This window comes from Cibotium barometz, chromosome 48 (genome assembly GCF_041138505.1).
Source record: "Cibotium barometz isolate CiBa-2024 chromosome 48, ASM4113850v1, whole genome shotgun sequence".
In the NCBI taxonomy this organism is placed as follows: domain Eukaryota; kingdom Viridiplantae; phylum Streptophyta; class Polypodiopsida; order Cyatheales; family Cibotiaceae; genus Cibotium; species Cibotium barometz.
In genome coordinates, this window is record NC_141093.1 from 24,958,931 (window position 1) to 25,031,019 (window position 72,089).

At 41.3% G+C, this 72,089-nt stretch overlaps 2 protein-coding genes across 2 annotated transcripts in view; one reads left to right on the forward strand and one right to left on the reverse strand.

Moving 5' to 3' along the window:
* Nucleotides 1-25,074: 25,074 nt before the first annotated feature.
* LOC147610992 (uncharacterized) lies at nt 25,075-27,711 on the reverse strand. The gene is made up of 2 exons (XM_086785145.1): nt 26,789-27,711; nt 25,075-26,667 (listed from the first exon to the last, which is right to left on the reverse strand). Exons 1-2 carry the CDS (start codon nt 27,284-27,286, stop codon nt 25,318-25,320), a joined length of 1,848 nt encoding a protein of 615 aa, XP_086641271.1. The 5' UTR covers nt 27,287-27,711; the 3' UTR covers nt 25,075-25,317.
* Nucleotides 27,712-60,588: 32,877 nt separating this feature from the next.
* LOC147610993 (two-component response regulator-like PRR1) overlaps nt 60,589-72,089 on the forward strand; it is a 14,829-nt gene continuing 3,328 nt past the window's right edge. Inside the window, exon 1 of the mRNA XM_086785635.1 lies at nt 60,589-61,067. Coding sequence (XP_086641761.1) covers nt 60,929-61,067 — 139 coding nt within the window. The 5' untranslated portion in view covers nt 60,589-60,928. The remainder of the gene's footprint in view (nt 61,068-72,089) is intronic.

Below are 72,089 nucleotides of genomic sequence, written 5' to 3' on the forward strand. Positions count from 1 at the left end.
AATGACTTTTGTGAATCAAATTTTGATATTGGATCTCGTTGGTTGACGAGCTGGTCTTCAACGGAGAGTCTAGATGAAATATTTTGTAATACAATGGACTTAATATTTTGGAGGATTATGATCAGTAATACTATGATTTTCATTGAAAGATTGTTTTAAAGATAGCCGAATCTTTTATAATATTTTGGAGGATTATGATCAGTAATACTATGATTTTCATTGAAAGATTGTTTTAAAGATAGCCGAATCTATTATAATGGCAATTTTATATTGGGTGTGTAAGTGGTATGCCTACCTTAAATTTTGCTTGAAGCGCTAGGGGGCCTGGGAACTCTTTTCCTCGGTACCCGGGTAAAACATAACCAAATTTTTAGAAAGGAATCCCACCAATATAGTGGTTGGGTGGTTGGCTATCCATGGGTCGGTTGGGGTGGATTGGGGGGATTTCTGTGATACAAATAAGTTACGATTAGTTACGTTAATTAGATTAAGTCCAAGTAAGACCCTTGTTCTGTGGGAGGGAATTAGTGACTGTGCCTCATTAAAGGAGGAAAAAGCGGTGATTCTATAGACCAAGTGCAAGTCTCTTCTTTGATCTGACCATGTGACTTCAGGTTCGGTCGGATCAGTTTGGATAGTTAAGACTTTGACTCGTTAGATCAATTCTCCCGTTAGATGATTTTCTTGGCGGAATCGCCCGTGCCTTCTGGGCGAGGGAAGTTTTTTCGTGCTCGGTTTCGAAGGAACCGCCTGGCTAGTCTCTTGTCTGGATATCTGTGGGCAAGGCCCCGAGTGTGGATCCCTGCCCTGCGCGAGAGGCTGACGCTGCTTCCGTCTCGCCAGTGTCCTCGAAGGAAGCACCGTGGAGGGGGGCGGGGGTCTCACACTCTTTAAGCTATACAAGGCTTTACATAGTTTGCACATATAATCTGGGTGACTCAAACCCAGCTCATAGCCAAGTAGTTGTTCAAAATATAGTTTTTATAGCAATTCACAATGCAAGAATGCATTCTTTACATCTATTTGATATAAAACCTAGCCTTTTGATGTAATCACTACAATAACAGCTCTCATGCCATCTTGGTAGTGGCGGGGTTGAATGTCTCCTCATAATCAATGCCATAGGTTTGAGCTTAACCTTTGGTAGCCAATCTCACCTTGCACCTACTAATGCTTCCATCTGAGTTGTGCTTCACTTTATAGACCCACTTACACCCAATAACCTTTTTACCCTTAGGCAAAGATACCAATTCCCATGTCTTATTTTTGTATCTAATGCAACCATTTCTTCATCCATGGCTTTCTCCCAATGCACATGCCCAACAACATCCTCAAAACATGTGGGTTCAACGTCCCACACAACCTTTGCTATGTATACATAATGGTGATATACATAACCATCATACATCAATCTTTGAACATGGTTTTTGACCTTATTCGACCTACATGGACTTGGATATTTCCTTGGTGTCCTAGTGGCTACCTTAGCCTTCCTTACACCAGCAGGTGTCCTAATAGCCTGGAAAGCCTTCCTTACACCAGCAGGTGTCCTAATAGCCTGGAAAGCCTTCCTTACACCAGGTGTCCTAATAGCTAGAATCCTAAACTCCTTACAAGGCTCTACTTTGAGCTATTAGACTCTCCATCAATATATAAGTGCCCTACTGAAATGTCAGGCATACCAAGAGACTCATCCACCTTCTCTTTGCCTTTATGTGATGCACTTGCTAAACTTGCAAGACTAATTTTCTGACGTAGCTTACAACTCCATGGTCTATCAATAGACCCACTCCTAGAGGACTCTCTCAAGACTGACTCAATGGCTGTGATTGCTTGTATTTTGCGCAACCCCTTGCTCGCGTGCATTAGCCCTAATCGAGTCTTTTATAGCATCATACCAACTACTCATCTGATCAAAGACAACATCCTTGCTCAACTCATCTCATGTGTGATAGGGTTATAACATTTGTACCCCTTTTTTTCGAGGGAGTAACGAATGAACACACATTTTTCATCCTTTGGATCTAACTTATTGCATAGCTCACCACCAGGAGTGTGTAAATATGCAACACATTCAAACACTTTTAAGTGTGTACATATGCAACACATTCAAACACTTTTAAGTGTGACAAATGTGGTTTTTGTTGCCAGTATACTTCTCCTCTAGAGTCACACCATGCATTTCCACTGTTTGGGGGTCTTGTTTATAATGTAAATTGTAGCGCAACTGCTTTAGCCCAATAATGGTGAGGCATGCTCTTCTCAACTATCAATGCAAGAGACAACTCTGTAATGTGCCTATTGTTTCAGCAACACCATTTTGCTACGGAGTGTACCTACATGTGAATTGCCTTTGAATTCTATGCTTTCTCAAGTTCTCATTGAACTCATTGGAGAAGTACTCTCCCCTCCATTTGACCTTAGACACTTAACCTTCAAACCTATTTACTTTTTGGTCAACATTATGCAATTCTGAAAGTGAGTAAACTTTTCACTTATTTCTTTCACGAAATAGACCCACAACTTCCTTGTATGGTCATCAATGATGAAAGATACACCTGTAACAGTTTTTAAATTTTGCATAGACTTGAATCACTTCTCATTCACATGACCAATAGGTTTGTGCCATATATCTATATTAACCACAACACTTGTACTTGTGCAATCATAACAGCTTTCACCTTCAGAGATGCTTACATCCAAAGTAAACACTTTGCCCACTCTTTCGCCCTTTGCAACCAAACAATATTTATTTTCAAAGTCCTCAACGTAGCAGCCCTCAAGGTTAAAGTGTACTTGCAGACCCTATTTAACCATCTGCTCACAACATAACCAAATTCTTTGTTATGTTAGGCACATGAAGTACATTAGCCAAGTACCTCACCTTGCCATCTTGCATAGCCATTGGCACATTTCCAATGTGAGCAATAAGATGAGTCGTGTCATCCCTCATCTCTACATAACCTGGTTTTTCTTGATTTTTGATATCTCTAAACCACTCACATGACAAGTTATGTGATTAGAGGCTCTTGAATCCACATACCATACATCATGATAAGTCATATGGTTAGAGTCTCCCAAATCCACATACCATACACCATCACCATTTGTCGGTACATTTGTAGTCTAAATTTAACATATGTTGCATAACAAACAACTACTCACATATATCTTCAACCTCCTTTCTTGTTTGAAGATGCATAATTTTTTTTGTTGTAACTTGCCACTTTTTATATCACTCTACCTCTTACAACATTCTAATGCAAAGTGACCTAGTTTGTCATAAAATAAAAGCAATCCTTTGCACCTGATCCTCCAATTACTATCTTTGCAAATTGTCTAGGCCTCTCTGGCTCCCCTACCTTGAGACTAGCCTCTTTGACCCATGTATGTTTTCTGCTACTGCAAATCGTTGGATTGTTGATGTCATAATTTTGATTTCCAAAACGGCCACCACCTTGTCCTTGACCGTGACCGTGACCTTGACCGCGACCTCTACTTCTACCTCTACGTGAGTTTGAGTAGAAGGCATGTTCTAAAGTGTTCTTGCTTTGGGAGGAAGATTCTTCACCTTCCTAAATACTTCTCTTCTATGATTAACATAGACACCAAATCCTAAAAATTGGGAACATTCTCTCTTAGAGTAATAGAGGCCTTGAATGGCTCCCAAGCCCATTCAAATAGATTGTCACCAAGTCATCATCTTCCAGTGAGACATTGATAGATCCAAGGGATTCAAAAATTCCCTTGATCTTTGATGTATATTCATTGATAGACATGTTCTTCTTCTCCACTGTATACAGTTCCTATTTTAGCTACAACTTCTTTGCCTTTGTGTTTGTCTAGAACATCTTTACCAGGTTTTTCCATGTAACTGCTGGAGTGTTGGCATCATGTATATGCTCTATCATAGTGTCAGTCACATTAACTGAAAGCCAATACATGATTTTCCTTGCACCTTGATTCCAATCTTTAAATGCCATTATCTATATTAGAGTTATGTTCTCTTTAGGCAATTCTAGAGGCTCCTTATTGTCTCCTTCAACATAGTCCCAAAATCCTGTTCCCATCAAGAAATTGGAAGTTGTTTTTGTCAAGCCTCTCACTAACGATTTGGTTTTGATGTTGTTAGACATCTTTGCTTACAACAACCAAAAATCTACAAACAGATAATTTTTGTATACAACTTGCAACATAGCAATATCTGTTGTAGCTTCTATATATCGATACTTTTGTACAACCTATATGTCATAGCACATGACCAGAGTACATACATGTGCAATCTTTGTCTAGACACCCAAAGTGCTATGCTGCACTGGAATAACCATAGTTTGGATAGAAACAATTTCAAATCAAAACTTCCCCTAGAAGTGCCCGAAAACAGCTTACAGTGGCCACCGAATGGAGGCCGAAACACAAAATTGGTTGAAATGCACCACACAAGCACCTCCATGCTTGTGAAGAAAACTCCTCAATCAGAGATGTGTAACTCCTAGAGCTACCACACAAGCACCTCCATGCTTGTGAAGATAGCTCCTCAATCAAATATGTGTTAACTCCACCTAGGGAGTGTCGTACCTAAACAAGAAGGGAAAGAGATGATGATTCTCTTACTCATGTACCACTTCCTTTGCCTTCATCATAGCTTCCTTTGCTTGCTGCTCAACTTCTTACCTTGAACCAGGTTGTGATACCATGAAAAGATTAGGGGGGAGAGAGAGCTTGAGCTCTTGCAACACATACTCACACAACAATGGATAACACACACACAAAGATGGAAGGTTGATATCTTCTTCTTCTTCTTACTCTCAAAGGAAGGCTATAAAGGATAAGTGAAAACCCAACATAAGTACAAGCGGTCCATAATGTGAAAATCCAACACAAAGATGGAAGGTTGAAATCTTCTTCTTCTTAATCTCAAAAGAAGGCTACAAAAGATAAGTGAAAACCCAACATAAGTACTAGAGTACACGTGGTCCATAATGTGAACATGCTAAATAGGTGATCTAACAAGATAAGTATGCCATAACTCGGTTAGACTAGGTAGGTGTAGTCGAGCTGTAGAATCACTAGTGAAGATCCATTGTGTTAGCTACTAAAACACGCAAGTGGTATAAATGTGGAACGATCACCTAGGCGCATCATGAGTGTTAGCTCGTGTTGAGCTTGACATCTCAACATTTAAGGCAACACAAGTTGTATGCAAGAAGAGCAAATGTACTTTCTTTAGAGACAAAAGGTTAAATATCTTAGTCGTGTAGTTTCAAAAAGAAAGGGTTAACTCTCCAGATCCTATTAAGGTCCAAGCTGTTGGTTAATTGGCCTACGTCCAAGTTAATTAGGGATATTAGAAGCTTCTTAGGTTTAACAAGATGGTGTTGAATCTTTGTGAAGAATTATTCTAAGATAGCCACACTACTTACTTCTCAAGCAGAAGAAGGAGCTATCTTTTCAGTGGTCTCACTTGAATGTCAAAGTAGCTTTGATAAGCTTAAAGTGGCACTTTCATGTCAACCTATGTTAAATCTTCCTTATTTCAATGAACTATTTGAGGTGGTGTGACTAATGCTAGTAGTATTGCCATTGGTGCTATCTTGATGTAGTAAGGGTATCTTATATCCTACGAATCTTGAAAGCTTCACCCGGATGAGATGAATTATCCTACCCATGATTTAGAGTTCTTTGATGTGGTTTATGTACTTAAGATTTGGAGACATTACTTGCTACTAAGACATAAATTCAATCAACCATCATTGATCACAAAATCTTGAATTATTCTCTCATCCTATTCTTAATATGAGCGAGAGGAGATGGATTGAACTACTTCAAGAGTTTGATTTTGAGATTAAATTTTATCTTGGGAAGGAAAATGTGCTAGATACTCTTAGTCATATTAAATTTTTTCTATGGTTGTCTCAATGCCCTCTAGTCCTCTTCCAAAATAAATTAAGGGTCTTCTTAAATCAATATCCTTATTTTTAGCCAATCTTGGAAGCTCCCAAGTCAAGTCACAGAAATCCAAAGCTTGATGGCTTTACCTTAGAGGATGGATATTTGTTTTATCATAAGAGGTTGTGCATTCCTATTAGTGCGATGAGATTAGAAATAAGATCCTCTCTGAAAGCTCTCGATATCCCTTTAGTAGGTCACCTAGGTTATGCGAAGACTTATGCCTCAGTTAAAAGGAGTTTCTATTAGCCAAGTTTAGAGACAACTATATTGAATTATGTAAAACAATGCCTTTCTTGTCAAAATATTAAAGCAAAAAGAGTTAACTTTCCAGGGAAGATTCATCCCTTTAGAGATTCCTCAGATGAAGTGGGAATGTATTAGTATGGATTTCATCACTGGGCTTCCAAAACTATGTAGGATTCCATCATGGTTATGGTATAGACTCGATTGACTATACCGGTCAGTTGGTCTCAAGAAGACCTTCTTGATCGGTCAATCGATCAAGAAGGCCTTTTTTGCAGCTCACATTGCCCATATTTTTGTAAAAGAAATAGTTATTTAAGGCTATGGACACTCACTTAGATATGAGTACGACATATCACCTAGAGATAGATGGATAGACCAAGAGGGTTAATCAGGTTATTGAAGATATGATTAGGGCTTATTACAGTCAGAACCTAAGAAATGGTTACCTACTAGTAGAATTGGCCTATAATGCCTCTTGTCATAGAAGCTTGGGAATGTCTCCCTTTAGGGCCTTGTATGGGCAAGAATGTATTACACCCTTGACTTGGTGTCTGATCCCTTGCCTAGAGTTGAGGCCAAATGCTGGACGAAATGGATTCTCAAGTTGAGCTGATTAAACAAGATCTTAAAGCTGCTTAGGATCATCAAAAGAGTAATGCAAACATAAAGAGATCCGAGAGACTACTCAAAGAAGGGGACATTGTGTTTCTACAAGTCAGACCAAAGAAGAGTCCCCTATCCTTGTGAAAATTTCATAAAACTCTCTCCCAGATATTGTGGTCCATATGTGATTACAAGGTTAATTGGTGATCAAGCTTACGAGTTACTACTACCTCCTCATCTCTATGTATTCATAACATCTTTCATGTAAGTCTTCTTAAGAGGTATGTAGCTGACCCTACCTCCTCATCTCTATGTATTCATAGCGTCTTCAATGTAAGTCTTCTTAAGAGGTATGTAGCTCACCCTGCCCATATATTAAGTCCCATATAAGCTGGCTATAAAAATTCTTAAATTGGCCATTCCCTTGAGATATAAAATTACTTTCAAATTTAAAAACTTTGAGATAGATAATAATTGATATTATTTAAATTTTAGAGGCAATGATGTGGTAAATATTAGATGAGAGAATTTTTACTAGGAGAAAAGTTAGAAAAATTCTTAAGCTATTTATTATCGAGACTTATGCTGATAAATATCAATTTTAAGCTGGGCATGGTGCATTAGTAATAAATCAAAAGAAAATATTTTAAAAATTAAGAAATAAATTATTTTAATGATTTTTTAAAAAGAGAAATTTTGGTCTCTTGTAAGTGACCATTTAGCTACCTAAGATATCAGATTGTAATCTTAATTAATTAGACCTTAATTATAAGGGACCTTCTTGGGTGAGCCACTCAAGGGGCCTTCTTTCCCATCCCCCTATCGTGTGTCCACCTTACCTAGTTCTCGGAGGAGACTAGATGCTTCTCACCATACCCCTCACCACTCCCTTTCCTTGTGTGTCCACACCTACCATAATGCAGATGTATTTTTTTGGCAAGAATTTTTGAGCGAGTGCTTTTTGGTGTTGAGGCAAGCGGTTTCTCTCTCTACTCTTATTGTCTCTGTCTACTCTTTCTCTCTCTACTGTCACACCTACGAGATGTTGAGTAGCACTAGACACCATGGGCCAATATCATTGCAACTCCTTTACAAAGACACTATATTATGATCTAAAACTTCCATTATATTCCAAAGCAAATTTACAAGACCACAGCATTACATGACAAACACCTACAAGATTTGAATGCACACAAAAATACATGAAAGCATGTGTGTACACAATGTTCTTTACTTCCATGGGCCACTATCATTGCTACTTCTTCACAAAGACACCATATAGAGATGCAACTTCCGTTATATTTCAAAGAAAAATTGTAATATTGTAGCATATTATGACAAACACCTATGAGATGTTGAACACAATCAACAATACATGAAAGCACTTTGGACCTCAACTATCATCTTGGCCTTCTCCATCTACGCTAAGTTTGTAATGAAGGGGTGGAAACTTCTCCTTGACAAGTAGCCTCTTTTGCCTCTTCAATGATGCCAAAATATCCCAATGGTTGTTGATGTTCTTGTCTGCAAGGTCTACCACTTTCTCTATTGTGAGCTTCTTGTAGAGCTCCTACACTTCAGACGTTGTTGTCCATGCTTCCATAAGGGCATCCGATCTAGGTTCTTTTTCTTTGAGGTGCATGAAAGATTGAAGAGATTTACATAAGATGCTTGCAAACATAATAGTATTAGAGGCACTGCTAGATGAACCCATGATAATTGAGTTTATGTCCAATCTATTGCAATATGAAGATATAAGAGGAGGGTGTGGTGGGATGTGTCCCTAGACAAAGAGTATTGGAACATGGCAATATCTACTATATGTATAAGGTCTTATAAATAAAAACAACCATTTTTAGCCTAAAAATAACTATTTTTTAAAGCATAAAAATAATTATTTTAAGTTCTCACTCAAACTTTCTTTCTCTCTTTCACTCACATTCTCTCTCGTGGTCTTGAGATCTCTATCCACCTTGCTCCATCTCTCTCAATTGTCAATTTAATTACCTAAACAATTACATCAAAAGCTAAAAACAATGCCATTGACATAATTTGAGTGTACAAGAGTGCATCACAATAATGTCTAAAACAATATATTTCTTTCATTACAAGAAGCGAGTGAAACACATCAATAAGGACGTCACAGGTGCTGGTGGAAGAAGGAAGGTGGCTGCATGTAGGGGGCTCTACCAAATGGTGGAGGTGTAGGTGGGAATAGCATCCTCACAAGTTCAAGACGTGGTGCCCATGATGAGGGCACTGTAAAAGAACCTCTCTTCCATGCTTTTAATTAACCCTTTGATGGAATCCTCATTCGTATGGATTGCTGGGTTTGCAAGGAGGCAACAAAGAGGCACTCTAGGAAGGCGGTTATGATTATCAACCAAGTGGTCTTCCACCTAATTCATGGAGATGTGTCAATCAACCGCTTGGCTAAAACTCTCCTTTATGGACTCCTCTTCTTGGAAATCATGGCACTACGTAACATGATTGTTGGTGTGTTAAGCTAAACATATAACCTTGCACACAAGAGAGGGAAACAAGAAGAGAAACAACCATGCAAGGGTTGAGTCGGAGATTAGCACTTAGCCAACCCTAATGAGGCTTAACTCCCCTAGGGGCTCACTCTACCACCACTTGTATCACCCAAGTGGAGATTCACAAGCTAGGTGAAGAGAGGGAGCTATGGAAAGCTCTACCTTCACTTCATGCCAACATGCATGCAAGAGGGATCTTGGTAGATAGACAAGAGAGGGGAGAGGAGAAGAGAAGCTAGATCATCACCATCCCTAACATGCACACGCCACAACAATCAAGCATGCAAGCATCTACAACACAAGTAAGAAACCACAAGCTCAAGAGAGTGAGAGAAAGAGAGAGAGAAAATCTCAATTGAGACTAATGGGATTGTCCCCTTTTCATATTCCATAAAATGTCTTATATTCAAGAGCTCTCTTTTTATAATGGACGGCCACCCATTTACAATTGGGGGCCCAAAACTAGCTTCCTAGCTCTATGTACACCTCATTCCTATGACTGGCATTACACAAGCCGTAAGCTCAGTCATCCCATATCTCTTTTATCAATCAATACTTTGTTCGTGGTTACAAAAAGATAAGTTACAAGAAGCATGACCATGCTTGAAAAATGATGTTAACTAGAGTGGTTAACATACCCCCTCCCTAATTCAGGTCCATCCTCAGAGCTGGCATGCATAGTAGATCGAATAGGTTCAAACAAAGTCGCATTACGAGGTAGGATGCGAGGGGGGGGGATCAATGGAAGACACAGTAGCTCATCTAGAAAGTTGTCTCTATCATGTCTTTGAATGTTTGGAGGCTCCAGACAGGCATCCACTAACACACTCATAGTAGCCAAAGATCTGCTTCAGTGTTGGCCCTTTGTTGATGTCAAATGCCAAGCCTTGAGTGCCTTCATGATAATGGTTCCATTCTGGGAATGTCTCCAACGTGATGTGATCAGATTGAAGAATCTGATGATGGTGACCACCGCAAGATCTGCTTCAGTGTTGGCCCTTTGTTGATGTCAAAGGCCAAGCCTTGAGTGCCTTCATGATAATGGTTCCATTCTGGGAATGTCTCCAACGTGATGTGATCAGATTATAGAATCTGATGGTGGTGACCACCGCAAGATCTGGCACCTGATCATATCTTCTGATGAATTCATGGATGCGCTTTAACATGCTGGCTTCAGTGTACGACTGTTGGGGCGGTGTTGGAAGAGCAAACCATGGGAAGCTGAAGAGAAGTTTTGGGTTCTTTGTTTGCTCTCATGGAAAAGATTCTAGGCCCACGGGTGGCATCTATGGGTGGATCGGTAGGTATTCGGGGTTTATTCCAGAGTGGGCGCGGTGCCTTTTAGTATTGTTCCCAAATGTATAGCTTTAGCAAAGAAAGGTCGCTGCCAAACTGGCTACTCACCCATGAGATCAAACATGATGGAAAAAACGACGGGTGGCTAATGGTAGCTGCCATATTGTCGAAGGGGGGTTCTCACGCTTCCAACTGGCAATGCTTTGCTCGTCGATGTAGGGATGTAGGACGTGGGTGTCCATGCAATTCGTAACCTTGGTGAGTGGCTCTTCCTGGAGTTGTCGACCAAGTAGGATTCGAATTTCCTGCTCGAACTTCATGCGATCGAGTGGATCATGCTAATTAAGGGGGTTGAGTGTAGGGTCAACTTCCTCGTGCTCACGTGGTGCGGCGAACGGAGGGATCTTGCCTTCTTCCTAGGGTGGGGGGAGGGGTTTCTTGGTGGTGGTGGATGAGGTTGGAGCGGTGGGTGATGTTGAGGAAATGGTGGGGCGAGGATGGATTTAAAGACTAGGGGAGGCCTGGACAATGTTGAGGGTAATCATGTAAGGGCGGTGGGCAGACCTAAGTTGAGTGTTAAGGTTGGAGGGGGGGTGTTGGTGAGGGAGCTGGAGTGGGGAGATGGATGGGTGTAGAGGATTGTGAGGGGAAGAGTGGGAGTGTTGTGGTGCTAGATGGGGGTGGGGGTGGGGGTGGTTGTGTGCTGGTGCTTGGGTGAGAGGGGATGGTGGGAGGAGGTTAATGAGGAGGAGATGAGGGTGGTGGTTGTTGAGGGGGTTGGGTGACTGGGGCTCCATTGCCTTTGTCATCGTTGTCGTTATCCTCTTTGTTGGATTATTAAGGGCCGTGGGCTCGGAAGAAGACTTTGGCCTTTGCAACTTCTTCGGGGGTAAACTCCATGGGAAACGCCACATGTGAGTCATCAAATTGCATGATGCCCATGGCTTGCATGACCTCCATTCGCAGATGACATATGCGCCAAAGAATGAGGAGGCCTGGAGTGGAGTATGGCGGGAGCGCATCCTTCACCGAAGGGTAGACCACATGGATGATCTCCCATCCATTGGTGTGGAGGTAGCGAAGGGCTTTGGCTATCCGTTGGGATGAGTAGGGGTAAGGATAGAGCCTGTCCGGGGACGGAGAGGTCGATGATGTCATTTTGGTATGTGGGCATCCCAAAGTGTAGGAGGTGGGACCAGCTCATGAGGCTTTCTTGGAGAGGGTGGGTAGGAAAGTCGAAGAAGATAAAATTAGGCCTTGGAAGAAGAATTGAGCCAAGAGGGCCTTGTGGAGTGGGAGCTTGGTGAGGATATAGGTGTATGTGGTGCAGGAGAGGGGGGTTCGTCGATGAAGATGTCATGCTGAAGCAAGTTGAGAGGCAGACGGTCTTGTAATGGAGGTCGAGGAGTTGGTAGGGGCTCTGGGGAGGTGTGGTGAGGAGAGGGAGTTCGGTTGTTGCGATAAAGGTCCTCTGCATTCTCTCGCTCCTAAGCCTTCGCAAAGCAATATTTGTTGATGCACCAATGTAGCAATCTCCTACTACTGCTACTGCTGGCGATAGATGTAGTCTGTCATTTGCGTGATTAGCTCGCGGGCCATGTGTGAAAAGCCATGAGCGAAGTCTGGTACTTTCCCATGTGATGCACGGATGCTTTCTGCATAAGCTTCATGGGATTTGAAGCTGCCATTGCATGCCTAGCGGAGGGTTTCCATGGTATTGATGTGGGACGACTGAAGAGATGAGCCCGCTTTGAAGTGATGAAGGGGGTAAGGAGAAGATCCTACAAGGGGTGGGGTTTCAAAAAGTTTATGTTCCAAAAATGCCTACCTTTATGCCTCCTCCTCAACGGCCTTACGTTGGGCTTCTGTAGTTTTTTGTTCTTCTGGGGTGGGGCCATGGCTGTGGATTTGGGGGGAACGGGATCTTTCCCTTTGGGGTCCAGGTGATGGCGCTTTAGTGGTGGTGAATTGGGAGAGGATTGGGGGGGGGAGGTAGAGAGATTAGGGAGGTAGAGAGATGGGGACTGCATCTAGCCCAGTGAGTTGCACTACCCTGTGAATTGTTGAAATATACAAGTGAATAGGGTGTGTGTGGGAACAAGCCCTTGGTAAGAGGTTGTAAAAGAGAATCTGTAAATGTGAGAGAACCCGTGAAAAGGTGAGAAGTATCTACTAGGAGAGAATAAAGGGTAGCATGAGGAGATTTAGGAGGTATGGAGATATTCTGGGAGAGGTGGAGAGAATCAAGCAAAAGAGGTGGAGTGAATCAAGCAGAAGAGGTGGAGTGAATCAAGGAGAAATGAGGGCACTTGGAGATGAGGAACGATCAACAACCCTGAAGTTCTAATGGTATGGCCGTGGCAAAGTCAAAGGAGAATGTTATAGTCGTGGCAAGTTTGGTACGACCGTGGGAAATAGTTTTTTTTTGTGTGGGCACCCTACAAACAGGTTTTGTACCCGTGGGATATATTGCGAGTTTTGTACTACCTGCACAATTTGCCAAATGGAGGAGATGGTTCCAATTAGCTGATGGTGAGGTTGGGATTTCCTTTGGGAGTTCATAGGCTGGTAATGAGGGGGTATTTGAGAATGGAGAGTTTAAGGACTGATTGGGAGTGCTCCGAGGTAGCCTGACAATGATGGGTGGGGGAGTAGGCGACGTTGAGGGTATATCTTTGGTATAGACTGCTGCTGTTGGGGGGGCAAGGGGTCATCGTGAAGATTTTACTTCCCTTTCTCCTGTGCAGTATTCGTGGCAGAAACCACTTTGGGGTTCCATTGAAGGCTTGGTAACTGCGGAGTGACAAGAGTAGAGAGTTGGTGCCTTGGTGATTTGGGGACCCAAATGTGGCGATTACCCTCATAGTAATGTTGAGCCTGAAAGTAGAGGTTTGGGGATCCATCGGGAAGTTGTTGTTGTTGGGCAAGGCTTCGGGTGTGAGTGAGGATAGTTTGGCCTTGGGGAGCATTTGGGCCGGCATTTGGTCTGTACCCTTGGTCTGTACCCTATGGGTTTGGGGTTGTCGAGTTGGTTGCTTTGCGAGAGGGACAAGGAGCTTGGGTTGCCAGTATATGAGGATGAGAGTTGGATCGTCGAGGGATCCATAGAGTGGAATTACCTTCATAATACCCTTGCACTGTAGAAGCCTTTTAGGTGCTCACTATCGAGAAGGCTTGCCCTGTGTGCATTTTTTAGTGCTGTTGGGAGGGTTAGGGTGGTTAGTTTTCTATGGGGGGTCAGCAAAGCGAGGGTGGCTTTGGAGAGTTGGAATTAAGTTGCTGCCAAGTGGGGTAGTGGAGAGGATGTGAGAGGCAGTGGTGGGTCTGGAGTGATGAGCGGCCTCTTTTTGAGCGGTATGCATTTGTGTGGATTGGAGATTGGAATGATGGTGGTGGGTGGAGGGGTGACTTCTTGGCATGAGGGAGCAGCGGGTATGGGTTCTTCGTTCATCATGAGGACTGTAACTTGGTATGAGGCCAGCTGTAGCCGTCCTTGCATCCCAGTCTATGTTGTACCACCGGTTGTGTCCCATCCAACCTCTTCCGCAAGAAGTATCTCTTCATGCATGGTTCTTGCAGGCATCACATAAAACTGCCCTTCTAAGGGATTATTTCCAATGTGGAACAAAATTGTGATTGTGCCTAAATAGTTAACTTCTTGAGATGCCAATGTTGTGACTATGGTAGGAGTGTCTTTCAATGGGGGTTGCCTGAGGGAAAGCCATGTCTCATAAGACATTAGGTTGTAATACCCTGTATCTACAAGAGCTTATTTTTGGGCGAAGCTCATCGGGGTGGTCATTCCTAACCATAACCGAGCATGCTTCACCTCCCACTCTTCTTCTTTGAGGTCTACAACTTGGGCCATGTTGACCACTATATTTTTCTGCCTAAGTTTGGCTTGCCTCGCTTTAGCCTCTTGTTGGGATGCTTGTTTCATTTCTTTGTGGTCATTTTTTCTTTGTTTTTTTTGTCATGAATGTAGCATTTTAATTTGCTACCATTGAAATATCCCGCCATTTTGACACTGTCGAGTGTGTGGATGACCCCTACACCAACTCCTTGTAGAAGGTACACCTTGATTGTTTACGCATAAAGGGCTAGAAAGATGTAGGTTGTACCGCATTTCATTGAACCCACTCAAATGCCAGTTTTGGGTTAGGCATGGAGTTATCTTGGGACACATTGACTCCCAATAGGGAATCTCCATGGACGATAGCAAGGTGCGGCTCATCCTTGAGCTGCCCCCACCCACCAACTTTAAGGGAGTCCAATGCTTTATGGGACATGTTGGCTATTATAGGTGCTTTATTTTCATGTATGCCAATATAGCTCGACCCCTTTACAAACTCTGGATCCTTTTTGAGTGGATGGAGGAATGCCAACATGCTTATACCACCCTAAAGAAAGCCTTGGCAAGTGCTCGTATTCTAAGGTCCCCCAACTGGGACATTATCTTTCATGTCCACATCGGTGCCTCCGCCTTTGTTGTTGAATGTGTGCTAGCCCAACCTGGTCAACACAAGATGGATCTTCCCATCATCTTTGCCAGTCGCCAACTAAATGAGCCAAAAGAAATTATACCACAACTGAAAGGGAAGGGTTGGTTTACACTGTTAAGAAGTTTTGGCACCATTATCTTCTAGTGATGACCAAATTTATCTTCTTCGTAGACCATCAAGCTTGATGTAATGTTGTCATGTTGTTCTCTCTCTCACACTCCCTCTCTTTCTCTCTCCCTCTTCCTCTCAAATAATCATGTCATTACTCTCTTTCCCTCTCTCTCCCACTCTCTTTGCTCCTCTCTCTCTTGATGGTGAGGGAGAGGGAAGGAGAGTTTATGCATAGGAAGAGTGAAGGGTAGGGAAGGAGAGGGTAGGGAAGCAGAGAGGGTGGGAGAAGGAGAGAGGGAGGGGGAGAAAGAAAGAAAGGACGAGGTTGGGACAAGGAGAGAGGGAAGAGGGTGGGAGAGGGAGAAGTAGAGTGAGAGGGAGAGAGAAAGGGACGAGGTTGGGAGAGGGAGGGTGGGAGAGAAATAGGGGGAAAGAGAGATATTGAGAGGGAGGGTTGAGAGAGAGAGAGAGAGAGAGAGAGAGAGAGAGAGAGAGGGAAGGAGAGATTATGCATAGGGAGAGGATAAGACAGAGGGAAGAGGAGAGGAGAGATTATGCATAGGGAGGGAGAGGGAGAGATAGAGAGAAGAGGAGAGTGGAGATGATGCATAGGGAGAGGAGAGGGAGAGATAGAGAGAAGAGGAGAGTGGAGATGATGCATAGGGAGAGGAGAGATTATGGATAGGGAGGGAGAGGGAGAGATAGAGAGAAGAGGAGAGTGGAGATGATGCATAGGGAGGGAGAGGGAGTGAGCAAGAGATGGTGGGAGAACGAGAGAGAGAGAGAGAGGAAAAGAGAAAGGCAAGAGGTTGGGAGCTAGACATAGAGGGAACGAGAGACTGAAGGGCAGAGAGTGAGAGGGAGGGGGAAAAGGGAGAAAGTGTGAGAGGGGGAAGAGGGTGGGAGAAGGACAGAGAGGGAAGATGGTGGGAGATTGGGAGGGGGAGAGAGAGAGAGAGAGAGAAGGGAGGAGCGAAGTTGGGGGCTAGAGGGGAGAAAGTGGTCTGGGTTGAGAGGTGGTGGTGGAGGGGAGAGAGAGAGAGAGAGAGAGAGAGGAGGAGCTAAGTTGGGCTAGAGGAGAGAAAGTGGGCTTGGCTGAGAGAGGTGGTGGTGGAGGTTGTAGGAGATAGTGGTGGGCTGGGCTGGAGGTAGTGGTGGAGGGACTCTAGAGAGAATGTCCACATTTTAAGAGAGAAGAGTTGCTAGTAAAAGCTCCCTCAACCAAGCTCCATCTAAAAACACACTCCTTGTGGATATGAAGTACACGAAGTTGGTGGGGAGTATTATCTTTATGTGCAATACATGGCCTGACATCAGCTTGTAGTTAGTGTCCTTAGCAAGTTCTCAAATCAGCCCCGAGAGAACGATTAGAAGGCACGGATGCGACTGTTGAAATACATCAAAGGTACTATTTTATGACTTAGATTAGGTAGGAAATTGTGATAGCAGGGAATCTATTTTTTGTTGTTGTTGGGTTTGGAATTACATTCTAGATCAATAAGAAGTAGCCTCCTACGGTGGCACTTTCTTCTGCAGAGGTTGAAGGTACCATGCTTTGCTTCATATATGAAGCAGTCTAGTTGAGGAGGATCTTAGGAGACATGGGTGTTGTTGTGCAACAAAATCAGAGTTGTATATGGCAATCATCATCCGGTGCTTTAGGCTCACATCATGAAGCACATTGAGTACAATATCATTATGTGCATGAGCTTATTATGGGTGGAGAGGTGGAGTTTGTCTACTGCCTTTGACAATACATAATTGTGCATACATTTTCACAAAGGCTTTGGGGAGAGATTTACTAGAGCATCATCTTCATTGACTCAACGTTGGACTGAAGAAGAGGCAACTCACCTACGGTGGGGGGGGGGGGGGTGTTAGAAAAGCACTTGCTCAATTCTCCACCCTCATGTTGTTTCTACGGGTGATGGATGTGCTCTATTTTGTAAGACCCCCTTTATGAGGACTAGTCGTTGTGGTGAACTCCCGGGCGCCTAAATTTAGATATTGGATGGTGGCCAAGTGTGGCCAGATGGTTTTAGGAGATGGCTTATGTAGACTTGGAACTCTTCCAAGTAGGATGTATGCTTGTACAGGCGATGTGACCACATTCATGAGTGCTAGTAGACAACAAACTAAGGACACACTGTTCTTACGGGGCTCGTTTGAGGGTCTAGATGGTCTCACATTGTCGCTGCACCATATTCCTATAGAACTATGTTGTAGTCGGTGGACATTAAGGGGGGTGTTAGAAAAGCACTCGCTCAATTCTCCACCCTCGTGTTGTTTTTGTGGTTGAGGGATGTGCTCTATTTTGTAAGACCCCCTTTATGAGGACTAGTCGTTGTGGTAAGCTCCCGGGCACCTAAATTTAGATGTTGGATGGTGGCCAAGTGTGGCCAGATGGTTAGGAGATGGGTTATGTAGACTTTTTCTTTTTCTCCACTTCTTTGGCGATTCATTGCTTTGTATTGAGCTTCTATTACTGTGTATTGTTACAATCATAACTATCAAAAATAGCAAAAATGAAATAAAAAACTCGAATGTGCACAATGGAAACTACACAAGTATTTTAAAAATGTGTTTAGTCTTTGAAATGAATATAACTACCCACAAGGCTCAAATCTTCATAATAAAAATACGATTAGCATGCCAAGATAAATTTCTAGTTGGGCCAGAGTCATTTTCTCGAGATAAATATCTACTTAGGCACCAGAGCCATTTTCCTGTCTTTGTTTATTTTAATTAGTGAGATCACAAGAGGTGATGAGCTTTCTTTTCTAGATTCATTATGTCTGCCTTTTACTACTTGGATTTAGATCTTGACACAACAGACATGTAAAACTAATCAAGCATTTGGATCAAAAATTTAGTAGGAGTATTTTCTCCACCATGTTGAGTGGTCTTAAAGTAAGCTACTCGCACTCTCGATAATGACCCTTGGGCATTCCACATTTTAAGGGACCAATGCTTGTCAAGGTAGTAACTACCAAGGGTGAACAAGACATGCTAAAAGAAAAACCAATTCCAAACACGATTGGTGCTCCTCAATTGGTCTCTAAAAAACAAGCTACAAGGACTGAATAAGTAGCCACCTTCTTTCACTCCAAGCATCCATAACTATTTTTGTAGCCTTTGTAAACAAAGGCCTTAAAATCGTCCCATTTATCTTGTGTCATTGTACTTTTAACCATAATGGAAACAAGTTTTATACAATTATTGTGCACACGTAGATTGCTTTTATAATCAGTAGTGCATCTACACAACTCTCTCCAAAGGCCATACTTTTGTTTTCTTGGTTTACTACAAGAAGGGAGGCAAGGGGAAGGGGGGGAGGGAGGCATGGGCCATGGTACAATTTATTAACTCTCTCCAAAGGCCATATTTTCGTTTTCTTGGTTTACTACAAGAAGGGAGGCAAGGGAAGGGGAGGGAGGGAGGCATGGGCCATGGTATAGTTTATATTTGGTACTTTTATAGACCTAGGGCGAATGTATCATGATAAGAGCTTTAATGTCTGTTGACGTTAGAAATCTCCCTTAACTAAGGTGTATAGTGAAGAACATGAACAACAAAATGATTCTCAATAGTCTGGCAAACAGGGAAGTACTAGTAGCCGAACTTTTTTTTCTAGTTGTGGCGCAAGTAAGGACACTTAAGATGGGGCTTTCTCATCAAATGAGAAACTATTCATGGACTCCAACGCAAAGCTTTGGGCATTAAACTTGCCAAAGATTCACATTTTAAAGTGGTGTTCCGTACGGGTGCACTGTTACTTTTGCGCCAGAGATTCACATTTTAAAGTGGGGGTCATCTACTAGTGGACGGGGTGGACTACGAGGCAAACCATGACCATGCAAAGAGACCTTATTGGGTCAAATGCTTTTAGGCGACGATGGATAGTAAGTGGGGTATCAATTTGAAAAGTGCAATCTACCTTATTTCAAATATTTTTTTTTGGGTTAATGGGGATTTAATTTAATTTTTTGGGTACTACCTAGACCTTAAAACCACCATTTTGGGTTCAAAGTTGACGTTTTTGCTCTAAACGGGAAGCAAATTCAAACGCTCACTTTGAGAAGCGTGTGAAAGGACAACGACGACGTGGCCCAATAAATAATCAAATTGTATAATAAATAATCAGAAAAATGAACCGTGAATCTCTCTCATGTGCGGTCGTTAGTTTTTACAAAAGGACGTGGGCGGCGCGTGTCGGTGAGGTCGTTCTGGTGGACTTGCCGGAGACGGGACGGACTGCAAATCATCTCCCCCCGTCGCGCCCGCCCACCCTCCAATCTGAAACCACCGTATCGTCGCCCCGCCCATGCATTAAAGTAAAATAAGAAAACAGGCTTGCGAAAAACAACGTCCTTTATAATTTTATTTATTACATATTAACCAAACCAGAGGAGAGAAAAAAGAAACCCTAGATTTCTAAAAAATAAAGGAAAAAATCCCTTCCATTGACCCAATGTATTCCGGTTTCCATCCTACGTTTCACTTCTTAATGTCTTCGGTTTCCATCCCTACGTTTCACTTCTTAATGTCTTTTGCAATGCACGGGTTGAGTACTAGTATTTTTTTTAAATACGTTCAAAAGAAAGATTATTCTATATATGTTAATTATTGCAAGTACATGTTTAAAAAAACTAATACAAAAGCATGGGTATAAAACACAAAAGCATGGGTATAATTTTATTATCAGTCTAAAACTTGTTGAAGACAGAGTTTATATTGCTCCAAAGCATGGAATGCCTAAAAAAGTGCACATGACAAGGCATATTAATCATCTACACTTGCTTGTGACTCTTAATTAAGGTGCTCGTATCATGTTGATTGATGGCATGAGACCCAATTAGGCAGTCAATTAAGAGAAATGGTTGCAACATATAAGTCCGTGGTTGTAAAGGTTGTTGTGAGCCACATATTCCAACTTTTTAGATATCTTTAATGATTGGTGGTGGGGAATAGCTTCTCCACCAATGGCCCCAAGGTAGTAGTTTCGTACATACATCATTGGTATATTTTGATGGCACAACAACCTCTTCCCTTAACTAGGGGCATCTAAACTACATGTTAGGTGCGAATGGACAACATTGCCCAACTCCCCACTCTCCATCCATGTATAAATGGACAGAATTCTCCTACTCCTTGCCCATGCAACTACCTTTGTCACATGGGCGAGTGGTGTAACTAACCTAAACTAATACATGTGCAACCAAAAGATAACCCTTATCGTTTTAGAAGAGAAGGTTTTTTCTAGAATGAACCCTTAATGGAAGACATGTGAGGGAAGATGCTACTAAAGTAAAACTTATTCGAGACCTTAATTAAGATATAGAAGTGAAACCTAAAAAGAAGATGAAACCCGACATGAAAAAGAAAACCCTAATGTAAGAAACCTAAAGATATTGATTAGTGAACCCTAATTAAAGGTGTGTAGTCCTTCAACCCAAGGGGAGAGCTTAGGGGATTCACATAAAAATATGTAAGTCTACTACATCCGATCATTAGGAACACACGTTGTATGTAGATCTTCCTAAAAGTACACCCCCCAAGGGGGAGACACAGACAAAGCCATGAAAAATATTTCGTAGGAAAAAACAAAGCATACATGTGTGTGTGCCACCGCAAATTGAGTGATCCAAATGTAGAAGCGGTGTTGGGGCTATGCCTAAGGCAATGGCTATGGCAACATGTGAGCAAGAAGACAAAGATTAGGTAAAGGAGAAAAGCCACGCATTATGGCAAACAAAGGGCCATGTATTTTATAGAAGAAATAAAGTGCAATTTTTGAGGACAAAAAAAGGAAGTGACATGTGGACAAGTGGACCTCTTGAGGAGCCAGGAATCCAAAATCGTTGTTATGCTACATGCCATAAAGCTTGGGGAAAATCATGAAACATCCCATAGTAAGCAATTTCAAAGGTGACCTAAAATTTGTTGAGATTTGTGGTGCCTTGGGCACAAAATAGCGCAAGGCATGAGTAGACTCATTTGCAGTTAAGAGTATGGTGCCACATGGGCAAGCTAGATATTATCCCACATGAGCAACTAAGTAAAAGGGGTGTACCTCCTCATATAAAAGGGGACCATTTCAAGCAATGAAAACAAGCAGCTCTCAAGCATCTCTAATTGTGCTTGAGTCAAGCTTGATTAAGCCATTAGGATCATCATTATGTTGTTGATTAGGCTACACCCACCATAGGATTAGTGTTCTTTAATCACAATAATTAGGGTTAAGCACACCATAGCCATGCATGCTTGAGGGTCCATGTTCAATCTTTTGATAAAATTTTGATTGGAGACTTCTTTTGGAGGGCTATTATGGCATGTTAAAATGCTAAGAGGATCATCCCCATCCATGGCGAGGGATTTGATATCAAATCCCTTTGAGTACACATTGATAGGGCACTAAAAGCCATGAAATTGCCATTTAAATAATTGAATGGGTCATGCTGTCGGTAAGAAATTTTAAAAAAAAAGATAACCCACTCACAATAATCGAATGGGTCATGGTGTCAGTGAAAAAAAAGGTGACCCACTCACAATATTTGAATGGGTAATAGTGTCAGTAAAAACTTATTGCATTTGACATTTTGTATGTAAATAAGAAAAAAGTGAAGGAGGGGGTGCGCATGGGTACCAAACGATAATAACTACTACCAATGTCAAATTTAAGGGCACTAGTCGTGTTAGTTATTAAATTATGGAGTTACAACACATGGGTCCTTAGTTTGTAAATATTATTAAATTTGGAAAGAAAAAAAAGCGATTTGAAGAAGGAAATGCATATGTATTTGGAACTTTTATAAAAGATAATGATTTTTGTGTTTGATTGGGTGTGAGTGAAAATAATTACAAAGTACTATGTGTATATGAATGTCTTCTAGGAAGAACTGCAAAATCCATCTTCTTTCATCCTTATGGTGTGTCGTTTTTTGTCACAATGAAAGCTTGATTTAATATTTACTAAGAGAGAGAGAGAGAGAGAGAGAGAGAGAGAGAGAGAGAGAGAGAGAGAGAGAGAGAGAGAGAGAGAGAGAGAGAGTTTTTTATCTTCAAATGTGCCAAAATAAAATAGATTTACTAATATAAACAAACATCTCTACCATGTAAGTGCATATATCATAAGTCTTAAAAATAAAGCTTGCCAAATTAGATCTATTAATACAACCAAACATCTCTACCATGCAACTGCATATATCATAAGTCTTAAAAATAAAGTTTGCCAAATTAGATCTATTAATACAGCTACCCTACAACCGCATATATCATGGGTCTTAAAATAAAAGCTTGCCAAATTAAAGAAGCTTGATATCAAATGCTCATTAAAAAAACAATCCCCTTTGATATTTATTATACTTGCTACTAGGCTAGCATGCCAGTGTGCACCCCTCACTCAATTTTGCTAGTTAGATTTCCTAAGCACTAATCAATCTGATAATGTACTTTCACAAAATAGTAGCCACCTCTAAACCTTGGAAGCTCATGTAATGCAAGTTATTAATGTTTTGTTCACATCTAAGTCTTGATCTTTAAGACTAGGTGCTTGGTGAGATAGAGTGAGAGCCCTAGTTTTTCACCCTCACATTGAATCGATTTCTAGATATCATGGATCTTTTTTCTTGACAATCAGAACCCATAGTTTGACTTCATGGGACTGCAACTACTAACTTTTTGATGTGTCCCTTTATCTCAAAATATCTCAATTAAAACCCCAAAGTTCTCATTGGTCATGTCCTTTTTGTTGAAATAGGATAGCACATTTACGAATTGATACATTGCCTTTTTCCTTTGCCTCACTTTTGTGCTTTTAGATCATCAAACTGAAATTTATGGGAAGTGAATTTCCTTTTCTTCTTCAAAGGTATCTCATATATGAGCTAGCATTCTCTATATATTGTAGTTCTTTCACCCTCAAGTCTATGAATTGTTTGCAATCTTGTATAAGTTGGTGCCCATTGTTTGCACTCTACATTCCTTGCATTAACAAGGACCCAACAAAAATTCTATGTTGTTGTTATCCTTCATCGATGACTTAAGTTTCTAAGATTTGAAGTAAAACATTTATCACACAAATTCCAAAAGGAATTTTGGCATTGGAAGAAGCTTTTTTTTCTCTCTGTTTTTCGAGTGGCCTTAGGCCACTATTCTCTCATTTAGTTTCCATTTTTTGTCATAGGCACTTTTTTTTATCTATTGTCGCAAAGGAAACACCAAATGTGGGGTTTTGAACCTAGGATATCCTTGTCCTAGGCAAACACCTTTACCACTTGAGATATCACCTCATTGGTAGAAGGAGCTTTTTTATATGGCACAAGTAGCTTCACTTGATAAGATTAAACATTTCTTTGATTCTTATAGATATGGTTATAAAATTTGACCATACTTCTAGTGAATCCATTAACTATTTAGCATTGTACTATCTTTTGTGAAGCCTTTTGCGATCTCACATATTATGAGTTTGTGTACTATCTCTTGGTCCATGTTCATATGCTTACACAAGTTGACTTATGCTAGCTCGATTGAATGAGTCTAAATAATTAGTTAGATTCCCCTATAAATGGATAGGTGAATATTCTAGGCCTACAAAGTCTTTTAAGGCTTTTTATGTAGGCTTGAAATTGTGAAATTTTCAAAATATCATCGCTGAAGATGAGCTTCTTGTTGCTCAATCAATGATATTATCAATTGCGTTTACACAAGCTAAGGGTGGTGATTTCTATTTGTTGCCCTTGTTTTTGGAAAATTGTTACACACACGTCTCCCCTTTCTTATAGCCCTTGCCCCTATGTTTTTATAACAACTCACAAGTGTAGTAAAAGGGAATCAAGCCTAGGTCTTGGTTGGGAACTTTGAAATCTCTAACCATTGCCCTACTATGCTCGTGGTGGTACTCCTAGTTGCTAAAGAGAAGCATTTTCCAATTTGGATGAAATGGCAAGTGTCACTATCTTCTTTACTTCTAAAGAATTTTCTCAAGTAAAATAGGTGTGCGCTTAAAGAATTTGCAAGTGATACATGGGACCTTGTAGGATCATGGGTTGGTGTCCATGATGACTACCAAAAAAAGGGTTTGAAGTTGAATTGCCAAATTTAATGCAAATAACATTTATTCACAATGTTCCAAATTTCAAGCCATGTGTATCTAATTTTTTTTCACCATGGTGACATGTTGTACAAGGTCATTGGACCACATTTAGTCAAGAATGCCCAAATGTGCCAAAATCAGCACAATTTGCACATATTAACTCCATTTGCATCTTGCCTTATCTTCATAGGAGGAGGAAAAATGCCTTCTCCAATTTTTCAAAAAATACTAGTAATTGGAAGACACTCTGAAGAAAATGCTTGTTCAAAATTGCTTTCTCCTCGTCACCCCATGGTGAGAAGGATTCATGTAGGTTCACTCAAAAATGTTTCCCAAACACTGATATAATTCATGAATACGATTGCTTACAAAGGGGATTACCTTCTTTGTCATGTAGCAATTGCAATGGATTTAATCAAATCCCAAAGCATTAGATCAAGATTACCTTCTTTGTCATGTAGCAATAGCAATGGATTTAATCACCCAATCAAAAAGTTGAGATGCTTTGAGATAAAATTCCAAAGCAATGCATCCAATGTTAGAGCAAGATGGACCATCTCTTAAAGAGGGTATACTCCTTGTGAAACCCATCCACACCATGCTTTGCATGCCTAGCCCACCCATACAGTAAAATAGGTGTGTGCATTGTAACCTGTACATACTTCTTACATGATAGTCATGCCAAAATACACCAAGCTAGGAAATAATTACACTACTCAACCAACACAAGCAGGGATCCTAACATTAGATTGTGTTATATTTACATAAATCCAAACAAAAAACAATGAGCAATCAACTCTTCAACTGTTTACATAGCCTCAATGTTTGCTACAAAGAATCTAGTGGCATATACATGGCATGTCCTTCCTTGTAAGGAGGATTGATGCTTGATCAAACACTTGAAAAGGTTGGCATTTCATAATAATGTGAGCAAGTCCTAAAACACCACAAGCATGCATAATGCAGCTCACCTGCCTTACATGTATTTCTGGGAAACCAATGCTTGCCTTTGCTCAAAGACCCCCCATATCTCTGCAATCTCATCAGTCGTGAGGGCAGTTGGCTTGAGCTGGGCAATATTTCGCTTGGTTTTAGATCTGATTGGAGAGAAGACAGGAGTGGAAAGGGTGGAGTTGCAAGACTTCACCTTGAATTCAAAAGAGGATTGGGAGGACATCTTAAAAGATGATGGGAGGGATAATGGAGCTGGTAACAATGATGAAGATGACGCCAACCATGGCATTGATGATGATGATGCTGCTGACGTCGATGACAATGACAATGATGATGATGATAATGTTGACGACGATGACGAGGAGGACGAGGACCATGGTATTGATGATGATGATGATGACGACAATGATGATGAGGATGAGGACAAAGACGATGACGACAGTGATGACGATGATGATGACTTGGTGTCAATGAGCAAAGAGAGGAGGTCATCCTCGTTCAATTCATCATTCTCAAGTAGGAGGATGATGTCTTCCACAGAGAGGGAGGGTTTCTCTTGCATTTGCTCATGAGTTTCAATGGTGATTAACCTTGGAGGACTGAGGTTCTCTTTTGGAGATGATGGGGTTAGCTGCTGATGTTGAACAAACTTGGATGGGATGAGGTGAAACTCATCGGAGTTGGAGCCAGAAAACAGTATAGCATCACCTGTTGATACCACAGACAATGGCTGCATTCTGTTCACCTTCTCGTTCTCCCCCACCGTCACTTTTTCTCTTTCCTGCCATTCTTTCTCTTCTCTGGATATAAATTCCATGTTCTCCTGTGAAAGAGCATAAACAGACTGCTTAAATTCAAAGATAGAGTTTGGATGATGGTTTTCTACAGAGTTGGGCACGCAGTTAACCCCGTTATCAGCATGAAGATGATCTATGGAGGGGGACTTGCTATGCGACGAAACCTCCATGCTTATACAGTGCTTGATGTCCTCTAGCATCTCTTTCCTGAGTTGTTCATGAGTTGCATGTAAACTGGCAATGCTTACCCCCACAGTTATATCATGAAAATCATCATCATCATCCTCATTTAACTCTTTTTGGTTTAATTGTGGGGATTCATTCACTAATCCTCCTTCTTTAACACAGCCATTTCTTAATTCTATCATGCTCTCCTCATTCTCACACCTCAAATCATGATCAGTTGTGGTTGCTTGAAAGGATCTGCAATGCCGCATGCATCGGCTTTCCTCTGGGTCTCCTGCAAGCAGCTTCTCATAAGATTTTGACTTCTTCATTGCAGGCTCTTCATGAGGAGCCATATAATTTATGGTACTACCATGGACATCATGTGGAAACATGTGCTTATGCCTCACCTGTTACATTCATCAACCCCATCAAACGTCCTTAATTAACAAAAAGAGGGGAAACAATGCAAAGCAGTCAAAACCTACAAAAGCAACTTACTCTCCATACAAAAATTAAGAAAAAACTCACCTCCAATTTGATGCCATCACTGTTGTCAATATTGATTCCACAGCCCAATTTCTTTGTGAATTTACTCTCAAATGCTTCACCATTTTGGGCAGCCACTTCAGCAAATGGAAATGTGGGCAGCAATTCATTCTCAGGCTCCACTATGGTGTGGTGGCCACAATGATTACTAGTATTATAATGGTCACTAAAACCAGTTAAACTGCCTTCTGATTGGCTGCTAATACACGGCTGTGAAGGCTCTAGCTGCAGCAGAACGCCTTTGCCGAGGGTGCAAAGAGATTGATAATTGCTCTCACAAACAAGGTCCGCCATACCATAATGAACTGAAGGAGCCCTTTGAGGTTTATCCCACATGCAAATATGTCCATCTGCAACAACATCAAGCTCTGAGAGCTGCGACCTGCAGTCGTGTGCTTTCCAATTCTCTAGACTGGGATGGAGCGCAACACTGACACCACCATCACCCTGCCTATCACGCTTACTGCAGCAAGAGCCCATCTCTTCTCTGTACTCTAATGGCTGAATAACAACGTTCTTAATGATCTCTAATAAAGTATTAGCAAGCTTCTAGAGGTGAAAGCGAGCTAGGCATTCAATGGGTTTAAGCATAATGATGATAAGTATATAGCAGGCAATGGATCCCTACAGCTAATCAGTAGCTACTGGAAAGCCTAATTAGGATTCCTGCAGCTAATTGTAGGCTTATCAGAGCTACTGATTAAGGGACCGACCGTGAGGTCCGTGGATACGGTCGTTTGTAAATAGTAATAAGACGGATAATATGAACGGAATCAAGCTTAAGTTAGTAGCGGCACTGAGTGCAACACTAGCATGTGTCAGCACGTGCAAACAAAATTATTAATTTGAGGATCAATAAAAAAGCATTATAATTCATAGCTCAGAGGAAAATTTCATGAAATGTATTGCGGGTAGGTATCTTGATTCTGGAGACTAGATGCCCAGAGTCCAGACCCCTTTCAAGGGGTCCGGACCCCTCCCCGAGGGTCAAAAATATCTTATTCTGTCCACGTCGTCTCCACGCTGGCAGATGTGGGCGTGGCACAACCCTACAGCCCACGTGGCCTCTCCACCTCTCCTGAAAGGGGTCTGCGCTCCTCCCCGAGGGTCAAAGATATCTTATTATGTCCACGTCGTCTCCACGCTGGCAGATGTGGGCGTGGCACAACCCTACAGCCCACGTGGCCTCTCCACCGCTCCTGAAAGGGGTCTGGACTCCTACCCGAGGGTCAAAAATATCTTATTCTGTCCACGTCGTCTCCACGCTGGCAGATGTGGGCGTGGCACAACCCTACAGCTCACGTGGCCTCTCCACCGGTCCTGGTCATTCTCTTCTTAGGTACCCCTATCATCGTGCATACCATATCCCATTGGCCATCCTCCATTTCACATGTGCAACTTGCCACCTTCCTTTTTGAATGGCTCTCCTTTGTCCATGCTTTGTGCCACTATTATAAACCTCCTAAACATTCCCCATTTCTCTACAAGTGCCTGCCCACGAAAAAGGTTCAGAGCTGTGGGCAAGCACCTTTTTGATAAACAATTATTGGGCGACAATACCCTTTAAAGATTGCGGGCATGCCCACGGAAAAGGCATCCTACAATTAAGAGCTGTGGGCAAGCTATTCCGCCCGGAACTGGAACTGTGGTTGTTGGGCTCCAGTCAGCAAACACATCAGCGCTGAGGGTGCATGGGCGTGGTCACAGTCTATAAAGAAATGTCAAACAGGTGGGTGATTGTGGTGATCGGATTGGTTGGGCAAAACTTTTTTGTGGGCTTTCACCCAAGTGTGTAAACACCCTTAATGGACAACTTGGCCATGTAGAACCAACCCTAACTCCCTAGGTAGCCCACACGTGGGAAGCTGCATCTCTCCTATACCTTGGAAAGAAGCAATGCTTGAGCAGTGCTTGAAAAAAATGTTTTTTTCAACCCTTAAAATTAAAGGCAATGCTAAAACCTAACCGGGATTTAGACCTAAAAATCTCTGACAACCATACTTATTCTGGGATTTATAACTAAAACATGTAAATTTCATCCCTTAAAATTAAAGACGATGCCAAATTCCAACCGGGATTTTTAAATTTCGGCCAGGAAAATTACACTACAAACCGGCTTATGTGAGCACTGTGCTTGAGCATAGATGATTTAAAAGTCCAAACACAAGTTCAAAGTTGTCAACTCTTGTCCTTTCACATTTCTCTATCAATATTTCTAGCATACATTTACGCCATGCAAGGGGCCCTTATGGTACCCTACCAACCTTATGTGGCCTCCTTCTATATATTGAAGCCCTAAAGAGACAATTGTGGAACAATGTAACTATTAGAGAGAAAATAATCATCGAAATTTTTGCAATGCGGATACTCAAAAGAAAGGATATGGTGGTAGGAAAGTTTCAATGAGGGTTCTTGGGAGAATTATTTTATGAGTAAGGTTGTAAACAATGTTCATGGTAGAGTTTCAATTCAAGAAATGTAGAGAAGATGAAACCCAAAGGAAGCTTCCATAAACTGAGAAATTGTGCTATCTTTCTGGGATATTTGCATTGACAATACCTGCAGGGAGTTGGGATATCTACATTGACAATACCTGCAGAGCAGGTAGTTGGGATATTTGTATTTTGTGTCAGAGATTAGTCATTTGCAAGTTGAAATGGTAGGCAATGATATATTGGGATGATTTCCACAAAGATAAGCTTGACAGGACCAACTACCCATTGTGGTCCTATATGGAGCGCCATCGCCCCAAAGGGCTTTTGGAATGTTGTTATTGGCATTGAGGCATGCCCTGTCTTGCCAGCACAGTAGCATAATACATGTACTTTAGATGGTGATACGAGTTCTAATGTAATTGTGGCATCTACCTCCGCACCTCCCACAGTGGAACAAGCCAAGTGGGATGGCAGGGATGCACATACACATGCATTAATAGCACTTAGTGAGGCCCCTACCCGCTTGCCCTTAGGTCCATGACCACTTGGTATGCATGCAGGTTGCCTCCACTTGGGTCTCGGAATTTCGTTACCGAGCCTAAGGGGGTAATCAACGAAGCAAAAGAACCAGCATGGCACAAATTCAAAACACAAATAACCTTGATTTCTATTCAATGTCGACATACACGAGAATACGTTAAGTAGGTAAAATCAAACAATGATGTAAGTATGCTATAAATTGTATAGTGTATGCTCATGCAGGGTTCTTCCTAGAGCTTCTTCTTCATAAGTCCTGCAAAAAGGAAAGCATCGGACTCATCTGGCCCACCCATCCATAGGCCATATGATGTTAGTCACCAACGCTCCCCTTTTCTCCTTTTTACTTCACATCACTTGGCTGTCGACCCAGCCCCAGGGAGCATACTAAGGTCGCTTCACATGGTATACGTTTTTTGGCTAGCCCGCTAATCCTGACCTTATCCATGCCTAGCTAAAGGACTCGAATCAAGCCCTTCTCCAATGAGTGTGAACTCTCTCATTACCCTCGTCCATCTTTTCAACTTTTTCTAAGTTCCCAATCTCTTATCAGTAATTACATCATTCATTTCTCATAACCATTGTACATAAACATCATTTTGCAAGCTTCTAATAAATGAATTCTCTTAATGATTTATGTGTTGATTTACATTTCCCTTAACACACCCACTCAACACGTTGTCGTCAAAAGAGTAAACCATAATACTTCATTAACATTCTTAATTAATAATGCTTGTTAATTAGTTATTAACAAAGAGAACATGACCTAGATTAAGAAAAGACAATTCTCTCTACTCACACACTCCAATCCTCCTTATTAAAGAAGAAAAATTTATTTCTTTAATCCTCTACGCTCTCACAAAATCCCTAATTCTCTCATAATAATACAAGAGATGGAAACCATAGCTTGAGCTATGCCCTAATTATACACATATAATTTATCCTCTCTCTTTCCTAAATCACAATTATAAATAACCATTTCTTTACATAAAAATACAAAACCCTAACCCTAATTAACCACAATTCTCTAAACACAGCATAATAAATAATAACTACAATATAAGCTTCTCTATTCTATTCGTCGGGAGACTAGAGAAGGTAGTTAATCTTTAATTCTCTTAAAAATCATCAAAGAGATGCTTAATTTAATTGAAAACTAAGAAAACATAGAGAAAGAAGACTTTCTACAAGAAAAATTCTTACAAAATAGCATAACTCTAGGAGGGAATAGATTAGAGAATAGCCTAATCACACAATTCTATTTCTCTACTTCCTCTAATCATTTACTGATCACAATTAATGAAATTCCAAAACTTAATTTCACGAGAAAGGGCTCTCTAATTGTAGAAATGAGAGCAAAAGAGACAGAAAAGAGTGGAGAACAAAAAGAAAGGGCCTCCCACGGCACTTTATGGCACTCCTTAACATATTAGTACCATAATTCAACAATAGAGAAAGATTAATTAAGATTCATTGCTGAAAATTTAGAGAAAAACCTAAAAAATACTTACAAAGCACTTGGCTTGACAATGGGAGAGCGGGAATCAACCTTCTAGCTCCAAAAACTACTCCAATGTGACCCAAGAGTGGAGGGGGTAGTAGTAGGAAGCACCAAACAGTAAAAGGGAGAGAACATTATGACAAAAATGAGCTCTAAAACCCTTGTGAAGTTTTCAACATGAGATTAGGGAAAAGAAGCCTGGTGCAATTAGCCCAAATTCAATAGGATTTGGAAAGATGCAGGGGAGAAGAGAGCTTGAGCTCTTGCAAGCACACACACACTCACAAAGCCCTAATAGAGAACACACAAGGTAAGAGGCTGAAAATCTTCTTCTTCTTCACACAACACTCAACACACCATATACAAAGATAAGAGTATACACGATATGAAAAGGTACTCAACCAAATACATACTAGGGTTCTCTATAGTGTGAACCCAACTAAATGAGCTGGCGCTATATCTATGCCAATCTCTAGAATGGCTATCACACAGCCTGTCATCCAACTGGCCGCATATCACCCATGATCTCACCACCATGCCAGTGGTGTAAGTGTGGGGCCTATCCCCCAGGCGAGTCATCAGTGTTCACCGCCTCACTAGATGAGCTCGATATCTCAACACTCCCCCTCGAGCTCAACTCCATCTCATGTACACCAAGCGAAGCCCTGAATCTGTGGTGCTTCTTGGTACCCAATGTTTTGGTGAAGATGTCAACACGACCTGATCCTGTGTGCTGACATAAACAAGGTCAACGTTTCCTGCCAAAATGGTAGTGGACCTCTATATGCTTCCTACGAGCATGAAAAATTGGGTTTCTAGCCAACTGTATAGTGCTAATGTTGTCATAGAAAATGACAACTTGTCTATCCACTGATAGACCCAAATTTGCAAGTAGCTTTCTCAACCAAGCTACCTCACATGCTACCATAGCAGCACCTCTGTACTCGGCCTCTGTACTAGATAGAGCAACCGTAGGCTGCTTCTTGCTGCTCCAAGTCACAGCAGCACTCCCCAAAGAAAACATGAAGCCACTAGTAGATCTTCTATCTGAGATACTACCAGCCCAATCAACATCCCATGTACACATATCTCTGTCCTCCCAGTCTCATAGAATAGTCCACAATGCAAAGTAGACCTCACATACCTCAGTATGCGTCTCAATGCATCCAAATGCGGTTTCCGTGGAACTTGCATAAACTGACTCACCAACCCAACAACATAGCTCAAATTTGGTCTGGTGATCGTCATATAGATCAAGCTTCCTACTATGCGCCTATACATAGTAGGATTGTTACATTCCCGTAACGCCGCTACGGGCATTACCACAAGAGGGGACGGCCTCTGGCTCACCACCCAGCCATAGAGGAAGAATGAGGATTGCCCCTCATCCCCCAGGCTATATAGTGTGTGGCCTACCGTCCACACTAGCCTGGCCGCCCATGACTCCGCACGGGCATCCTCTCCCACTGAACCCCGGACATGGCCACCCGGTCTGCCGTCGGTCACAGGCATTACAGCCTACGTGACAAGGATCCTCCAAGATCTCTCCTGAATCTACACTCAACTTGCCATTCTGATCTAATGGCACGGAAATAGGCTTACAGCCTGTCATACCATACTTGGACACCATGTCCAAGCCATACTGTCTCTGCAGTAATCCAATACCATGTGGTAACCTAATCACCTCAATGCCCAAGAAATATCTGAGCTCCCCCAGATCCTTCATCTCGAACTTCTGTCTAAGCAAGATCTTTACATCAAAGATCTCTCCATCATGGTCCCCCGTAATGATCAAGTCATATACATAGATGACAACAAGCACAACCCCTCTTTCACCATGTCTCACATACAGCGAGAAATCTGCATTGGCTACATGAAAGCCAATAGTGACAAGATATTCAGAAATCTTATCAGACCATGCTCTTGGTGCTTATTTTAAGCCATACAAGGCTTTCTTCAACCTGCAAACATGCTCGGGGTGACTCACATCCTCATAACCACGTGGCTGCAACATATACACCTCATCACTGTTATGTTTTACTTTGTACACCCACTTGCATCCAATGGCTTACTTGCCTTTAGGCAATTGCACTAAATCCCAAGTTTCATTTCCATATAGTGCATCCATCTCCTCATCCATAGCTTTCTCTCCCAACACACATTTCCAATAGCCTCATCAATGCATGTGTGGGCTCTACAACCTGCACAACTTTTGCCATATATGCATAATGATGTGCCACATAACCATCATAGGTAAACCTCTGCACAGGATTTTTCACTCTCCCAGATCTTCGCAGCTTTTCATTCATGGCTTCCATAGCCTTCTTTACACCAGGTGTTCTCATAGTAGCTGGGATCCCAAGCTCCTCATCAAGGCTCATATCTGAGTCACTAGACTCTCCATCAACATGAGAATGCCCTGCAGAAATGTCAGGCATACCAAGGGGCTCAACCACTTTCTCTTTTCCTTTACGTGATGTACTAATCACGTATGCAGGACTGGTACTATGACGCAGCCTACCACTCCATGGTCTATCAACAGACCCACTAGATGAGGACTCTCCTGGTCCACTCAAAGACTATGATTGCTGACCTGCATTCTGTGCAACCACACTTCCACTCACATCAACCCCAACAGCTTCTTTTTCAGCAGCATACCAGCTGCTTATCTCATCAAAAACAACATCCCTGCTTACCCTCAACTCACGTGTAGCAGGGTTATAACACCTGTATCCCTTTTGCTCAAGGGAATATCCAATAAACACACAAATTTTCAGCTTTTGGATCCAGCTTAGTTCTCAGCTCATCTGGCACATGCACATATGCAATGCATCCAAAGACTTTCAGAAGACAAATCAGGTTTTCTGCCAGTAAACCTCTCCTCTGGAGTTACATCATGTATGGCTGCAGTTGGAGTCCTGTTCATGATGTATACTGCTGTAGAAACAGCCTCAGCCCAATAGCTATGTGGCATATTCTTCTCTTCCATCAATGCTCACACAATCTCAGCAATGTGCCTGTTTTTTCGCTCAGCAACTCCATTTTGCTGCGGAGTGTATCTGCATGTAAACTGTCTCCGAATACCATTCTTCTTCAAAAATTCAAAGAACTCAGTGGAGTACTCTCCCCCTCCATCTGACCTTAGACACTTTACATATTTCCCTGTTTGCTTTTCAACCATAACTCTGAAATTCTGAAAGTGAGTGAACACCTCACTCTTCTCCTTCATGAAATATACCCACACTTTCCTTGTGTGGTCATCAATGAATGTCACATAATACCTGCAGCCTCCGATAGACATTGTCTTTGTAGGACCCCATACATCTGAATGCACAACATCTAGTGCATTTCTGCTCACATATCTGTTACGTGGAAATACATGCTTTGTTTGCTTTCCAAATTAGCATGCTTCACATATTCTCTGCATACCTTCCACTTTAAATTTTGGCAGCCCTGTCACAATTCCTTTAGTCTGCATAGACTTCATTCTCTGCACATTCACATGTCCAATTCTTTTATGCCAAATGTCTGTGTCTGCAACAATTCCTGAACCATTTGCAAACATCGCAGCACTCATTTCAAGCATGTCTACATTCAACGTAAACATTCTGCCCACTCTGTTACCTTTTGCAACCCACCTGCACTTGTCTTTAAAGTCTTCAACATAACAACCATCAGGGTTAAACCGAACCTGCAAACCCTGCTCAACCATCTGGCCAACTGAAACTAGATTCTTTGTTATATGTTCGGAACGTGAAGTACATCTGCAAGGTACTTCACTTTACCATCTTGCATAGACAATGGCACATCTCCAACATGGGCAATTGGATGAGCAGTGTCATCCCCTGTTTCCACAAAACCTGGTCGTTCAAGGTTTTTCATCTCCTTGAACCACTCCCCATGACTTGTCATGTGGTTCGAAGCATCTCAATCCACATACCATACATCATCTTTTTGTGTTGCTTCAACATTTTCAAACATGGCATTCACGACATGCTGCATAACAAACAACCTTTCATTATCCTCATTGTTTCTACTTGAGGATGCATAGTTGTTCTGCTGCACTTTCCCATTTTGTATGTCAGCCTGCTTCTTATAACATTCTGCCTGCACATGTCTAGGCTTACCACAATAAAAGCATTCACGTGCATCATTATATTACCTTTGCCAATTTCCACGTCCTCTTTGACTCCCCCTGCCTCTGAATTTGCCTCTTCCACCTGTGTGTTGTTGATGTTGTTGTTGTGTATTCTGGGACTGTTGTTGCTGCTGCTGCTGCTCTGCTGGCCATAATTCTGATTACCTGTTCGGCTACCTCCTTGACCGTGTCCACGGCCTCCTCTACCTCGTCCTCTACCTGAACTTATGTAGAAGGCCTGTTGCTCTGAACTGTTTTTGTTTTGTGAAGACTGTTAGTCTTCACCCAAGCTCTTCTCTTCTATAATCAGCATAGACACCAAATCTGTAAACTCGGGAATGTTTTCCCGAGTCTGAATAGGCGTTTTGAACGCCTTGTATTGTGGCCCGAGACCATGTAGACAGACTTCCATCTTATCATCATCATCTACTCACATACCAATAGATGCAAGGGATTCCACAATACCCTTTATCTTCAATGCATAGTCATTCACAAACATGCTCCTTTTCTCCATAGTATGAAGTTCATTCTTCAACTGTATCTTACATGCCTTGGTATTTGTTTCATAGAGTTTTACCAAGGTGTCCCATGCCTCCTTGGGGGACTTGGCATCCTGAATGTGCCCAATCATGGTGTCCTATATACTAATGGAGAGCCAATACATAACTTTCCTGGCTCCTTGGTTCCTTTAAACTCTTTCACATTTGCAGCAGTCGGATTTATGTCCAATATCTCCGGTGCCTCTTCATGCTCACCTTCTATGTAGTTCCAATAGCCCTTTCCCATCAGGAAATTCGTCAACCTGAACCTCCAAGCATGGAAGTTGTTCTTATCAAGCTTCTCTGCTACAATCTGGGTTATGCCATCATTTGACATCTTGCCAGACACACAAACAAACTACTGTATTTCCTGCAGCGGTATCGTAATGTCACAACCAGTGACTTCAATATGCATACATACACCCAATGGAAACTGTTGACCTCTTTGCAGCACCCACAGTGTCTGCATAGCCAATCTGTCTTCCTGCAGTTCTTAAAACAGAGTTCTGTAGAGAATCGATGACTTACCCGTAGTGCTCGAAATCGCCTGCTTTCTGAAAAACGGAGGTCCAGACGCGCCCGAAACGCGTTTTCGACCCGAAAAATAAGTCCGATAGAACAATATGGTTGCCCTATAGCTTTACTCCCGCAAAGAAAGCTCCTCAATCAGAGATCGTTTGTCGGTGCCTCTCGTAGAGCTCCCGACAAGGGTGTAGTCACCAACACAAATAGGGAAGAGTAGTTGAAGCTCTTACCCTCGTACCACTTCCTGTGGTTCTCTTGCTTGCAGCTTAGCCCTTAACACGAACCAGGCTCTGATACCATGAAAAGATGCAGGGGGGAAGAGAGCTTGAGCTCTTGCAAGCACACACACACTCACAAAGCCCTAATAGAGAACACACAAGGTGAGAGGCTGAAAATCTTCTTCTTCTTCACTCAACACTCAACACACCATATACAAGATAAGAGCACACATAATATGAAAGGAACTCAACCAATACATACAAGGGTTCTCTATAGTATGAACCCAACTAAATGAGCTGGCGTTATAACTATGCCAATCTCTAGAATGGCTGTCACACACAGCCTGTCATCCCACTGGTCGCATATCACCCAAGATCTCACCAACTATGCCAGTGGTGTAAGTGTGGGGCCTATCCCCCAGGCGGGTCACCGCCTCACTAGATGAGCTCGATATCTCAACAGGATTCTGGGGGGGATTTTTTCTAGTGAGAGCATTTTCTAGTGAGCACTTTTTGGAAATTGGCCGAGTGGATTCCAAAAAGATTCCCTCCCCCTCCATCAAGACAGAGAGGGGCGAAGAGAGTTGGAGAGAGATTCATGACATAATTATTTATGAGAGGGAGAGGGCGAGAGAGAGCCAGAGGGAGTGAAAAATAGAAAAACATGACAACATCACATCCTCTACATCGAGGTTATTGCTTCAAAGTGAAAATAAAACCAAGTTCATTCACATACAACTTTCAAATACAGAAATGTGAAAACCATCATCTTTACTACTATGGGCCTTGGTTGTCCTCTGGGGTGAAGGCACAAAGTAAGCGAACGACGTTCATACCCTTCCACACTTCCTCTAGCAAGACACGCTTAAACAATTCATCAATAAAACCATGGGCTCACCATATCGCAATTAAGCCTACCACTTTGGTCTTCGCTTGAGAAATAGCATCATCATTACCAGGAAGTGGAAAGGATGTGAGATGATTCCATGCTTATGCACCATCTACAGTCTTCTACTTGACCTCCACATTGGTGGCCTCCCTCGCGCCGATACGTGCATCAACAACTTCAATGCTAATATTTGATGAGGCCATCACAAACAATACGAAGGAGGGTTTAGGGTGCTATACTCTACTAACAAGTCTTGGTGGCAATGGTGATTAACAAAGTGCTATGGAGTTTATATCTATATTTATAGTAGTGGGAGAGGTGTACTCTACTTTTTCAACAAACAAAATTTAAAAACATTTTATCTTTTTTAATGTCAATAATAAAGGCATCTTTCCTTCTAGTTTCTACACCAGAATTATAAAGGCATCTTTTTGTACTTTTTGGGAAAGAGCAAGTATATACTGTTTTTTTTAAATACATGCAATTTCAAAGAAGGGGTTGTGAGCTTTGTGGAACACCTTGCCTCTCTCTTCTCTCTCTAGCTCGTCATTCCCCTCTCATTTTCCTAAGATTTCTAACCATTTAATGCGAGTAACGTGAATACCATTCATCAATAGATGACCATGTTCTACAATACCATACCTGCTTGAAAATACACAACCCACAGTGGCGAGAGGTGGAAGAGGTAGTGAGGGTGGGGAGAAAGATAATGTAGAACCCTCTACAATGAGGTTGCTTCAGCGAGGCTACAAAAGTCCCAAAAAACTATAAGACAAGTAATATTCCATGCATTCAATTGTCTAAATTAGGGTAGGTTCTCCTACGAGACAAGGAATTGTAAAGCTCCAAGTCCGATAGGCTAGGTTGGTGGATGCACATATTCTCGTGCTGGCTCAGCACACGCAAGTAAACGAAGTACAAGTGCTTGCATGCAAGATATTGCTTCTTCTTGAATTCTCTATCTGAAAAATCTGGAGACATATAATACGATTTGTCTTTCACATGCACATCATATTTTCCATGTGTGCATCATCCCGGTGCGATTCGAGCTTGAAAACTTCATACTTGTGCTCCAGTCTCTGCACTTCTTCTACCATTGAAGCTTTCATTTTCAAAGCGACCTTTATTTTTTTACCGCTTTCTCTAATATCAATGTGCAATACTTGACTCATGCCATTTTGCATGCCTAAGCCACCTGCCTCTGTGTTATTAGTGGACCCATATGGTGGTTCTTTGGAAGTTTCAATTGTAAAGAACCTTGTAGCCCCATCGCTACTAGGTGAGTGGGTATAACACCTTTTTCATTGTTGCTCTCCACCTGGTATCCACCTTCCCATAATGAATGTACCTCCTCGTCCTATGAGATTAGTTCCTATAGCAAGAATTCACCATATCTTGGGTGGTGGATTGGGCTTTAATTCTATGTTAGTGTCCACAATATAGCAATGAAGCACGTGGTCAGGGAAAAACCACATTCATTATCTAATGACACCATTAGGGTGCTTGCGATAGCCTTCAAAATACGGTGTAGGCACACCTTTCACAGATCCGGCTATGTGTTGCCCACACCTCTTACCCCCACAAGGCATTCCACTGCATGGACCTTGCCTACCCAATGCATGTCCTTTGGATTGTCCACATTGCTTTATTCACCTCGCGCTCAATGACACTGAACTCGATGACTTTCGTTGTTCTTTCTGTAGTACTACTTGTATCATGCTTCTTAAAAACGATCTTCCATAGCCTCCCAACATACTTGCGGTCTCGTATATGTGTGTTATACTCTGGTCAATGCATGGCCTCATCATCAATATCAATAACCACAGCGGTTGGTCTCTTGTGACGTGCACTTTCTTTTTCACCGGTGAGAGGGGTAGGTGCCTTATACATGGGTGTTCCTTCAGTTGCTTGATTAACTGTTCGGACCACTTAGGTTAGACTTGTAGACAACCGTTCTTTTAGTTTCTCCAAGCTTGTTCCTCTCCCTATGTGCTTGCCTTGAGAGTAAGAGACTACCTTTGTTCTTTGCAAAATTGTGTTTGCCATATCAGTAGTACATGCATCGTAAAGAGAAATCTTGCATCTATAGCCTTCCCCTACAAGCCAACTTCCATGCTTGCTTTCTACTAGGTTTGTTCTTGGGGTATTTGGACCATCATTAATTCTCTCTATTTTTGTCATGAATGAACCCCAATGTGCTGTGCGCACCTCCCACCAGCTCAACCAAGAGTCCATTAACTGACATACTCCTATCCATCACATGACCATTACGCCACCATTGACGTATCAATTGAGCCTCTACGGAGCCATGTGCCACTTCTCGCACATGACTTTCTGCTCTCCTTGAGATGTAGCACATACTTTATTATGTGGGAAACCATTCTTTACAATGAAATAGGCAAGACCTCTCCCTATGTGTCAGGACGTTATTTTTCCCACCATTGAACATATGTCAAACTGCATTCCAATTAGCTTAAGCCTCGTGCCATGAAACCAAATAAATCTGGTGCCATCACCTCATTAATGCATTCCTAGAATAAACATTGGGCCTCCATATCCTCCTCTTTCATTTCACATGTCGCAATTGTTAGAAGATCCTACATGCTGCATGAAAACTCTAATCATTTATGATGTAACACACTTGACCAGCTCTGACTACTTTTATACTCTACATTCATAATATAATACCTTGGATCATACACATGACAAGCCATATGGTCACCCAATATGATGTTTGTCGAGTGTGGTCGAACTATATCGACGCATGTTGTAGGTCGCCAGAGCCAATCCATCACATTCGATTGACCAAATCCAACCCTGCACAGTGGTGGACATCTTGAAAACAAAGCACTTCTCACCTGAGGACCTTTGTCTTGAGAACCTGCTTCCGTGAAAAAAATCATAAGTGTACTCTCGTTTTATCTTCAGAAGTGCATCCAAGCCTGAAATCTCCTTTGAAGGCTTATGCCAAGCTGCAAAGACTGACCAGAGACCTACTGACCTCTAAAACCTAAAAATCAAATTGTTCAAATTTCACACTTTACTTATCTAGATTTTAATAACTCTTTTACAAAAACATAATAGCCCAACCAAATTAGGTTACCAGCTGTCTTCCACCAGTGGTTCCATCTTCTCTGTAATGTTGGTGAGCTTGTATTCCCCAGTGAAATGTGAGGAACCACCTTCTTGCACTAGCATTGCCATTATGATTTCTTTTTTTGTACCTTTCATTCCCCGGCATATTGCGATCTACTCCTAACACCCTGGACACCATTTGCTTTGTCATATCAATTAGTGCCTTTGATGTAACTGCCTATACATTATGTTGATGGAAACCGATGTGTATCATTAATTGACTCATCGTCTCGTCAGAGGGCATCACATAATAGATGTAGCAATTGCATGAGGCAATGCATATTGCCGGCATTGATGAGTAGTAATGGCAAAGGAAATTTCCAGATGCATTGTTGCACTCCTCTCCAGTGGGTCAGTGCCAGCATGCTTCCAGTAAAAGTTCATTCACACACTTCAAATTACCTAGGCAATGGCTTCTCCGACACACTCTAGGGAAGGAAATGTTAAAGGTTTGTGGCTTTGACCACCAATGGGGATCATATTTATGATCCATGGAGTCCATTCCTACACGTGTTCCCATGGTTGGTTGGAACTCAAATGCAATATCACCATTATATTGCCTAGGAATCTCCACAACCTTGATAACCTCTTTGACATTCAACAAAATCTTTGTTAGTGTGTTTCTCTTCTTCATGCTCCAAAGGTATTCCAAAATGCTCTTACCATCTCCTCTTGCAACAGTGGACGAGGCCGGTCCACCAGTTTTGTTGTTATCTTCTTGTAAGGGGCTGCATATATCTATCACATCAGGCGGAGTTGGAAGTCCCCTGGGCAGGCTATCTAAGATGGCTATTGGTTGTGGGTTTGAGTTTAACGAAGCATCAACTATTGGAGAGTAATTGGTTGAAAGAGAGTCCTCAAGTATATATAGCTCCTCCCCCTCATGATTAGAGGTTGGCTCTACAGGGACATGCAACTCTTGGGACCCAATATTTATTATTACTTGCAATCCATAAAATGATCAGGGAGCTACTTGTTCTTGTAACTTTGCACTCATGAGAACTCGACCATTGCTAAAACATAGATTCTTCTTAGAAGATGGGAAGGAGACTGTACAACTCATTGTAAAGAGGAACAAAAAAGAAGTATACAAGAACAAAAAAGAATGACACAAGTACCAAGTACACACAAAATGAATGGTGATAAACACCCTTAAATAAGTTGGCCATTTTTTATTTGACCGTTTTAAAGTAATTATTATTTTTGAAAAAAATATTACTTTAAAAAATATGTGGTTGATATATATATATATATAATGAGCATCTCCCTATGTATAACTAAACATTATAGGCTTACATAAATGTAACAATCAATGCTCTATATAATGTTTTGACATACCCACTAACATTAAGTTTTATAATATCAATTTACGCCATCATAGACCTTGCAATATACATAATATATATCCTTTCAAGCAATACATCATTTTTACATGTAGAGTGCATGATTGTAGTAGCCAATGACATCTACTCTTATGACATGTAAGTGATCAACCTTGTAAAGTAGAGATGGAATCTTTATTTTGTACTTAACCTTTGTTTACAGTGTTATATCATTAGAAAATGTCTCATTAAGTTAAATTAATTGCCTTTAGATTGATATATATATTAATCACACTGTGAGCTTTTCAACTACGGCATTAGGGAGGAGTGTAACGAAGAGGATCTCTCTCTCTCTTTCTCTCTCTCTCTTGACTATAAGTGTGATGTCTCCTTGTATTGGTAAGCATATTTGTACTATGCAAGATACTTTAAGAAATAAGTCGACTATTAAAAGATTCTAAATTGTGTTCATGGAAATATCTATCATTGTCACTTCTTATGTGATAGTGATTCCATTCGCGGCATACAGGTGCTTTCCAATAACTTGTGTGAATATAAAATTATAGATATAAGTAAACCATTGAAATAGAGGAAGGGATAATCAGAGAGTGGGGGAGTGCAACGAAGAGGATCTCTCTAGACTACCTACCTGGACAGCACAGTCCATGTAGGCAGTGCCATGTATAATGCCTGCGCTCGGGCATTACACGTGGCATGCCTATGTGGACTACGTTGTCCATGTAGGCAATGCCACGTGTAATGCTCGAGCTCACATGGCACCAATTTAACACTGCCACATGTAATGCCCGAGTGCCACATGTAATGCCTGAGTGCCACATGTAATGCTTCAGCTCAGGCATTACACGTGGCAGCACCGCATGGCATGTGCATGCCATGCACATGGCGCATGCCACGCTGGATTTTGCTATCTAATGGCTTCACAAGCCGTTAAACAGCACGAGCCCTCCCCCTCACAAGCGCCCTCTCCCTCAATGAGCCCTCCCCCTCACAAGCGCCCTCTCCCTCAATGAGCCCTCCCCCTCACAAACGCCCTGCCCTCAACAAGCCCTCCCCCTTAATGCGCCTCACACACACCCTCCCCCTCAATGCACCCTCCCCCTCTCCCCTCTCCCCAAACACACTCTACACCCTTGTCCTCACTCCATGCAGGATCTCCAAGAACGCCCCTTAGACATCCTCTCCCTCAACGTGTCAATTTGTCCCACATTTGAATCTCCCTCAACGCCTCCATCTCTCTCTCTTAAGTTCTCAAACCTCTACAGGTGTAAAGAAAATTCCTCCCCATATGCATTTACAATCTAAGGGCTTCACTGAAAATCTAGACGCGATCGTAGTATCGCAGGGAAGTGGGCATGGCACCAGTTTCCATATTAAGCAATGTAACCAACACATCTGGATTGCAGTTGGTTGTGAGGCCTACTCCTATAATACCCACCATGTTAACCACTCTGGTTAACATCATTTTTCAATCATGGGGTCACACTTCTTGTAACTTATCTTTTTGTAACCACGCAAAGCATTGATTGATAAAAGAGATATGGGATGACTGAGCTTCTTGTGTAATTCTGGTCATTAGAAATGAGATGTACATAGATCTAGGAAGCTAGTTTTGGGCCCCCAATTGTAAATGGGTGGCCAGCCATTGTAAAAAGAGAGCTCTTGTATATAAGACATTTTATGGAATGTGAAAAGGGGATAATCCCATTAGTCTCAATTGAGTTTCTCTCTCTCTCTCTCTCTCTCTCTCTCTCTCTCTCTCTCTCATGGTTGCTTTCTTATGTTGTAGATGGTTGCATGCTTGATTGTTGTGGTGTGTGCATGTTAAGAATGGTGATGATCTAGCTTCTCTTCTCCTCTCCCCTCTCTTATATCTCTACCAAGATCCCTCTTGCATGCATGTTGGCATGAAGTGAAGGTAGAGCTTTCCATAGCTCCCTCCTTCTTTGCTCTTCACCTAGCTTATGAATCTCCACTTTGGTGACACAAGTGGTGGTGGAGTGAGACCCTAGCAACCTCACAAAGGGGAGTCAACCCCCCTCATTAGGGTTGGCTAAGTGCTAATCTCCAACTCACAAAGGGGAGTCAACCCCCCTCATTAGGGTTGGCTAAGTGCTAATCTCCAACTCAACCCTTGCATGGTTGTTTCTCTTCTTCTTTCCCTCTCTTGTGTGCAAGGTTGTATGTTTAGCTTAACATCTTTGCCACCGCTGTAGGGGAGAGCACTTAGCTTAGGGTCCTCCACACATTTCATGTGCTAGAGTCGTTATTTTGCCAAGTTGGAGTGCAAATCCACCGGCTGATCGCATGTTGTTTGAGCTTGTTGCTTGTTTGATTGATTGTGTTCAAAAGAGCTATGGAGGTCAACCGAGCATTGGATCATTGAAGTCCACCAAATGTAGAAGACACAAGTAGGTGTTTAATTTTTGCTATTGACATTCATACAATTTTTTATTTTTTGCTCAAATTTTGTTAAGTTTGCACAATAGTTTAATCATTGAATTAATCTTAATTTATTAGGTTTCTTTATGCATTCTAGGTATCAATAGGTAGCTAGAGGCTAGCTCTACCTCTCATAAAAACAAAAGTTCAAAAAAATATTTGGGAGACACCTGAACCTACAAAAATCAAAGGAGGGAAGTAGGCAAAAAATTGCATTATGGATGAACCTCTGAGAAGTGAACGCCCGTTCCATTCACAGTGAACGGTTGTGGGCAAGTTTGCGACACCCATTCTCATTCTCCTGGGCATATCTTGTGAGATCTCGAGCCATTAATAAGTGTGATACTTGAAATCACAACTCTACAAGAATATACATCTCCCTTATGCACCCCTTCCATTATATCTCAACCATTTCCAAATAACCCATTCATCTATTCAGATTACAATTTCTTGCAAATAAACATTGTTGGAGTGGCTTGTGGCAAGATCTTACAAAACATGTGCACAAAAAGGGCATTAAAAAGGAAATAATTGCATTGATTAAGCATAAATTGCATTAAATAAGGGGTACAGCTGCATTGTCAAAGAATTTTTGTCGGTGGCAGAAGTCAGACCTACAGCATTAAAAATCTCTGAAAACTGAAAGTGAACGCCCGTACCATTTATAGAGTATGCCCGTACCATTTTAAGTGCAAGATTATTCCTTCCTAAAGCATACGCCCATTCCAATGTGCCATGCCCATTCCCTTCCCCTTGCCACATCCATTCCATCTCGTTTGCCTTGGCTGCAACAAGCATATATCCGTGCCATATTTGCCACGCCCGTGTCATTTCTCCTTTCTGAAGTGTACGCCCATGGTGGCAACCTTTTGCCATGCCCATACCATCTGTTTGCCACACTCGTGTCATTTCTCCTTTCTGAAGAGTATGCCCGTACCATCTGTTTGTCACGCCCCTGTCATTTCTCCTTTCTAACGTATACGCCCATGGCAACCTTAAAGCATACGCTCGTACCATCTTGAAAGTATACGACTGTACTATCTATTTGCCACACCCGTGTCATTTCTCCTTTCTAAAGTGTATGCCCATGGCAACCTTAAAGAATATGCCCGTACCATCTACCATTCCCAAAAAAAAAAAAACAATTCATAGGGGGTCCTGCACAGTAATTCCACACATTCATACACCTATGCTCGGGAAAATTAGTACGAAATAACCCTCTCTTTGAGGATATAAACTCTCCTAAAGCTCCCTCACTCATAAGGTCAGACCCATCGGTCAATATAGCTTGGAGCCAAATGGTGTTAGTCTTTGACAACACCAGTGAGAGTGAAGATCATCACAGCATGAGACAAGATACTCCTCACCTCAAAATAGGATACCTTGAGGCTCAGTGTATACCACCTATCCAGGAGCAAGACCCTACCTCTCCTACACATTCACATAGAGAAGCCTTGCTTTGAGGCTCTGCAACTTTATCCTAGGAAACACAGTCTCAGAAGAGCCACATCCCAGGGCAAGAGGTATGGAACACCAACAAGAAAGAGATCCCATGCTGCCTCTAGATCCTAGATCGAAAATAGGGCAAAGTGAGAGCCATCAAACCCAGACTCATCCATCAGTCTCTAGGGTCTAGAGAGCCATGCCTGTCTCTAGGGTCACCGATTCATTTTGGACCTAGAGACCCATACTAAACCCAAGGCTTGGTTCAGCTCCCCAAGGGCCCAAAACGTTGTATTAATCAAAGAGAAAGGGCCTACCTGGCCCCGTCATATCAACCTACGCCACCTGTATATCAACAATACCCACCTCGGGGAGTATACCCAGGATACCACATGGGGCCACATGAGGCACAGCCCAATCCACCCATGAGACAAGGACCTCCATTGATGGTTTATTATCTGCCTTACCTAGCTCCTTCAACCCATCGTTCCCCAACCAGCACACTCACTCCAACCATGGCAGGGCTAATACCAAAAATGTTGAGAAAAGCCACCCATGGAAATAGGGAGGGGGTGACTGCTAGTATCATGCCCCCAATACCAGCTCAACCAGCACCAGGGACCCAAACTAGAGCGGAGCAAAATTGCAAACATCTCGAAACTAATCACTACATTCAATGGGACTAGAGACCCCATCTTGCACTTAGAGATGTTCAACCAGATCTTTGAAGCCTTTGGCCATGTGGATGACCAAGTTAAGGTGGGTGCCTTTGGCCATGTGGATGACCAAGTTAAGGTGGGTGCCTTTGGCCTCACCCTAGATGGTAAAGCCGGCCAATGGTTTAGGTCCTTGAAAATAGAAGATAAGGCCACCTTCGAAGCCTTGAAAGAGGCTTCAAGGTTGGATATTTTCGTCAAGGAACTAGATGAAGTCTTCTTGAGCAGCTACACAATGTTAAACAAAAGGATGGTGAAACCATCTGAGATCACATCAACAGAGTCAGATATCTCCACTACCATTGTAGTGCCAAAGACAAGTTCTCTGATGATGAAAGGATAATAGGGAGATTTCTGGAAGGTCTAGAGGACGTACCCCTACACAAATCCTTGTATGCCTTGGCACATACCTCCTTCAAGCAATGTTGTATGAGTGCTATATATTTTGAGGACAACTTCAAGAGAACACATTCCTGATAACTCCATGAGGGTACATCATAAGCCTCGTTCAAGACCACCAGCACCATATTTAATGGAAAGAGCAAGGATTCCACCTCTGGACAACATGTCGAGTAGTTGGCCACTGCATTAATGATTATATCTCCCATGTTAGTGATGGTGCATGGCATAAGCTGAATGAGCAGCCTGTACCTCTTCTTGATGAGGATGATGCCGTATCAGTTCTAGAAGCAGTCCATACCAATGATGAACTAGATGTATGGCACATGTTCTCGCCAAAGCAGGGCAGTAGAGGTCATGAACACATGGGCTGAAATGTTTCCAGATTTCGGCTTTGTACCACATACCGACATCTGCATGTTCAATCCGCATTGGGTTTTGGCCTAACCTTGGAGCAGGTGTTGCCGAATATGCAATGTGGCAGAAGATGATGTTGTACATGGGATTGACAATCTCTGCAAATGCTGATGAAGGGCTTAGTAAGCAAGCATTGGATTGCTTGGAACAAGATCAATGTGCCATGATGGCGGAAGGAAGTGCAAAAGACAAAAACAACTCGCAAGAATATTTCCCAGAAGGTATGGCTGCCATGGAGTAGTATGATAGGGCTGAATTGCCTATAGCCAATCTTAAACTTGTTGACGAGCAAGAAGCCCTTTTTGAGATCGAAGAAGATGCCGATCTAGATGACCAGATGTGGCTGGACAACCCCATGACACCCAAGACAAAGCTTGAGGAGTAGCATGTTTTCCGGATGGCTGCTCAAATGAAAGAGCAAGATGCATACATTGTGGATGCTCGAATGAATGAGTTGGAGGTTTGCTTTGCGAATGCTCGCATGAATGAGTAGTATGTTTGCTTTGAGGATGCTCGGATGGATGACCAGGAAAGGTTGCAGCATGCACCCACCATGGATGAGGAAGAGGGTGAAGCAACGGAGGAACTGTGTGGTGGCCGAGAGAGCTCGAAAATGCCTTCGCAGGTTGAGACCCCTCAAACAGATATGCCGAAGAGCATAGAGGCAACGGAGGAGCTGTGTGGCCGAGAGAGCCCGGAAAAGCCCTCACATATTGAGCACCCTCAGATACATATGACGGAGAGTATGGAGAATGATCTCCAGGATGCTTCAATGCATCAAAACAAGGGTGAGGTAGGAGAGGAGTAGAGTGGCTAGAAAGCCCAGATCCCTTGGATGTATAAGCAGGTAAATACCTAGAATGCAGTTTATGCTTGGATGATGAGTAGAGGAGATTCATATGATCCAAAGGGTAGTCCTAGCCATGATTATGGGTTGGTTATGCTGAAGGTTGAGAGAGCATGGAAGGAGCATGAAGGCCGGAAGAGCCAGGCAATGCCCTTGGATGTCTCTAACCTTGCATCAGGTTTCCCGCATGGTGTAGATATTCCGAAAAATCTAGTTTCGAGTCAGGATGATGACATAGACTGGTTTGACATGCTACTTGCCATTAATGGTGTGCTTGTCCATGGTGATAGCCTTGTAGAGGTTGATGTAGCTTGGTTTGACACCTTACTGCAAGAGTAGATGGGGATTATGCAGATTATGCTTGTATACCACATGTAGTAGATCATGGACTAAGTGTTCTGATGAGCCTACACAGTATGATGAAGATGTGGATAGAGTGCTTAATTGGCTGCTTATGCACACACTCTTGTGCTATTTAGCAGATTTCTTCGCACATGATGTGCCATGTTCATCGAGTCGAGCTCGAGGTGTTGTGCCATTTGGTGTATGTCAGCATGTAGCGATGCTGGAGCTTCATTGACATATCCTTTTGATGGGCAATGTTATGCCTACCCCATCTTGTGTTTACTCCATGCCAGTAGAGTATGGACATACTTGTTGTGACCACATGGTTTTATGTTTTCATTTTGTATGATCATGGCTGGATGGCCTTGTATATGATGGGTTCCCAACCTTGGCATGTTGCCATGAAATGGTTGCACCATACTTACACTAGCTACATAGTATGTGCACGATGCTGGCATGACCCTATCATTGTGGGTTCGAGTCATCAGATTAGGAATCTGACCCACCGGGCATGCCAAGTGTTGGTGATTGGATAGCCATAGGCAGTTAGCTACCTTATCGCCGAATCAGGTCAGCACCATTGGATGTCAAAGATCGCGAAATGTCAGAGACAGGCGGAATGGCACACTTTACTATAGAGCTGACATGCTAGAGTTAGGTGTGTCCACCTACCTTATATTTGGGGGCATTCAGATCATTCACATGACTTGTTGAGTAGTTTCTAGGTAGAGAGTGTGTGTGATGTTGTATGATTCATTGACTATTATGGATTTTGGTTGAGAGAATCAATGGATACACCTTCTTTGTTTTCCCTTTTCTTTTATGTTGTTCTTTGTCTGTTAGGGCAGAAATGCCACTAGCACATTTCTTCAGCATTGCCGTCATTGGATAATTCAAAGAGGTTTAACTCCTCAGAGTGTGGAACTATCAACGTTGCATAGTCCTCATCATCCTTATGCAAGACTTCACTTCCTAACTTTGGAACAGGAGAATCATAGCTTGGTTCCATGGTATTGTTCTCCATGTCACTTTTAGGATTTGCCACCATATTTGATGCATTGGGGTCACCCTAGGAGGGGTTGGTTGCGGTGGCAAGATTGGTGGTGGTAAAGGGTTTGTACATCCCCCTGCCTACACTTTGACTCTGGGATTGCACTTGTGGTGCATGTAATGCCGCTGGTATTTGTGGAGCTGGTAAAGCAGGAGCTCTAGCTACTTGATTCATCCTTAAAGTGGGATTGAGCTAGTAACACATGTTGGTGTCGTGGTTACCCATGCGAGCACAATATCCACACCATAGGTTAGGTCTCAGTTTGAGATGTGGTCATGCTGGAGTCATAGGATTCGCTTTACAGTATGCACACCAAACCATTTCCCTACATGGATAGTGATGGGGATTGCCCGTCTCTTTCGAAACTAGTTTAAACTCATCCTTGAATTGCTTCATCAGTTGTCCAACCAAATCCGTGTCCTCCTTCTTTTCATGTGTTTTATGGCTTTGAGATCCACTTCTAGAAGGAGTCTTGAATGATGCTTCATAACCATTAACCTCCTTTGGGGGTCCCATTAAATTGTCATCTCATAATCAATGGAATCTAAGGCACATTCATTAAACGTCCTATGTCTTTGAGCGTAGAGGGTATCATGAAGCTTTTCGCTTTGTAAACCTTCTAGGAATAAAGAGATCAACCGGGTCTGGCTTGGCGTTTCCTTAGGCTCACAACAGTTCTTTGCTCAGTTGATGTATTCCCTCGTAGATTGTTCAATTTATTTGCATAAGCAATGAGGAAGGATTGTTTCAAGTCCTCATAGTAGGTGGCCTTGATCTTTGGTTCTAGAGTCCAGAACCATTTAGTTACACCTTGTTCAAGTGTGAAGCCAAACACTCTGATCTTTGTAGGATCATCATTTACACTCAATGCTTTACTTACTTGCTCTAAAGTTTCAATATGACCATGGGCATCACCCATGCCATTGAACTTGGTCATTGCTTTTGACACACTCCAAACCTTGAATGTTATCCTATCTTGCTCACATTCTCGAGGTAAAGGAGCATGTAACTGAAGTTTGGCAGTAGGTTCCCTCTACTTCCTACTACTGCCCTAGCAAAAGCTTCGGCCATTCTTTTGGTATCATCGGTTTATAGCATCCCCACTGGAGGAGCTATATTACCTCTAAAAACTGGTGCAATATAGCTCCTCTAGCATCGTGTATATGTGTGTACCCTTGTGAGAAAGCACTTAAATCCCAAAAAGAATTTAAAAAATTTAAGTCTGTAATTAAATCTAAAATGTGGGGTTTACCCTAGGACCAAGAGCATGGGCATAAATATTATTAGCACATTGGAGAAAATAAATTAGAATGGGTTAGCCTAAGTATGTGTACCCTTGGGAAAAAATAATTAAATGATCTAAGGTTCTAAGGCCTAGGTGAAAACCATGGTTTAAGGAAACCAAGTGAAATTGAGGAGGTGGTAAGTCGAAAATGGTAAGTGGTAATATTATGCACAGGGCTTGATGAGATCAAGGTTTAAAAAAAATACTAGCAAGAAGGTAATGCCTAAATTTCTCAACAACTGGTGTTTTAAATCGTTAAATTTATGAATTACTATTTATTTGAATCTCTAGTTCATTGAAAATGGCAAAGAATTACTATTTATTTGAATCTCTAGTTCATTGAAAATGGCAAAGAATAGGAAAATGATTTTTTAATTAAAACCTACACACTCTTTGGTCTAGATATTGCTAAATTTGAATATATTTCTTCACTGTGGTAAATAAATAACCTTTAATAAATGGATGATAAACCTTACTAAAATAAACCCTTGCATTTATATTTTTCTAGCTCTCTAGATTTTTGTGATTTTTAGAAAACAAAAATTATATTTAAGCATAGAGCTTGTAATTTATCCTTGGATGACCTTTAAATATCTATAGCTATAAAATGATCTTACTCTAATAAATTAAATAGTTAACCTTAATGTAATTAAATAAGTAGTTAACCTTAATTTAATTAAATAAGTAGTTAACCTTAGGTTTTATTTGAGAATCTTAATACTTTATGAGTGAGATTTTGAACTTGGAATATACCCCTTTTTAAAGTTTAGCATATGTGAAAAATGGGGTATGAAACCTGAGATTCTAGGTTTGGTAATTTTTGAACTACGAAGTCTTAAACCATATTGGCATATAATCATAACTAGATTTTTAACATCAAGATTACAAAAAATATTATGAAAATTCATAGTGGTGGTAACCCATGAGACCATAAATGGTTTAATTAAATTGGCATTAAAAATAGAGATTTTTATGTACACATTTATGTGTGGAAATCATGCACTTAGTTGTAGTTTATGTCCAAAGAATTGCATAGGAAACCTAGTTTTGAATAAGAAAATAAATTAGGTCCCAAAATATGCATGATAAGTCTTGCCAAGCATTTAAGGACAATAAATTGATTCAAGGAGATGAAGTGTACATTTATGCACATAAATTCACATATGTACTAATAGTATAATGCCATTGTTCTTAAATATGGTCATGGCTACCTTATAAGTTAAAAAGTAGGTCTTCCTTTTTAAAACCCTTAGCAGCTATTAGTAAAATAATGGATTAAATTCACTTAGACTCTCCAATAATTAGGAATCTAATCCTAGAGAAAGACTAGTTAATTGTAGAGAGAGAATTCCACTACTAGTGGGGTTTTTTCTCCATAGAGATCAAAATTATGAAATAAATTAAGGATAAAAAAGTCATTAAGGATGTAAATTTAAAAAAATACTGATGAAAGGAAATGCATCAATAAAATCTTAGAAAGACGTAGCATTATCTAGAGAGAGAAGGAAAAATGTAGAGAGAAGTCATTAGATATTAACAAATAGAGGCCATGAAGATATAAACTTAGAATAGTAACTTGACTAAATCAAATCAAGAAAGAACTAGAGTTTAAATTAAGATTTGATAAAGGCTTAAATGTACTTGATATGTTTTAAGAAAAAGCAATTGGTTGGAACATGAATATGACCTATCTTAAATTTAGGTGGATCTCTTACAATGCTAAGGGTAACCTTATTGAAAAGAGAAGAAGAGGCCTTAGAGAAGAAGGAACCTTGAACTTGAATTATCTTGGAAAACGTTCTTAAAGTAATAAGTTTTATCTGAGACATTGGATATGATCAAAGAATTATGCTATGACCAAAACCTTAATATAAGGCTAGGTGTATGACTTAAAATTTTAGTCCTAACCTAAAAAAATATGATTAAAATTGTGTTGCCATAAAGATTTAACCTTAAAGAGAAGTGACTTTAATCTAAATTAAGAGTATGTGTCCTTTAGAAACCTATTATTATTGGCCTAACTAAAGGTTAAGAATGAAAATTCAGAAATCAAAGGACCGAATAAGTTGACCTTTTAAATTATTGCTCAAGGATTGTGAAGATATGGACCAAAGATATTAGATTGGGAAACACATTCGGAGATTTAATGGAGGACCGAGATTATCTCATCGAAACTTGTGATGGTTTACCTTGCTTCACGACGATGCATGCACAATGCATGGTTGCTTGATCATTGTTAGGATAAAATACTTAGTGGAACTTGTGAAGGCACCTCACAAGTTGATATGATACTAGGCGGATGTCATTCGAGTGGTGATTCCTATCTCGCGAAGGTGTCTTCTAAGACCTTGACCCATCTTGTGGACATGGGTGTGCTCTATACACATCTAGTGTGAGAACAAATGCAGCTCTAGAGTGTACTATACCAGGTAACGCTAGAGTGTACTATACCAGGTAGGTCAAGATTGGGCACACACATTGATCACAAGACTAGTGTGAATGTAGTCTAGAGTGCTCATGCCTTGGGATATGGCCATCAGAAGTAGCTCTTGCCAATCTGGGATGTGAGACTTGTGGGCTCCTCGGCAGACGATAGCACAAGTTGGAGTGCTTGGGCTCCGTGGTGGATATCTTCATGGTTTGAGGAGCAGAGGCATGGTGCAAGGTGATATTTCTCTGGATGCATAGGATATTACTTTTATTTATCAGTTTGAAATTCCAGAGTTTACAATATGATTTTCAATATGTATGTTTTTTAGTACTTTTTAATGTATAAAAGCTTTAAGTTTAAATGTCAAAAGAAATGTTTACCATGGAGTGTGTGCATAAACTGACTTTTTATTACTTCAGTTGGGTGTGTGAGTAATGAATGTGTCAGTTCATGCTGACTCCATAGGCCTAGTGGTAGGGCGATAGGCTGAACCCAGGGGATTGGATGGGGTCTAGGCTATACCTATAGATCTGGTCAAATAGAAATTGGATACACCATTGGGAAGCACATGGTAAGGTGGACCCAAATAAGCGACTGGCAAGGTGGACCCAAATAAACGTAATTTACAAATGAAATCCCAAATTCTATTTGAAAAAGCTTAGAAAAAATGAGAAAAATCAGAAAATTAGACTCTAGGGGGACAATGGAGTCAATCCAGAAGTAGAGTTGTTTGCTTGATGATCCAGGAGTAGAGGTTGTTTCCATCATGATCGAGGAGTAAGATGTTGGAGAGTGGTGTACGCATTGTATAAAGCCACCAATCGTCTCTATATACATTTCCAGGTGTAAGCTCTTTCTAGAAAATACGGGACGTAATATTGCCGATTGGCTAAACACTGGATCAATGTGTATGATGCCCCTAGGTGGGACTCTCTACCTAATACGTGTATATGTCATTGCCATGCTTTAGGAAGACGTATTGTATAGTATATAAGGGGTAGGGGTCCTCACAGAGCTGGTATCAAATCCTAGGTTGTTAGTGTAATTGTTTTAGCTAGCCAAATTAGAAAATAGAATGCAAACTTATATAAGGGGTAGGGTCCTTATAGAGATCATATCAAAGGCTAAGTTATTGTGAATTTTTTAAGCTAGGGCCAAAGTAGAAAAAGGAATGGAACTTGTATAGTTTCTTCTTTTTTAAGATGGCTCAGTAGATTCCTGCCGTTCAAAGTACCAAGATACCTCAAATCATCAAGGACCTAGATCGCGTTGTGGACTCTTTTGAGCACCCACTCATCTAAGGACTATAGTCATGACCCGCGTTGATCCGCCTATGTACTGATTAATTCTTCCTAATTTAGTAGGACCGTTGCTATTTATGGTTCTATAGTGAGCAAGGGAAAGTCCGTGCTTATTGTAGCTTGACTTCCAAGTTATGGGAGAATGTTACAATGATGATGGTCCTCATGTGGCTCAGAGTTATCTACAATGATGATGGTCCTCATGTGGCTCAGAGTTATCTGCCCGTTTTAGTAAGTATTATGCTTTACCCTTTCTCTAGATCACATTCTTTAACATAGATTGTAAAGGGACTATATACCCCTAGATAGGACAATTATTCTTTGGAAAGATGTATATTTTATATGAGTAGATTGAGTCTATAGCCGACTCTATGATGTATATAAATAATCTTTATACAAATATATGTATATGTATATATATATATATATATATATATATATATATATATATATATATATTCATGATGTTTCTTGGTTGAAAAAATTGTCTTCATTTTATCTTCTATCTTGTTTTCAAATTGTCTTACTAAGTTAAGTAAATGATAATTGCATATAAGCGTAATGGATGATCAGTATATCGGGATTGTCCCAAGAAGATGATATGATAGAATTCGCATTGAACAGCTTTTATCTTCTCAAAATCGACGCGAGAGGATCATTTTGAAGAGCTCTTCTTCCCAACTCAGGACAAATAGAGACAACAGTGGTGTGTCATTAATGACACTTGCTTTAGTACCGTATATGCACATTACTGCCATCAGGCAAGGATGCTCTGAGAAAATATTTAGGCAGCCATGGTATAGATTTATGATAATCAATAGGCTCTAGATATATACTGTATGCCTAGATACCTTGTAACTCATATACAAACTTTTAGGGCTATTAGTTACCCTAGAACCCAAATTATTATCTCTCCTAATTTTAATAATTGCAAATAACATCATAAGTCTCATCATGCGAGGAATGGAGTACTGAATCCTAGACATATTTGAGAAAGCAAAAAGGTAATATTGTACAAAAACCAAATTGATATATAAATAAAGTTTTTCCTTTTATTGAGCATTATCTTTAAAAATTCAGAATATTAAATGTTTAATTATGTAATGTAGAAATGGCCCAAGGTCAACAGATCCTTGACCGTGAATATCAATCTGTTTGTATCGCTTTCTATTTGACAAATGATAAAAAACATTATCTCAAGTTTAGAGAATACTAGTTCAGATAGCCTTACCAAGAAGTCTTTATGTGGTCTCATCGTTGGATTGATGCAGAGGAAAAATTCGCACTGAGATTATTTTGGATTTTATTCCTTTCTATGCTTCAAACTTGAATTTAACTATGATTATTGAGAAACTCGATTTAGTTAAGGAATATAAGATCCAAGGAAGAAGTTAGTACTCCCTAGTTGAATATTTATCTAGGTTAAATCGTTTGAGTTTGTAAATTCCCTATCAAAAATTCATAATTATGGGACATTATCAAAATTTTTGCTTGTTTAGAAGAAGGGATTAGATTTACCTATTGCAATGTAATAAAAACTTTTGAGTAAATAAAGATATCTTCACCTTCACTTAAGATATATGTCTCTAAGATACATGTTTCTAAGCTTTAAATGCATGATTATTTTCCTATTGTAATGTAATAAGAACTTTTGAGTAAATAAAGATATCCGCACCCACTTAAGATACCTATCTCTAATGCGTGAACCATGAGTCATTTGGGTAAATCTTCCCATCCGCCGGTGGAAGAACTTAATAGCAATATCCGTAAAGCTCTGCATAAATCTCTGCCATGACCTTTTCATGGGCAAAAGGAAATGATGTAGTCAAAATTATTCATAACTAGGTAGATAGAATGGATGAATATGTCTATAAATGAAGTAAGATGGTTTTGACCTGTCTTAAGGTCATTGGTCCGGCTTGTTCAAGCTGGAAGACGAATAATATTAAGGAAAACCATCTAAATCTAGATCAAATAAAATGGGATAATTTAAAGATGTATCTATTCTGAAGGTATTGTCTCCCAAGATATAAAGAGGATGCTAGCATATCACCAAGCTAATCTAATGGATGGTAGCATATCACCAAACTTATGCTAATATAATGTGATTCACTTCATCTATGGATGATACCATGTTTCTTAATAGATTTGTCAGAAAGCTTGACTCCCACTGTGAGATTGCCATATTTTTAGTTAACTGTAGATGAACTATCAGGATTCGCTTCATCTATGGATAATACCATGTTGCTTAATAGATTTGTCTCAAAAAGCTTGACTCCCACTATGAGATCGCCAAATTTTTAGTTAACTGTAGATGAACTATCAGGACTGCTCACTCTACACCTACACTCACTCTACACTCAATGGCACTTGTCCTATTATGGCTTGACTTTGAGGCTATCAAATTATTATAGCTAAGGACCTCCTATGTGAATGCCCTTGTGAAATCCTTGCATTCGACACAGTCTTAGACATTGGCCCTAGCTCTTCACCCTTCCCCATGTTCCTTGTTCCAAATGGAGAGGAACTAGAACGTGGTTCTGTGGTGAAAAAGTTTTTGTAATGGCTTTAATGGGATCCCATAGAAATTGGGACTCATTCTTGCACTACTACTCGCAATACGTGTGCTTGTTGTTTGGTGTTTTTTGTTTGCTTGTCCCTAATGGTGTATAAAAAGAGACATGTTTCGATTGTCACAATAGGTCGCTTGGCCTAGCTCTTTACCCTTCCCCATGTTCCTTGTTCCAAATGGAGAGGAACTAGAACGTGGTTCTGTGGTGAAAAAGTTTTTGTAATGGCTTTAATGGGATCCTATAGAAATTGGGACTCATTCTTGCACTACTACTCGCAATACGTGTGCTTGTTGTTTGGTGTTTTTTGTTTGCTTGTCCCTAATGGTGTATAAAAATAGACATGTTTCGATTGTCACAATAGGTCGCTTGGGATAAAAAGAGACATGTTTCGATTGTCACAATAGGTCGCTTGGTTGTGTGGTTAGCTTGGGATAAACCCAACTTATAATCGATATACTAAATATTTGAAATATTGTGGCGTCCGTTCTTGAGGGAGAAAACCTTAAGGTTGTTGGTCATCTTGCTTCTCACTAGAGCTTCACCCAAATATAGGGCAGTTTCATACCTCGTTAGCTTAGGAAATAACCCACCTTAGTTTATTGTTACTTTTACCTTAGCTTAGGGGTAGATTAGGAATAAGAACTCAAACGCTTTGTCTCTTGATCCAATATTTTATGGGCTAAGCATCGATGTACAAATAGAAGAAGAAATACATAGAGTCGGTTATGTATCTTTGTTTTGTAATTAGAACTGTGTGCATACTATATGTAATGTTATGTAATCTCAATGATAATCATTTGAATGTTCATTAATGTTGTAATCAGGTTTAATGCTAAATCACTGTGTTGGTTTATCCACAAACACTTTTAGCGATCCTGTTGTGATTGATTTCCCACACATGCTCTAGTTTATAATTAGAGCATCATGCAAATTTTGCATGGGTGAATTTTTTTCCCTTGTCAGTTAAGTTCCGGATCATTTGCTATCTCTTAGGACATCCTTTTAGATGTAGACCTATTTGTTTTGGACGTTCCACCATAAACACATGGTATGATGAAATAATGATGTCCTTGGCAAATGCATCATTTTCAAAGGGAATGACCAGAGACCATTGGAAGAGGCTCGTGCTCCATCCCCGGAGGCTTCACCTAAAAATACGTAAATGTAGTACGTGAGTTCATTAGGAGGGGTATATTAATTTAAAAAAGTTACATAACTACATTTAGAGGAGTGGGTTTTTAAACCAATTTTGGAGAAAAACCATAGGTTTATGAAGAAGAAAAAGGGGTCATTTTATTCATAAAAGTATGTAAGTGTAGGGGTTTTTTAAATACTCCTTGTATGTATGTGATATATAGGATTTCTTCATAGTACACCCCCCAAGTGCTCCGTAGTAAAACTTTTACAGTTGTAGTAGGCCAACTATACAAGATGGGGGTGAAGTAGATTTTAAGATGTGTTCAAGATCATGAGAATGTTGTAGTGATGATAGAAGCACATTAAGGTGTGAGTGTAGGATACCTTGATGGAGAAATTATAGGTCAAAAGATATTTCAAGTAGGATTATGGTGGTCCACAATGTTAAAAGATACATGGCAAGTTGCCAAAGCTTGTGACTTTTACTCGGGGTTAGGACAGCCGAATGTTGCAGATAGAATGCCACATAATGCAATATTGCCACCCACCATTGGAAGCATTTTTGAAATGGGGACTAGATTTTGTAAGACTTTCAAGCCCCTAGCTCAAAGAACCGGTAATAAATACATTCTAGTGGCTATTGATTAGCACAAAGTAGGTTGAAGCCCCAAAGCTCAAAGAATTGAAAATAAATACATTCTAGTGGGTATTGATTAGCACAAAGTAGGTTGAAGCCAAAGCTTTTAGAGATGACAAGAATATAAATAGCAAAATTCTTGAACGAGATAATAATGACCAAATTTGGATGTGTATGCACAGTATAGTATCATGGATTCTAGTTTGGATGTTCCTTTAAGACCTACAAATCATTGTTTTAACAACTTGTTTTTATTAGATGCTTTGCACAAGAAAGGCCATTGCTTTAATTTTGTCTATGTGAACTTAAAAGATGATACTGAAGATATCAAACCATATGGAGGACATGAATATATTTTTTTCTTTCATGAACAACATGTGCTCAAGGATGATGGTCAATGAAACCTTAATCAAGTTAAAGTTGTAAGTATTGTAGAATGGCTTTATTATTGAGGTGCTCACACAAGGGATGCCACTCAAAGTGTGAATGGAAGCTTAACAAGTAGGATTGGAAGTTTAGCACGCATGCTTGACCTCATGGGTTCTTTTTTGTAAAAAACCGGGGTAAAAATTAATGGCATGCTCATAATCACTTGTCTCATAGTTTATGTGATTAGTTTATCTAGGTTCCTATTTTCTTTTGAATTTTCATTGACTTCTTTACTCGAGGGATATTAGAGTTTCTCATTTTCTACATGTCTTCATAGGACTAATTTACGTTCTAGACTGTGTCTTAAAAAAGCCAAAAAAGAGAGAATTCAAATTAAAATGTATAGAATAAGAATTTCTCCCCTTTGAAAATCTCCTCTCTCTCTTCTTCATGCTTCCCCTCCCCCCCCTCTCTCTCTCTTTGCATTGAGCTCCTTATCATGATTTCAATTCCTATTCCTTGCACTTTGATATCGTCACATGGATCATATGTGGTTCATTGGCTCGTGGGCAATGGAGTTGATCTCTCTCTCTCTCTCTCTCTCTCTCTCTCTCTCTCATGCCCATTGTAGATTTTTTTTCTTGTTCTTGTTTGAAGTTGAGATCTAAAAGCTGTAGTAGGCGTCATAGCCTTTCCAAACAACAAAATTTAAGGTCAGCACAGTAGCAGGCAGCCGAGCAGGTAAAGGTGGTTGGTTTCCTAAAAAGAGGTCGTAGGATTAAATAGTGTTGGCCCCATTGTACTGAGGCACCTTGTAAATGGTGTGAGTGGCTCTGGGAAGTGCACTTACACTTTAATGGTCAATTAAAAAAACAACAAAATTAAAGGCAAAAGGTTGTAAAAGTTGTGAAGTGCAATTTTAACAACAAAAACAACAACAAAATCAAAGGCCAAAGGTTCTAGTGAAGGTTTGGCGTCTGCACCTTTAGATATTTTAGAGGAACCGGCTATGAGCGGTCGAGAAACAGGTGGACAGCGTGAAAGGGGCTAAAATCTGACTGACACGTGGTAGGTAAGAGCAAAAGGGCAAAAGTTCAGGCGGACGTAGGACAGGAATTCAATCCAGTTCAATATCGTGCACTTTTTTGTGGTGCTTCATCTTCTTTATTTTGTCCACCACCACCGCCATAGCTCGCACTCACCAGAAGCTTTTCTCTGCACAGACGTTGCCCTTTCAATCAAGCTTCCATTTTCTTTTTCAAGTTAAACCCATTTCCCGCCCTTTACCAATGCATTCTCTCATCAGAATTGCCCCGTTTTCGGCGCCCACTTCGCGTTTTCCCTTCTCCCAAATGGGTTTGGATTTGAAGGTGTTTTCACTGTTGGAACAGCCGTCGCCCACATCCAGCGTTCTTTGACGGTTTAAGAATTACTGCATAAGAAGGTAGAAAAGAAGGGGGTGGGGGTAAAGCATGGGGCATGGTGGCGATGGCGCTGCTGACACTGCTGGGGTTATGCTGGATCGCAGTAAAGTGCACATCCTCCTCTGTGACAAGGATCCTGAAATTGGCCTCCAGGTCATGAAACTCTTGCAGAAATGCTCTTATCAAGGTAATACAGCTCCTTAGTCCTGTTTTTTGATTTCCCAAAGTTAAACTAATCTCCGTGTTTAGAGTGGAGTACACTAAACCAGGTTTTTAGTCCCGTTTTATGGTCCCTCAAACACTGAAATACGTGTCTAGAGCGGAATTCTATGCACCCACTAACATCAATTATGTGCTTGGGGCCTGAAAGTGACGGTTTTGTTTTTTTCCAATCACTCTGTTAATACAATCAAGGTAGGTGCTTACGACCTCTTATCTGTTGATACAATTGAAGTTTAGAATTTCGTAGTATAGGATGTCTAGTTTGATGGCTCATTAAAAGTTTTGCATCCAGGTTTTAGTTTGGGCAAGTTAAGGTTTGGGTTTTACTTTAGTAGTTTGATAACGTGTGTGGAAGATTCTAAATCTTGATAACCCAGATAACGCTAAGTGCTCAATGCATTTTGATCATCAAGCATGGTTATCAACAGGCTTGAGTGATTGTGCACATAATTATTTTGTGTTTTAGTCGAGGTGGTATTCTGTAATCTCTTATCCATTTGGCTTTTCTTCTTCAATTGCCCTTTGAAATTGGATAGCTTTTGGGTGTGGATTCTCCTTGAGATTTCCAGTGCATGGTGACATCTGGTGTTGTCATCCACAGGCAAGTGGGTCTAAGGTGGTCTCAAGGCATCATGTGTACTATCCGATTTTCCAACACGTGTGCTCGGGTGTGGTTTGGAAGTTTTGGGCCTTTTGTGGGCTTCTCATTTGTCAACTGTGCAGGCTTCCTATGTCTATGAATTGCCCATGCCCACGTGTGTGCATTGGTTTTGGTATGAGATCGTAAGAGTGGTATGAGAATGGATTTCCGTGTCTGTGGCTTTATGTACACGCATGTGTTTAATTAAGCAAGCTAGCAGTGAAATACAAAAGTCAAGCCTAGTTGTGAAGAGGGCATGCATGAAAAAGCACAAGCTTAAAAAATCACGAGATTTTTGCTTACGTTTGAGGCAACTAAGGTTACACCAAAGTATATTTTTGGATGTCAATCAGCAAAGAATTTGCTTATAGCTGTCGTGACTAATCGATGATGACATTGGAGTTTTGGAAGGTGAGAAAACGTAGGATACCTCTACAATTGAGAGTAGAAGGCGCTTGCTATCTACACTAGAGAAAGAAGGGCAGGAATAAGAGCCATGGGAAGGCCTTGTTATTGGGAGCAGAAGCACAAAGAGGGTCTTTGGAACTGTGCACTGCCAAGGATGAGGATGCTGATGTGGTCGATGACACATTGACAGCATGAGGGTGGCTACAAACAGCCTGGGTTCTATCTTCACCTGCCCATTGCGTGGACATGAGCAGTAGTTGGATGGGACCCAGTTAAATGCCCCCCTTTACACACAGCATAGCAAAAACCCAACCCAAGTTTTGGCATGCAGGCCCCACACAGCCTTTGAAATCCAAAGATGAAGATCTCTCTCTCTCTCTCTCTCTCTCTCTCTCTCTCTCTATCCAGTTTCAGGAGCCGTGGATGAACCTCTGGCTGTTTGACACATTAGTCACACCTCCATTATTGTATGGAGCTTCCATTTGGGGTCCCAGTTTGTCAAATCCCCACCGGATCTCCTCGTAGAACGCTCCTGGTTCGAGACTCAAAACCTGCAAACAAACAAATAAACAAGAAGGGGGTGCAGGCCTGACTCACCACCCAACCATGACGGCCGTGGGCAAGCCCACAATCTTGGCTGTCCCCACCGAGCCACGAGCTGAGCTAACTGACGTACCGACCAATCTCTACCTCACGACGTCCCATACCGCCACGAAGCTACTCTCGCGGGCCTCGAGATTGCTGTCGGCCTCGGCTGCGTAAAGCAGGTGCATGTCTGCACTAGATCCAGGCTCCAAACCATAGAGCTCTCACAAATCACGCGAGACTCTATATGACTAATGACTAACCTTGGCCACCCTTTTATAGACTCTTGGCCGGTGCCCGCCCGTTAGTCTATCCCTAACTCAGCTCGCCAATCAGCCTGCCTAGCTCCAAGCTTCCCCAAACCTCGAAGCTAGTCTTGTGTGCGTATAGCACACGATAGATACACACTGTGCACATGACATACTCCCCTTCCTCTAAGAGCCCACTCCTGAGCTCACTAAAAAGCCAGGGTAATCTCTCTGAGGAGTAGTCAATGTCTCCCATGTAGCGTCCTCCTCAACACGATCCTTCCACTTGATCTTGTATTCTGTGATAAGCGTATTACACAATCTTCTTTCACGAAATCCAAGAATCTTTTCAGGTTCGTGCGGAACAAATGTCATGTCCTCGACATCTATAATTTCTTGAGGAGTAACTAACTAGTCTGTTCCACCGAGTACTTCCTTAAGTCTACTGACATGAAATACAAGACGAACTTTCACATGAGAAGGCAAATCCAATTCATATGCAACTGAACCAATTCTTCGTGTAATACGAAATGGTCCACAGTATCTAGGGGATAATTTCGGAGATCGACCTGTCCGTAAAGTCTCGGAATCTTTCGGAACTCGCAAATACACCATCGTTCCTTCAGAGAACTCTCTGGGTGAACGATGTCTATTAGAATAAAATCTGTCTCGGTCTCGAGCACTTCTAATAGATTCCTTCGCAACTTGTAACATTTCTTGCATATCTTGCAAAAAATTACGCGCTGCATCATGTTGAAGTCCTGATAATTCTACTGTAACAGGTGATCTAGGTTGAAAACCATACATAAGCATGAAAGGACTAAAACCTGTACTCGAATGCTTAGTACTGTTATATGCAAATTCTAACATAGGAAGATAATCCTCCCATGAACTCTGTCTTTTGGATACATATGCTCGAAGCATATCTTCCAAAATTTGATTCACTCTTTTAGTCTGGCCATCAGATTGAGGATGATATGAGGAACTCAAATTCAAAGTTGTTTCCAACTTCTCAAAAACAAGTTTCCAAAAATCACTCGTAAACTTAGAGTCTCTATCACTGACTATGTCCTGCAGTAACCCGTACAGTCTAAACAATTGCTCGATAAACTGTCGTGCTAATTGTGTAGCTGTAATAGTCTTCCGGGTCGGTAAAAATCTAGCCATTTTTGTCAAGCGATCTACCACAACCCAAATAGAAGCATGGCCTTGATGTGTTCTTGGCAATCCGGTAATAAAATCCATGGAAATGCCATCATTTCCCACCACCACAAGACTTTCTCCTGCTCTGTCTACCATGATGTAACATTTTGGTCTCATAGGTCATTTTGGCCTTTTGAAGACGTTAATACAACTTTCTTTCTTTCTTTCTTTCTTTCTCTCTTGTTGGTTGGCCATGAACGGAGCATCCATCCATTTCCGGCTGTAGCTAGCCTCCCACCAATCTCTCCTTTATGGGCACAACCTAGCTGCCAAATTATCATTTAGCTTTGTATGTGTAAAGAAGGGAGCATCCATCCCATTGGTTCCAAAGAGGGGTGATGGTCAACCAATGCTATCCTTAGCGCTTTTGTAGGATGGATAATCGTTGGCCCTTGGGTGATCCTGGTAAATGGCACTTCAATTTTAGGAGGGAGCATCTCTCTGAATACTTGCATGATACAAATAGGCATGGAGTGCCATTGTTGTATGCCTACACATTGAGCACATGATCTTGGATAATAGGAATCACGTAACCTTGTATTTAAAATAATCCAATAAGGCGCTGTAGAGCTCTTGAATCTCGTGATCTTGGACATTGGAAACTTATCTTGAGGTCTTCTTCACAAGTCATGCATGTGTCTAAGGTCACTTTTGTATGTTGAGTAATTAGGTTTGCTCTAGAGGGCTTGACATTGTTGTTTTGCATAAGTGGCCTGGGGGTATTGCACTCCATTTGCAAACTCCAACGATTTTTCCAATTTATGCATAAGCTTTTGGCATCGTTTGGCAAGTGATTCGTTAGTGGATCGCTTCTCTGCTTGTGGGACCCCGTAGTGTATCTTGTGGAGCACATGACAACCTTGTGCAATCTTGTACTCTTTGTGTACAACTAACCCTAGAAATGAAGAGTTGAAAACGTGCAATTTAATTAAGATGCTTCCCATCTATTTTATATGGACTTGCTTCAATGGTCATTTAAAAAATTCAATGGTCATTTTAAAAAAACAAGGTTCATTTACAAAAAAAAAAACACTTACTGTTTAAACTTTATTGACTGTGGAATTTAATTAAGATGCTTCCCATCTATTTTATATGGACTTGCTTCAATGGTCATTTAAAAAACGTCAATGGTCATTTAAAAAAAACAAGGTTTATTTACAAAAAAAAAAAACACTTACTGTTTAAACTTTATTGACTGTGGAGGACCAAGCTGAGAAGTGAATGCGAGTGCCTTGCTCCGACTTCGGCCTTGCTCCGCACGAAAAGTGAGAGGGGGAGGGGGGGAGGTAAGCTCTTGAGCTTTGGGATTTGAATCTCTACTCTAGGAACTTGTGTGCAAGTACACTGTACAAACAAACACTTGTACATGCTTATATGGTGAACGTAGCCGTTGCGGATGCCAAGGCCCAACCTAGCCGTTGTGGAGGCTACGAGTACTGCAGGTAGCACAACGAGCAGGAAGTGAAAATTGTTTTTTATTTGTTTTGGGCCGATTGCAGTGCAACGTGGCGTTTTTTTTTTAAATGGGCAAGCATCGAGCGAACTATTTTTTTATGTCGGCGAACGTTTTTTTAACAGGCCACCGAACGTTGCAATTTTTTGGTTTTTTATGCCACGTGGCCACCAGTGAACGGGCCAGTGGCAAACGTTGCAAAATTTTGTTTGCCTTATTTTATGCCACGTGGCTGTCATTGCTCCTTTCCCCATTCCGCCGTTTCCCCCGTTTCATGACTATGATTCAGCGTGCACAAAACGTAAGCTAAGGACTGTCCTAGGACGACCTAAGCTATGATATGAATGTGACATGCGTTGTGGAAGCGTGTTCTTGATTAATGCTAAGCAAAGAAGATTAACGCTAATCCTATGTTTAGCAAAGATTCAGAAGAGAAGGAGAGATAGACCTAATCTATTGTATATTACCAAAACATGCTATATATACGATGATCTTGATCTTGCTGATTCACAGCTTCATGATGCATACCAAAGATCGCTATAGTCTCTACTTGCAATCGGACAAGAGAAGCTCCTATTGATCCACCACTGTGTCCTTGTTGCTGCCTTGCAGACTTTGACAAATGGTGGATCCTCTTGATCTTTGAATGATGATCCTAATGAATGGCCTTTCTAGCCCACAAGACTTTGTCCAAAAAGTCATATTTTAAGTTCATAATGTGTCCAACCCGTGCACCAACCATTGGGCTATGTCCTAGGCACCTTTGGACATCGTTTGAGCTGCCAAAATCTCTCAAAATCTGACCATATTCTGCCTCTTATCTTGCGCATATATTTGCTGATGAGGATAAGCATGTCCATGAGCATCGGGAATTGGGATTAACGGATGTCCATGACAGTCAAAAAGGATGTGCAGAGTCTTCTCCCCATACATCCATATAAGATCATTGGGACTGAAGACCGATATGTTGAAGCTATATACCATGTAGGCACTGATATGTAGAATCAACGGAAGAAATTTTAAGGTTACCTTTTACTGTAGTCACATGAGCTGCCTTGGGTGCTTTCTTTGCCTCTGGATAACTCGCCTTCTTATGGCCCTTCTGGCTACAAATGAAACACCTGCCATCTTGGAAAGTCTGGAGACCTTGGAGGGTTTTCTTCTCTTTCTTCGGATTGGAATCAACCAAAGCCTCGATTTGGTTTTTATTATGTAAAGCTTCTTTCATTTACGTTGGGAATCCTATTCGGAACTGCTTGGCGTGTGAGGTTTGTGAGAGACTTGGTTCTGAGACTGCCATTGTCTCTTTATAAATCCTAGCATACTTGATGGCATCTTCAAGTGTTAGGCGATGATTGTTCCTCACGTGAAGTTTGTGATCTTGTGACAGCCCACGGATAAAGAATCCACGCAAAGTCGTGCCATCCGTGTGCCTCGTTCGAGACTGCAACGCTTTAAACCGCTGTAAATACGTGTCAAAAGCATAGTTAATGGGGAACGTTGTTCCCCCCTCTAGGGAACGGGGGAACGCCGTTCCCCAATCTTGGACGTTCCTATGACATGCTGGGGATTGATCTTAGTAAATTAACCTTAGGCTAAACTAAACTTCACTTAGTGATATACTTAAGAGATAGACAACACTGTCAATGCAAAATGCAACTATATTAAATGGATGAGTTACAATGAAGATCTGTAAATCGATCTATGCTGTCCCTAGATGAGTATCTCTCTCGGGAAGAGAGAGATAAGCTGAATGCTGATGATGAGTGACTGATCCCTTCTCCAATGCTGAGGTCCACCCTTGGAATGCTGGCTTTCCTCTATGTAGGAGATAGGAAAATGATGACTGAATTCTGAATACTTACTGAATGCTGAATATGCTGGATGCTGAATGCTGAATGCTTTGTGGATGATGAACTGCCCCGCCGTACCTTTGGGTATGCTGTACTGCAGGCTGCTGATGATCTATTGACTCCCTTGGCTCCTTAGGAAGGAAACACTGTGGAGAATGCAAGATATCCTATGCTGAAATGATGCGATTCTATTTATACGAGTGTTATGCTGCTGGTCGGGTACTGTACAGCAGTCGGCCAGCCATCTGAGTCTTCACAACTGCATAAAATGCTAATAAATGCTGTCGACTGGTCATAACAGCCCACGACCTGATGCTTGAGTAACCTAAATGCTCTTAAATGCTTTGTACCTGTTGTGGGTGCTATAGAAGCCCCAATCACATGCTCATGCTGTGCTATATGCTGTAAATGCCCTGGATAAATGGATTAATGTTTGCTAAATGCTTATGGATGCCATGTCACTTCTACAACCCATAGGGTGTGCACGTGACAGTTTCGGAACATTCCCCCACAAGGAACAACCCCAAGGGGAAACGTTTCCCCACATTCCCCCTGGTAACAGGCCCAGAAACCCTAAAAAAGGGCAAAATGTAAAAAAAAAGTATTTTTCCTCTATTTTTTCCACTCAACTATTCATACATAACATAAATTTTCAAAGTTTTACCCTATCCTACTTAAAATTCATCATTTAAAATGACATTTTTTAGAATTCCATTAGTTTTGTTTGCCGACGTGTCATTCCCCCGTTCCCGTCCCCGTTTTGGGGGTTCAAAACGTTCCCGTTCCCGGCGGCCAAAACGTTCCCCCGTTCCCATTTCCTAGTAACTATGGTCAAAAGATGTGTTGCGCATATCCAAGTCTGCAAACTTGGACACTATGTCAAACTCATTGTTGGAACCAATCTTGAAACCGAGTCTCGAAATCTGCCCAAGTAGTGGGTTTATCCCTCACTTCTCTCCACCAAGTAAGGGCGTTCCCCTTCAGGAGACCCCTCACCATCTGTGTCTTCTGGGTATCTGGGAAAGGGTGAAACTCAAAGTGCACATTCCAACGGTTGAGCCAAGAGTCTACAACCTCTTGTGTCCTCTCCTTCTTCTTGCCTGCAAAGGTATTCGTTGTGAATGAAGGAGCCACTGCAACCGTACTTGGAGTAGTGGCTGAACCAACCATTGCCCTTTGAAGAAGTGACAGTTGCTCCCACAACTGTTGAATATCAGCTTGTAAATCAGCCCTGAGTTTGGTCATCTGCTCTTTAAAGTAATTTTTTTCCTTCTTGTTCGAACTCAACTTTGGGTTGAGGATGCTCCTCATGGTCCAATAGGGTATCATCAAACCGGAGTTCGGTCGCCATGGATGAAAAGAAGGCAAGAGTGGAGGTTTCTGCAAGAAAACTATGTACTGATTCTGAATTTCAGAATTTAAAGAGGGAAAACTATGCTTTTACACAAGAAATTATACGAAAAACACCACTTACCGATGCTGCATGCATGAGCGATGGAAACCGTGTTGTTAATCCACGCAACAGACTGTCTCCAAAGTCTTTCGTCATGCTGGAGTAGGATAGTATGAGTTAAACTCCCCTAACCTTGTTTTTGTTAAGTAAAAAAAAAAAACTCTTCTTTTGCTTCACTTAAAAAAACAGTAGGGCTACTTTAAGGATGCGCTAGGGTAAATATATCCACCCTATACACGTACGACTTTGCCTTTTTTTTTTTGGGTTTTTCAAGTACAAAATTAGTAGCATTTCTTTTTCTAAAGAAAAAATGTGCCCCTAATTCCGGTATGTGCTCCCCGATAGAAGTGGGAAACTCTTTGAAACGCCCCTCTACAGGTGTTTCGCAATTTCGGCGTTTTGACACTAACTGAAACGGCAAGGAAGTACTTGCGGAAACATTTCGGTCACATCAAGCTACATCAAGCTAAAATACCATGCATTTAGGCTTTCCCCACATCCATTTTGTATAGCTTTGGGCTCAGAATAGATATAACAGCAATATGGTGGATTGAAATCCACAAGACGCGTTTTTGCGTTTTAACACCATACCCTCTTGCACATCAACACCACCTTCTCTCTCTCTCTCTCTCTCTCTCTCTGTCTCTCTCTGTCTCTCTCAAAATCCACACGAATCTAACTTGCCAGCAACCAAGAAAAGCACTTACTTCTTTGCAAGATCAAAACACAAATTCGGTGAGAGTGAGAGATACCTGGATAGGGCGACTATGACAACACATGCAAGACAATGCAAACCTTGTAGTTTTCTCGCTTCCGTGTTCAGGTTTGCTTTGATACCAACCGTAAGACCCCTCTCGGAGGATCACCTGGTACACAAGCTAAACACACAAGATTAGAACAACATAGAAGAGTGTGGGCAAACTCACCTCCCAAACGTAGCTAAGGTTCCACTCCGTATAGGCCAAGCCAGTCTCAGCCCTGGCGTCCCATACCACCAAAGCTTGTCTTAAGGGACCCTCGGCAAGACCACTTGTGAACCGCTATGTCCATGGCAAGAGTAGGACTGCTCTAGCCCATGCACAAACCAACTCTCAAGTATAACAATATATCCTCAATAATGCATAATTCACTTATTGTGACATCGTCCCATAGATCAACTCTAATACACAGACCAAAACAAGATTAGTACAAACCAAATAGAAGGGGTGCAGCCAAGCTCACCAGTTGGTGTCGTTCGTGACTTATGGGACATGTGGTGGACTTCCCTTCAAGACTCCTGGGACATGTGAGGGTTAGTGCTAGGTACATAACATTCCTCCCCACTTATAACATTTCCACTCTTGGAAATAAATGAAGGAGAAACCAACTACCTCCATCAACTGTCTCCGAATTTAAGTTTATACTTGTCTACCAATTCACATAGTCACATATTTTGAAGGGCCTGCTGGTGCTTCTGTTCCTTCTTCGAAGTTCGGATTGGGTTCACCTAAAGTCTAGGTTTGGTTCTGTGGAGCCTTCTCAGACTTAAACTTTTGTTTACGCCTGGAAACTTCCTCAAAGGTTTTTGTGGCTTGAGGTTTTTGAGAGGCATTCTTTTGAGTCTGGCTAGCCAGTTTCCCCTCATAAACTCTAGAGGATTCTTCCGAGTCATGGCATCCTCTAGAGTTTTGCTATGGTTTTTCCTCACCTAGAGGCTGTGATCTGGGGCTAATCCTTGGATAAAAAATCCACACAAAGTCGTAGCATCTACTGAAGAGTTGTACGTATGTGTCAAAAGGCATATTCTTCATGTCCAAGTCTACAAACTTGGCCACTATATCGAATTCATCCTCCGCTCGGAGGAACTCTTCTCGAAACTCTCTCAAAATCGGCCCAAGTACTAGGTTTGTTTTGTAGCTCCCACTGCCAAGTCAAAGCCTTCCTCTTAAGGAGACCTCGAACCCTCTAGATCTTCTGGGCATTTGGAAAAGGATGTAACTCCACCTCCCGAGTTTGCTCCTTCTCCCCCCCAAAGATTTCTGGGGTGAAAGAAGGTGCTGCTCACACTGATGTTGGAATAGTATCCACCATTGCCTTCTGAAGGAGAGATACCGTCTCCCTCAAGGCCTAGATCTCTGCCCGGATATTGGTTAACTGGTGGTCGAAATATGTGTTGGCCTCTTGCTCTAAGTCATCTGCCCCTTCTGGTGCATGGCGCTCTTCCACAAGGTGGTCATCCTCATGATCAGACACATCGTCAACAAAATGTAGAGCGTCTGCCATCACACAAAAAGAAGGTAGTATGCTTCCCTAACAGGGTAAAAAAGCGCCCAAAGCCCCGAAAATCATGGAGAATTGCTGGTCCCGCCCAAATTCTGCAGGTTGTTAAGTCTTGGGATGATGGAGAGAAAGTACAAAGTTTCTCTTTATATAGGCTGAGTAGTATGGTTTGTGTTGTTTTTTTTTCCCCAATTTTTTTTTTATGCTCTTGAAAAAAAACAGCTGCCTTGCTTTTTTCCAAAAAAACATCTCTGAAAAAAAAAGATCGGTATGCTTCTTGAAAAAGCATACCCTTTTTTTTAGAAAACATCGTTTTGGAACAGGAAATACAAACCCAGATGCTGCAGTTGTTATATTGATTTGTGAGGCGCACTATCTTCTTTCTCTTGCACATCCCTTGAGGGTAGCAAAACATCAGTCTTTCTCGTCTTCTTCTTCTTCCTCTTCGCTAGTTGGTGCAAGGTCACATCCGGTGAAGTTTCTTCAACTACAAGAACAAGAAAATATAAGTGGCCAACACTAGGAGTAGTAGTTAGGGTCTTCTTTTCAGATGACTCATAAATAATGCTCACCTTGATCATTAGAACTCTTCCTTTTTGGCATCCTAGAATGCGTCACACACTTAGTACAAGCTTGCCCATTTGGAGAGGATGAAAAACGACCTGCACAGTCATTCGTTTTGGAAAAAAACAGCGTACGTTACAAAAAAAATGCTGGCGCACGCTTTTGATAAAAAAAAAACTTCGCACCTTCTGCCTGACTGTTTTTTTGTTCTTCTGCCTGACAGCCGTCTCCTGCTGACCTGACCTGGGCACCATCTTCTCCCTCTCTCTGTTGGCCAAAAGCTGAACTGCCGGCTATGGCAGTTTCCTTGGCTCTCTTATG

Bases quoted from the DNA above. Each gene is read 5' to 3' on its own strand.
- LOC147610992 (XM_086785145.1), bottom strand. From the start codon at position 27,286: ATGGGCTCTTGCTGCAGTAAGCGTGATAGGCAGGGTGATGGTGGTGTC. The intron at 26,668-26,788 runs GTGAGTTTTTTC...TGAATGTAACAG, and splicing joins GTGATGGCATCAAATTGGAG to GTGAGGCATAAGCACATGTT.